Here is a 55,945-nt window from a genome sequence, read left to right as displayed (position 1 = left end):
GAAGGGGTTGGAGGGTCCAGTATACCAATCCAAAACGGGGGGGGGGGGGTGGTTCTGGAGAACCAGAGAGCAGACTGAAGGTCCTGCAAAGATACACTGGCCTTGCGACAGCCCTCTGTCCTGCGATCTTGGGAGCCCACAGCTCCATCGGCAAGAGTTCCACTGTGTGAAGAGGGGTCTATGGGTTTCCAAAATGGTAGCCAAGAGCAGAGAGCCAAGGGTAAGTGCGGAAAGCCCCGTTCCCCCCCACCTTTTGTAAGTAATGCTTTCCCCCAGTTACCCCTGTTTCCGTTAACTCAGCAACCTTGTCCTGGTTATCTGACCCTAAAAGCCTGGGTTTTGCTCCCACCAGGAGGAGGACTAAGCCCTGAGTGCTGGGCACAGAGGCTCCCACCTCTCAGCTGTTTTTCTCTGCAGACTCCACTCTGACCTCCCCGTGAGAGGCTACCTGCCACCCAGCACGAGTGAAGAACCAAAGCTGAGTTTTTTTAGCAACCGAAGCCTCGCCTCTGGGATGGGGAGGACGGCCCCCTGCCAGACTCCCTCTTCTTGGAAGAAACACAACCGAGACCAAGTGAGAAGTAGCTACAGTTTAATACAAACCTGCACCAGAACACAATGTGTCGGGCTGTTTTGTCTTTGCCTCAAACAGGTGGCCAAAGCACAGGACCATGTGTCGTCTTGGGGTTGACACGGTCGTAGCACCATGACATTTACAGAGTGAGAAGTCACTTGGGTGCTGGAGGCCCCGACCCGACCCCAGGCCGTGCCTGCCGCCCGGGCAGCTGGAGGGGTTTGGGTTTTCGCGTGCTTCTGTGGTTTCTGGGTGAGTACTGGAAAAGCCCTCCTCATGGCATTGGCTTGACAGAGACCTACTGTGGACTCCTAGCACTACACACACGCACACACACGCACACACGGGAGCACAATTTTCTGGTAACTTAATCCCACAAACCTAGAGAGCAGCTAAGGCAAGAACAACAGTATTTATTCAGCAAGTACAAGACCAGTTTGAGAGCTGCATTCAGTGCAACCAAAGACCCTTGGCATTCCAACCAGGAGCAGTGGGGCCGCGGATGGAGCTCGCTGGAGCTCTGCACGGGGGCAAGGAGTGGGGCTGCGGAGGGGAGGGGGCTGACCGTTCCTTTGGTCCCTTGAACCTCCTTCTGATTTTCATCTAGAAGCTCCTGGGCAAGGGCGGGGTCTGTGGAAGGATTGGGGGTATATGTGTGTGTGTTGGGGGGGTAAGATGAGCTGGAAGGCTTATGGGGGACCGCTCCGAGATGCGGTCTCCCAGAGCCATCCCATGGACCATGCATCACTCGGGCGGAGGCACTCAGAGAAGGTAAAGCTTTCTTAGCCCAAGCAAGGATGCTGTGCCCGCTGGCTGCCACCACTGCTCGGCTCTTTGGCATCTGCCCAAGGCCCATGACCCAGCAAAGGGCTGGGATGAAGATGATGTGCATTGTACCAAGGGTTCAGTGTCACGGTTTCCTAGGCCCAGATCCCTACCTACTGTCCCCGTGGTTGCCACCCACCCCACGAGTGCCTTTGTTGCCTCTGCTGCCTGGGGTACCATCTCTGTCCGTTCAGCTCCTAAGTGAGAAAGATGAGCAAGAAGGGAGGATGTGGCGGCAGCGCAAGCCATGTGGCAAGCCCCCAACATTTAACAGTTTCTGGCTCTGACTGAACAGGCATTAGCGGGTTTATAAGAAGGGTCGATCTACCTGTGCAAAACAAAGCAGAATGCCTACCAAGGGAGTAAGTCTTCTGGATGGTTACATTCCCAGGTGGGATCTACAAGAGACGCCACCCCACTCCTCCTTTCCACAGCTGGGGCAGACAGCCAAGCTCTTAAGGGTCGGCATGGACACTCGTGGGGTCAGAAGGCCTGAACTTTCTGGGCCTCATCTGTGAAATGGGGAGAACACATGCTCTGCAGTCGTGCAGGGCACTGGAGAGCTCGTATACGGAAGTGCTTTGAAAGCATGTGAAGCCGTGAAGAAATGGGCAGGGTAGACCACCAGCCCGAGGCCCCAGCGCAAGCCTGGGGTGCGCAAAGTGAATGTGCAACATGAAATCACCTCCCTGACCGGAGGGCGACGCTTAAGAAGGGCGGGTGGCTGGGATGCCCCCCCCCATCCACTTGGGGTGGATGGAGATCACCCAGCCTCTAGCGTTTCCTTGGAAACCTCCCCACGCTTCCGAGGCAGGGAGAGCCCAACCAGAGGTGGGAGGAGATGGAGGCCAGGAGCAGGGGACAGGGAGGTGCGGACCCCAGGAGGCCACAGCACCCGTGCAGCAATGTGGGTTTTCGGCCTGGCATCCTTCCCTGGCATCTAGCCCGCTCACTCCTGAGTCCCGCTCTCCCTCTCTTAGCAGGCATGAGGCCTCTTGCCAATCACACGGGAGGAGCGGCTGGGCCTTGGTCCAGCAGGGGAAGTTTACAGGAAACAGGGGGTTTGGGGGTGTGAGTGCTGGGAGTGGCTGGAGCCAGAGATGGGAAGGCTGACTCTTGCTCCCGGAGATCCCCAGGCCTGGAGTACCAGGCGCTGCCTCGGAATGTAGGAAACTACCCCAGGAGGGGAGGGGACAGGAGGAGAGCCTGGGACAGGACCTCGGCAGCCTGGAAGATTCCAGATGGGGGAGAAGAAGGGCCTGTGAGTCCAGCACCTCACCCCGCTCCTGGTCTGTGCCCTAGGCTGTCTGGTCGGTGTCGAGTGCAGCGTCTCTTAGGTCCACATCTACTCCTGTTTCTATGCTATGCTAGTGACACGAAGCACCGTTATTGTTCACAGGGTGCACAAACAAGTCAAACCAAACCACTGCGCAAACCAAACGTGCAAAACAAAATCATGTACACGCGCCTGGCACCAGCCCCGTGCCCCGCCCAGCGAGCCCCTCGGGGCCCGTGCCCCCCCACCCGAGGCTGGGGTGGGAGGAGGAAGAAGCTGGCCAAGGGTGCAGTGTCCCTGCCACACCCACACAGGGGCCAGCAGCAGAGTCAGGAGAAACAGGACACCCTGGGCATGGCTGGGAAGCCAACACCTGTCTGACTTGGGAGAAGTGACCACAAGGCCTCCTTAGGGGGAGGGGGTCCTTTTCCTCCAACACACATCTGCTAAAGTGCTCCGGACAGCTGGCGGTGGGCCAGGGGGCGGGGCACTCAAGGCTGGGCTTTCCCAAGGCCAGCAGGTGGAGGCGGGTGTGAGAGGAGGGGCTGGGCCGGGCTCTATGCATTGGGCTCTGTGCATAGTGTGGGTTTGCTGGGCCCCCAAAAGCCTGCCGGGGCCAAGGCAGGAAAGGACTGCAGCGGGAGGAACACATCTCAAAGTGCCTGTTAGGGGTTGGCTCGAAGCACAGTGAATCACGTGTCAGACATGGGGAGGGGGCCCCCCCCCCGGGTCCCGTGGCCCCCCTCAGGTGGTGCGCCACCCAGCCCAGCCTCTCCTGCCCCCTGCAGCCGTGGCCGGAGGGTGTGCGGGCTGGTGGCAGCGGTGCGTCCTCACTTGGGGGGCTGGTCAGTGCCTTTACCAAATGCCGCTTGACCTGCCTCCAGGGGGAGCGAGGATCCGAGCCGAAGCTCGCTTTGGAACATGGTCATCGATTTGAGAACCTGCGGGGAAGGACACAGAGGGTGAGCTTGGGGGGGGCTCTCGTCTGGGCTGTAAAGGCACAGCCACCATATAGCGGGGGGAGCTGGTAAGCCCTCCGTGGGTGTGATCTAACTGAACCCTCAGAGGAGGAAATCGAGGCTCAGGGAAGTCGAGTGGCTTGCCCAGGGTTGCAGAATGTGTCAGCGGTAGAGCCTGGATTTCAACCCGGGTCCTTCTGCTTCAGGGCCTCTGTGCTGAACTGCCCTACTATGATCTGGCCTGGGCACGTGGGCTCTCGTGGTGCACACAGACCACAGACCACGAATCAGCCCATCAGCAAGTGGACCTTTGCAGATGCGCCTTGCTGAGTAAGACGGGGAGAAGGCTGGGCATTCCATTGTTCTGGAAAACCAAAGAACCACACCCCAAAGGCCCAGCATCTTGAAATCCCAAGACTTAGAAAAAGAGGCTTGGTGTCTCGGGGAGGGAGTGGGACATTCTTCAATCCAGCCCATCCAGAACAGACAAGGTTGGGAGGAAGGAAGGTGGGAGGACGCCTGCTATTTGCTGAGTCTGAGAGGAGTGGTGCCCTGAGATGTGCTGGGAGCAGAAGCCACCGGCCAGCGGGCCTACAGCTCTGGGCGCCCTGAGGCTTCCCACGGGGCTGGCTGCTGCTGGAAGGGCCACGCCCAGGCAGCCATGGGAACGGATGGCTCCCGGGACGGCACTCTACACTGCAGATACAGTTCTGACTCCCAGCACACGTCTTGTCACTGGTGCAAGCAGCCGTGGCCCTCAGGGTGGGCAACGAGACTGGCTCTGAGGACGGAGAGGACCCCCCTCCCCCAGACTACAAGGTCCTCAGAACAGGAAGCATATGTCCTTTGACCCGAGCTGCCCCCAGCACATGGGGGGCACAGAGAAGCTCAGCGGGCAGTCCCGCTCCCTGGGTACCCCTTGGCCCCTTGTATTAGGACAGCCTATAGGCGCCGATAAATGCCACACCCTGTGTGGAAAGTTCTGGATCATGCTCCTTTCACTGTTCAGGCCCCAGTGTGGCCCTCGCAGAGTGATGCCAGGCCTCCACCTGGTCTGGTTCCGAAGGCCGCTCAGCGTGTTTGAGGAGAGTCCCCCCACCTTCAAGCGGGGCTCCCAGCGTCCATCAGAGCTGCCCACAGGACCAGGCCACGTCACAGCCTAGCTTGTTCCCCAGTGTGTGTGTGTGGGGGGCACTACCGTTTTTTGTGGCAATGACCCCCCACCTTTCACTACCGCAGAGCTCCTGGGATAAACAAAGTCCCAGAGCACAGACACACCCCATATATCAAATGTGACATTACATATATTAAAATTACTGGCAGAAAAGAAGGTGCTGGGGTGCAAACACGGGGCTGAGGTGAGGGAGGAAAGGGAATAAGGGAAACACGTCTTTCAGAGGCTGTGGGGAGCAGGGATGGGAATGGAGAGAATGCAGTGGGGGTGCAGAGCCCTCAAGAGGTTTCAAGGGAAAAAGAAACCCATCTGGACTTAGAAGCCATGGAGAGAGCACCCGATCAGCCGTGGCCTCTTGGGGTGGCTGGTGCCCAGGGACCCGGAGAACCCTCCCACCCTTCCTAATGTTGGTGTGTCTGGACTGCGGGACATGGCACTCATCTCTAGACAAGGGGTGGGGGGAGAAGATGGAGAGGAGAAGCTGCTGAGCGCCCCTGCCTGGGCGGGTCTCTGCTCCCGCTACCCCACTGGGGGAGAGACACAGGTCCCTGGCAGAGCGGCCCCTGTTCTTACCAGAGAGGCTGAAGCTGGATTCATGAAGGTCTCTCATGCCCCCGTGTCGGGTAACAGGCCGGGTGGGAGTGTCCGCGAGGGGCGTTCCCATCTCCTTCTTCCCAGGATGCACCACAACGGCGACATCTCCCAGGTAGGGAGTACGGTCCACTCCCTTAACCTTTAAGGTCTAGTGAAGGATGGAGAAGGAGAGAATGTGGAAAAAGGACACCATCAGAGCCCGGATGCCAGGGCCACCAGAGCCCCCTCCACAGCTGAGAGGAGGCTGGATGTCGCCACTCTGCTCAGGGTCCAGATGACAGGCTGTGACGAAAATGCCCTACATCTGGAGCTCAGGGAGTGATGGACTCTCTTACCTCCTCAACAATGTGTGTGTGTGTGTGAGAGCACATGCGTGCATGCTTGCACACGGGCCCCCTGCCTGCTCCCTCTCAGTGTTGGTAGGGTAACAGGGTAGCAGGCAGATTTCTGGCGTACCGCCCTCGCCTGGAGCAATGCTATCCCCTCAACGGCCAGGCTCTCAAGAGGCCATGCCTTTTACCATGCCTTTTGTGGGGAACGAAGCAAAATAAAGCTGATTTGGAGATGAGACACCCCCCGCCCCCCGCCCCAACGACAATACTGGTCGGTTTCGTACTCACAAAGGCAGTCACGCTAAGAGCCAGACAGTACGGGCTCCAATCCCAGCTTTGCTACGTGGAAGCTCTGAGACCTTATGCAAGTTACCTAATCTCTGTGTTTGTTTCCTTATTTGTCAAATTAGGATGATGACAACACCTGTTACATATAGAACTGTTATGCGGTTAAATGGATTAATACACACAGAGCTCTCGGAACTGCTCTGGCCCCATGCAAGGGACATAAAGGACCAGCAGCCCTAATTATGGCAGACGTCCTTTCCGTGCGGTTGTTCACGTTAAAAGGTGCTACTGTGAGGAGGACCGAGGGAGTTGGAGTGTGCACACAGGGTCTGAAGCAACACTGTAGATGGTCTACATCCCAGGCACCCACCAGGGACACAACCTCCACCTCCTTGCTGCTGGCTACTTACTGGAAATCTTGTTGAAACATACAGGGAATTTCCTGAAGGAACTTCAGCCCACGTATGTATTCACTTTGGCATCCTGGCTTTGGAGGCTAGGCTGGGGGAGGGGCAGGGAAGGGGGGGAAGGGTGGCAGCTCGGGCTAGCTGAATCCTGAGTGAGTGACCCTGGCAGGCTACACCCTGGCTTCTGGCAGCCCCCTCGGTGCGGGCTGCACACCCAACCCTCATCCGGAGATGCATTTTTCTCCCTGGAGGCCCAAGCTCTTTAGGAGCCCATCATTTGGGAAAAGGAGATTTTTTGTTGGTTTTCTTTTTCTGCATGCATGCATTCTTTTACAGAAAGGCTGTGACAACAGGCAACAGAACAGGCTTTCACTTGGGAACCTTACATTGTCATTGTAATAAGTGCTTCAGATAAAGAGACTCCGGGGTTGAATTTACATCAGTTCTGGAAGCTGGCACTCCTCCAAGGCCCCTGGCCTAAGGATGGGAATGCTGTGAACTGGTGTTAATCTTACGACTTTGTGAGCTTGGCTTTTAGAGGGCCTTACAATACTTCCTCTGCCCTCTGCTGACCCTATTTCCTGACTAAAATATCCTTTTTGGAAAGACCACAAAACTGTCATCAGATATTCTCCCCCTCCCCCGCCCCAAATTGCAACATAATTCATCAACTATGAAACTTGTCATTTTAAAGTATTCAGGGGTGCGTGGGTGGCTCAGTCAGTTAAGTGTCCAACTCTTGATTTCAGCTCAGGTCCTGATCTCCGGGGTCATGAGAGAGAGCCCCATGTCGGGCTCGTTGCTCAACACTGAGTCTGCCTGTGATTCTCTCCCAATCTCTCTCTGACTCCCCCCGCCCTCACACATACTCTCTCTCTTCCTCAAAAATAAATAAATAAATAAATAAATAAATAAACAAAGTAGACAATTCAGTGGTGTTTCGGTAGTGTATATTCCCAACATTGGGGCGCCGCCACAACCATCTCATTCCCAAACATTTTCATCACCCTACAAGCAATCCCACACCCCCTCCCCACCCCTCAGCCCTGAGTAACCACTGATAAGATTTTCTGGCTATGGATTTCCTTCTTCTGGATATTTCCTATAAATGGAATCCTAAAATATGTGGTCTTCCGTGACTCGATCCTTTCACTTAGCATCAGGTTTTTAAGGCTTCGGTATGTAGGGTGGACTATTTGTTAGTACTGTTTCCTGTTCTGGCTCAGGAACACGGATGGATATACCTCATTCTGTTTATCCACTCAACAGCTGATGGGACATTTGAGCTGTATCCACTTCCTGGGCTCTACAAATAAAAATTCATGTAGATATATATTTTTACTTCCCTTGAGGATATACCCAGGAGTAGAACTGCTGGCTTATTTGGTAACTCTAATATCTAGCTTTTGGGGAACTGCCAGTCTGTTTCCAAAGTGGCTGCACCATTTTACATTCCCGCCAGCAATGGAAAAGCGTTCTAGTTTCTCCACGGCCTGACCAACACTTTATTGTCCAGTTTCCTTCTTAAAATGACAGCCACCCTTTGTCAGACATTCCGGGGTATGAGTGCCTCCGTCCTCCTGCTCTTGGCCGGTACACTCTCCAGAGGCTGGCTGAGGCCTCTGCCATTATCCACATCCGAGGAGCAGAATGGAGATGGGACCATTCACCTCCTGACAGACCCCGAGTTTGCTTTTGGACTGAACGCTGTGATAACTGAGGTCACTCTTACTTCATCGAGACTGGGAAGGAGTCAGGCAATGGTGAAACCTCGAAGGCCTGCTAGCCAGCCAATCAAGAGGAACTCAGAGGTCACAGACATGCTCTTGGGCCTTCAGGAACCTGGAACTTCCGGTTTGCTGGATCACTTAAAATTCTGTCTGGAAATCAGGGGCGCCTGGCTGGCTCGGTCAATGGAACATGTGACTCTTAATCTTGGGGATGTGAGTTTGAGCCCCACGTGGGGTGCAGAGGTTACTTAAATAAATAAAACTAAAGAAAAAGAGAAAAACACACACAAAACTTCTATCTGATAATCAAAGATGGGGGATGGAAACTTGCACTACCCTGCTCTGTTCGGCATTTCCCTTGTCCCCTCACACACAACCCTCCCAGCCCATGAGGGCAGCACCATAGTTTGTGAAGGAAAGCTGTGGTTTTGTGAATGAACTTGTACAGACAGCCTCTACTGAATAACAAAGTCTTGGTGAGGGCCCTGAGAGTTCGGGAAGGCCTCCTGGCCTCCCATCCCACCTGGTGGAACCTTCCTTCCAGGGCTAGGGCCTCTCGGGCCAGCCAGAGGAGTGGGTGTCCAAGGGAACAGCTGGGAGGGCACAGGCTGCAGCAGCTGCTCCTGGAAGCCTTCGGGTGGTTCCAGGAAGGAATGAGAGGGGAGCAAGGAGGGGAGGCCTGAGGCACCGAGTAAAGAAGCTTGGCTTTTGCATAAAGGACTAGAGAACCAAGAGACTAAGAAAGTTTGGCTGAAGGGGAGAGGTCATACGATCATTTCATGGCAAGTGTGCCAAGCCCCAGGCGGCTCTTCAAAGGCCTGTTCCTGAGACACTACGGAGCAGATTTCTAGAATAGTCACATGGCAGCCGAGTCTATTTCTCAGTCAGGGTCCTTCATACCCCTGGTCCCCGCTGGAAGCCAGAGCTGATGATGAGTGGAGAGCACGGGGCCTGTGAGTAGGAAGCTGATGCTGGTCTGGGACAGTGACCACAATGTGGGGGGGCAGGGTGGGGGTGGGGAGGTCACCTGGAAGGGTCCAGAAAAGGCACCCCCACCAGCGGCTACTTAGGGCCTCTGGCTGAAAAACACACAGACCATTTCACTGGGTCTCACCCCTGCACAGACCAGCAGCTGACGGACAAGGCTGAGCTGGGCAGTTTACCAGAAATCTACAGGGAACCACCTTCAGAACACACAGTGAGCACCTGCTGTGTACAGAAGACTGCGATGTACTGGGTAAAAAGAACAGAACAGGAGAAGCTGGGTGAGGAAATTAAAAAAAAAAAAAAAATCACCATCTTTCAAGTGTGCCATGATTCCAACCCCGGCATGCCAGAGTTTAGGCAGGAGAGCTGCTAGAACCTCAGTCGTGAGAGAACGCTCGCCCTATCTAGACAGTAGCCTCTGAGGCCACACTAATGCTGCCTTAGGCCACAGGAAGGGGAGAGGAAATCCCATGATGCTTTCAGCTGTCACAGTGTCAGAGCTGTTCTCTCCTGATGATCTGTGATCTCCGCCCAGAGGCCAGACCTGCTTCCCAGAACCTGGAGCGGTCAGCAAGAATTTGGGCCAGATTCTTCAGGCCAGCTCTCAAACATAAGGCTGGACAGTCAACCCTTGAGCAATCAGAGTACAGCCAGTCTTCCTTAGGGTGACTGTGTCTACTCAGAGGACAGAACCCCTGGGGACGAGGAGAAGCCCAAAATTTTGGTGAACAGGGTGTTTATGGACTCCAAGGACTGGGTGGGACCTTTGAGATATGAACAATTCCAGACCTGGCCTGACCATTAGCAGTGTTGGTGGGGCGGGGGGGCGGAGGTTTCAGGGAAAGAGCAACTCCAGTAACCCAGGCCAAGCCAGGAATCCCATCGGAGGATGGGCAAGAATTGTCCAGACGCTAGATGTTGGGGACATCTGTGAGCACCTTGTAGTAAGTACTCCCTTAGCTCCAGGGGAATTAGCGACTGTGCTCTTTCCATTGTTCCCAAGTTGACCATTCCAGGCACTCGGACCCAGTGGGAGAAGAGAGCAAGAACATCTCTGAGATTTAATACAGTCATTACAGAATTCCCCAACAGGGGGCTACTACCTTGTCCCATACCCTTCTTCTCCTTCCCTCATCTTACCTTTTCTCTCTGGACTAGCTTCTTGTAGACAGTGTCCGGGAAGGACCTCAGGGGATAGAACTTGCCAGTGCCCTCCGCACACATGAAGACACCGTTCTCGTACACGACTCGCCCCCGGCTGATGGTGACCAGGGGGACGCCATGGCAGCGCATGTTCTCATACAGGTTGAAGTCTCCTCCCTGCACCTGGGTGCTGGCTGAGATGGTCCTGGGGGAGAGGCAGCGGTGGGAGAGAAAATTCTTGAGAAGAGGTAAAGAGGTCTCGGCTCAGTGGGAGGGGGGGATGCTCAGTGGGAAGGAATAACCCCCAAAGCTGGTGGTTGCAGGCTGAATTGTATTACCCCCCAAATTTATATGCGGAAGTCCTCACCCCCAGTCTCTGAATGTGCCTGCATTTACAGACATGGCTCTAAAAGAGCTAATTAAAGTAAAATGAGGTCATACGGGTGGACCCTAAACCAATCTGATTGATGTCTTTATAAGAAGAAATTCAGACAGCAGACATGGACACTCAGAGCAACGACCATATGAAGACAGAAGGGAAAGACAGTCATTTACAACCGAAGGGGAGGGGCCTTAGATGAAACCAACTCTCCTGAACCCTGCGGACACCTTGATCTTGGACTTCTAGCCTCCAGAACTGTGAGAATATAAATTTTTGGTGTGTGAGCCACCATCCCCCACAGGCTGTGAAAGGGTTAGGAGAGTCCCAGGAAATTAATCAACTGGGCTAAACTCTAGCATTGTTTTGTTTTTGTTTTTAGATTTATCTATTTTTGAAAGAGAAGGAGAGCGAGAGCATGAGCAGGAGGGGAAGGGGGAGAGGGAGAGAGAATTCAAGCAAACTCTGTGCTGAGCATGGAGCCCAACGCGGGGCTCAATCTCACGACCCTGAGATCACAACCTGAGCTGAAACCAAGAGTCTGACACTTAACCGACTGTGCCACTCAGGCGCCCCTAAACTCTAGGGATTTTTCTGCCAATAGCGATCAATGACAGCCACACCTCTACAGCAGCAGGGACCTGCCCCTGGCGTCAGGATGCAGAACATGGCTTCTCGAATGCTCTTTGGAGAAGAGAGTGTGGGTATCCTGGCACCAGGGACGGTGGTGGTACACAGGGTGGACCTTCTTTTCAATTTGACTTTTTATTTTCAGAATTCCATTCAATGTTTGCCTGTCTTGCTCACTTCTGGCTTGCGCCCCTGGCAAAGTGCCTGGCAAAAAGGGGCACTTAAAAATCTGTTGACTGATTGAATGAAATTTAATATGAAAAAACAGTTTCCATCTCCCCTGCCTGGATCTCTGAGTAAAAACCACGCTCTGTATCCTGCGGCATGGTGACTCCCGACACACTTCGTATAATCACTCGGCTCGTGGTCACTAGTGTGTGGCTGTCGAGCACCGTGCTCTCTGGAGTACCCAACACCCTCCCAGAGGGAAGCAGGGGGCGGGTGGGAGAGCCCGGAACGTCAGGGTATCTGTCCCATTCAGCTGCTTCTTAGCTCTGTTATGTGGGGAGGCCGCTACTCTCTGGTCTTAGTTTCTTCAATAGGAAAATAGAAATAAAAACTCCAGCACGAGTGTTTCTTGGGGATGGATATCAAATGAGCTCATTGACGTGAAGACGCTTTGAAACGCCATGAAGAGCTGGACCCATAGGGAGGCTCTGTAGCCGGTCTTAAGACTGTCTTGTTCGGGGCTCCTGGGGGGCTCAGTTGGTCAATCGTCTGACTCTTGATTTTGGCTCTGGTCAGGATCTCAGGGTCGTGAGATCAAGCCCTGCGTGGGGCTCTGCGCCGTGTGGGGAGTCTAAGATCTTCTCTCTCCTTCTCCCTCTGCCCCTCCCCGCTTGCTCCCTTCCTCTCTCTCTCTCTCACAAAAAAAAGATGGTCTTGTTCATTGCCACATTTCTAGTGCCCAGACCACGGGAGGTCCTTAAATAGTTGTTGAACAGAGCCACACCTCAGGGGTGGACTTCTCTATGCTAGACGCAGGTAAAGACAAGAAGCTTGCAGAGTTTGGTAACATAAGTTCCTTCAAACCCCATATCCCTCCAGGGCTGGAAGCTAGCAGCGGGTTTTACTTTGTGGCTTCGGGGTCCCACACCACCACGTCAGCATCGGCTCCGGGGATGATGCGGCCTTTGCGGGGATACAGGTTGAGAAGCTTCGCTGCATTGGAACTGGTAACGGCCACAAAACGGTTCTCGTCCATCTTTCCACCAACCTGAAACATTGCAGAAGTGCCAAGTCAACCCAACACTGCATGTGCCTCAAAGCCCCGGTCACCCTTGCCTCTGGCCGGTGGACTTTTAGTGGGTCAGAACAATGGAACCAAGAAGGACAATGATGTGGGCACCATGGCAGACGAGCCAGCTTAGTCGGCTCAGTCCCCTTGCTCACTCCTCGCTCCTTCATCCAACAACAACGGTGAGTGGGCCCTTTGCAAAAGGCTATCTAACCCGGTGGAAACCGACCTCCTGTTATACAACCAGCTCTACTCATGGGCTCACTACAGAGGGGTCGGTAGCCTCCCTTCCCCCATGAAGGGACATATATTCTGTTTTCTCCAAAAACATCTTCCTCCCTCAGCCACCAGTGAGAGCACCGTGGATTCCCTTCAAGAGGGATTCCTTGGCCACTCTTGCATCCCCCTGAGCTGGTGGCCTCATCTTGAGAAGGTCAAATGTCCTTCGGCTCCTACTTTGCCATAGCTACTCTGTGATAGGTCAAGACCAAAAATACTTATCCTTCACGGGGAGAACAGGTGGTATTTAAATGAAGTCCTAGTCCCTATCTTTTCTGAAAAACAATTAGGCAAAATATATGAAGAGCCTTAAAAATGTTCATATCCTTTGGGCCAGAAATTTGCTTCTAGGAACCTATCCTAAGGAAATAATTAGAAATGCTGACAATATATATACTTATGAACAAAGAAATTCTCTGCAGCATTCTTTGGGAGTGCAAAGATTTTTAACAGCTCGAAGTTCCAAACCTCAGAGAAGGATGAACAAATGTGGTACTTCCATCAAAGGAGATGTTATTTAGCTATTCAAAAAGATGTTTTATTATTTATTCATTTTTAAAGATTTTATTTTTTTATTTGACAGAGAAAGATCACAAGTAGGCAGAGAGGCAGGCAGAGAAAGAGAGAGGGGGAAGCAGGCTCCCCGCTGAGCAGAGAGCCTGATGCAGGGCTCAATCCCAGGACCCTGCGATCATGACCTGAATGAAAGCAGAGGCTTAACCCACTGAGCCACCCAGGTGCCCCTCAAAAAGATGTTCTAAAAAGAATTTTTACTGGGGTGCCTGGGTGGCTCAGTGGGTTAAAGCCTCTGCCTTCGGCTCGGGTCATGATCCCAGGGTCCTGGGATCGAGCCCCGCATCGGGCTCTCTGCTCAGCGCGGGGAGCCTGCTTCCTCCTCTCTCTCTGCCTGCCTCTCTGCCTACTTGTGATCTCTGTCTGTCAATTAAATAAATAAAATCTTTAAAAAAAAAAGAATTTTTACTGATATAGGCAAATACTCTAGACTGTTACATAAAAAGAAAATAAACCCAGTTATTAAAATAATATGTAGCACACACATAGAACTGGGAAGAAATATATCAAAATATTAATCATTTAATTTCTCAGTATGGAATTATGGGGATTTTCCTCCCTAATTCTTTTCTGTATTTTCCAAATTTCTAGAATAGGCTGTACTACCTTTCTGTTTGGGGGAGTGGGTGGTGGGTGGGAAGACCTTTTTGGTTTTGTTTTTGAATGAAACAGGGAGCCATTGATGCAGCCCTCCATAGAGCAAAAACTCTTGCTAGGACTGTAGCGGAGACGGGTCCCCAGAACATACCACTCCTCTCTCCCAGATGACACTCATGCGGTCTTGCACGCCACTCACTCCATGCGGGATCTTGGTGAAGTCCTCCTTGCCCATAGCTTTCTGTTTTGTAGTGAAAGGCCGGTGATCTGATGCCACAATGTTCAGAGTATCACTGGAGAGAGAGAAGGATGTGACCGCTAAGGGAGGGAGGCTAGGGTCCCAGACGGTGGGGACAGATGCAGGGGAAAAGCCTTTCTCTGGGACCCAGGCCAAGCTGATCTCTGAAGTATGATCTCAAACAAGTTACTTAATCTGTGTGAACCTCAGTTGACTCATCTGCAGAATGGGAATATGGGTAGAGTGTGACACCGACTGTCAGCGTCACAGGAGACACGGAGGATAGCTTTTGGGACATTATCTTTTAAGAGTGAAGACTGCAGGTGAAGAAAGACTGAACTTAGCATTTTGCTCATGTGAGGCCCAGATGCCAGCCTCCTCTCATCACCTTCCTCAACCCCTACCAGTCCCTGCTGGTGACAAGCCTGTGCTGGCCAAAACATTTACAGGTTCAATGCTCAGCTTTGCTAAACAACTTGCAGCCGTCGCCTTTCTTGGATGTGGGGCTCTCACGGCACTGAAGGGGAAAGGAGGGAGAAGACAGAAGAGAAGTCTGCCTTCATCAACCAGTCACGATGCACAAATCAACCCGTTCATCACCCCTGCCCTTCATGAGCATCAGAGGGTTACTGAGGCTGGCCTCCATGCGAGGCTGTAGGAGGCTACGGTGTGGTGGGGCTCTTTGGGGCTTCTGGGCTCACTAGGAACTCAGGGCAGAGACTCTGGATGGTGAGACGCCAGACTCTGCCAAGTGAGGGTGGCAGAGCTGGGCCACATTCTAAGATCTCTGCAGGTGAGAGCTCAGAGGTGGTGAGGGGCGGAGGGGGAAGGGTGCCCATGTTGCCCAGGCTGGGGCAGCCTCAGGAAGAAACACTGTTGGAGGGCAGGTAGGGTTCGAGCTGGAGGACAGAAGTCATGTGAGAGAGGGGGACAGCCGCTGGGACCACACAGCAGGAGCCCTGAGAATCTAGTTTATTTGTAGTAGGTGATAAAGCCTGGGGAGTACCTGACGGCTGCCTGCGTCAGAAGGGGGACCTGGGAGCAGAAGGCATTCTCTGGCTTGGTGACCAGATCTGTAAGGTCCTCAGATGACTCGGGGTCAGGCAGCACAAGGGGCACTGGGCTGCACACTGAGCCCTGGCAGGGCTCATCAGTCACAGCTGTTGCCAAATGACTACTGTCCTTGGCCAGATCCCCAGTGAGATGACTTAGCTCTTCCTGAGTCAAAGCTCCTGCTCTGGGCCTCCTCAGAGCCTGAGGGAGGGACTCCCCACACAGTGGATGCTTTGTTCTAGGGCCCTGGGGCTGCCCACATTCCCTGGGCCTGCAGAACCCAACAGTTTCACCTTCTCCTCAGGGGCCTTCCAGACACCCAGGCAGGGATCGGATCAGAAGAGGGGACTGTTAGGGTCACCAGCAGAGGGTTAGGGACCTCAACTCCCATCTTTAACCAGGTCTTACTGAGTACCCACTTCAAAAAAGACTCCTACACAAGTAGGTGCCCCTGGGGCAGGTGTGAATGAATGTGGTCACATTCCAGAAGGGCTTTTTTTTTTTTTTTTTTTAAATATTTCTTCTGTATTTATTTGAGAGAGCAGAGGTTGGGGGAGAAGGGGCAGAAGGAGAGGGAGAAGCAGGCTCCCCGCTGAGCAGGGAGTCTGAGGACACAGGGCTCCATCCCAGGGCCCTGGGATCATGACTTGAGGTGAAGGCAGACTGAGCCACCCGGGCGCCCCCTCCAGAAAGGCTTTTGAGGTCCCCTAAGTGTCTAGGAGATATGACACACCCAACCATAAAGTTTAAAACATGACTGGCTTTGTGAAGTCCTTTAAAATTTTCCATATTCAAATGAAAAAAAACCCCCCTTCTGGCCCCTTTAAGAAATTAGATTTTGCACAGAGAACAAACTGGTGGTTGCCAGAAGGGAGGGGGGTGGCCGGATGGGCACAATGGGTGAAGGGGAGGGGGAGGTATAGGCTTCCAGTTCTGGAATGAGTAAGTCACCGGGAGGAAAGGCACAGCACAGGGGGTCTAGTCCGTGGCACTGCAACAGTGTTGCAGGGTGACAGATCATAGCTACACCTGTGAGCCCAGCGTAACCCACAGAGCGGTCGACTCACTGTGACACGCCCCAAAGTAATGTCACATCCTGTGTCAACTACACTTCAATAAAAAAAAAAAGAAAAAAAAGAAAAGAAATTAGATTTTAAATAAAGGATAAATCCTTCCACCCATAGATTGTGCCTTTTACCCTGACATATAAGAAATCATATCCTAAAGCAGATCATGAGGAAGCCACATGGATTCTCTTATAGGAATATGAATAATCGGTGTCTGCATTTCCAATCAAGTATTCTGTATAATGTCAGTTAGCACCAGCAATGCATCCTAAAGACAAAAAGTAACCATAAATTCCTGCAAATCACTGAAATGTTAAAACAATGCTCCAAATTCTATAAAATTGCACATTTTTACAATATGTGCTGATTTTAAAAAAGCATTCAAACTACTCTCATAATAGTTCACATGAAATTACAATTCGACTTGAGTGAAATTTACATAATTGAAATTAAAAATAGGCTAGACATAAAAACTTAAATTATTCGATTAATAATACTCTTTTACTCCCATCCTATTTGAATTTGGGTGCGTGGGGGCAATTAACCACCTTTCTGATCCTTCAGTAAAATTGCCTGTGGCAAGCAGAGGTGTTTCAAAAGATTCTTTGACCTTGGAACTGGGCCCGCAGTATTAGAGTGGGCCCTTGATACTTGTTTGTTTTTGTTGTGTTGATAATGATGAAAAGGAGGCTGGTTTTTCCCAATGAAAAGCTTTTTTTTTTTAAAAACTAGGCTCTACACCCAGTGTGGAGTCCAATGCGGGGCTTGAACTCATGACTCTGAGATCAAGAGTAGGACACTTAACTGACTGAACCACCCAGGCGCCCCTGAAAAGCATTTTTAGAAGTATGAGCTAATCTGGCATTTCTCCTCCCTTGTGCTCCCTACTTTATCAGGGATGGAAAATAATCACTGTACAGTGCTGAGCATAGACTGCCCCTCCAGGGGCCTCCTTCCCCCTGAGACCTTATCGACTGTACCCCACGCACATCTTTAAGGTGTTATTAACACAGCAGGATGTTGAGTGGGAATTTTCCAATTGTTGGCAACCAGGATGGAAAAGTAAGGATGTGGATAAAATAAGGGCCCCATTATCTAAAGACAGTCACCTTTGGTCGGGGCTGGCCATGTCCCTCAATCATCTCCACCATCACCCTAGAAGAGAAGGGGCTTATCACCCCCTGCCCCAGCCCCACCACCACCAGGTGTATAAAACCGGAGGACAACAGGCAGGGAGACTGAGGTATTACAGAATGGAGAGTCTGTCATCTTTCCTTCCTCCTTCTTTTCATGGTTTGAGTGGGCTTCCCTACTCTCTCTCCTAAGAGTCAAGGAGGGCACATCTCAACAGTGTCACCCACGGAGAACAGAGGCGATCGCAGTGGGTCTTTGCCTGGGAGGTGGATTAGTGGACCTGCCCTGAGCCTCTGGGTCAGGAGAACCCGTGGGATGGGGACAGCCTTCCCTCCCGCCATGGAGAGTGGCAAAGCTGGGTGAGCTTTCGCTGGGCCCCAGACACTGTAGAAGGTGGCCAGGCTTAAGCAGACTTCCAGGGTCCCAGTCTGCAGAGACACCGCTAGCTCTGGAAGCTGGAAAGGTGCAGGAGAAAGATGTTAGGCTGGACTCCATCTCCCGGAGCAGGGGATTGTTGGAGGAGGGCACAAGAGAGCCCACACTGGGCATATGCCCTGCCCAGGGAGGGCGCCAAAGGCCAGTCACTTTCTGCCTGAGAAGCAGGAGTACAGGCTGGTGCTTGGGAACGGAGACGAATCCCCAACCCGAACTGGGCGTGGGGAAGGAAGGAGATGGACATTTAAATTAGACTGGATTTCAGTAACTAAAAGGGAGAGGAAGCAACGGACTCTACTCAAGATGTTACTAAAGGAAAGAAAGAAGCTGCAAAAAGTTTGGGATGAAACAAAAGCTTTTCGTATTTGTGTCCCTCTGAATTCAGCCTGTTGGTTAAACTTTTCCCTTTAGATTCGGATCACATGGGAAAAGGTGTTAAAAAGAGGAGCTAAAGGGGATCTGGAAGGGTAGGATGAGGGGAAGGGGGAGAGGCCACAGGGCAGAGGGAGAAGAGGAAAGAAAGGAGGGAGACACGCTGGGGAGGAGAACCACATGCACAATTAGGGGAGTGAGAAGTGAAGAACGAAGAGACAGAAAGGCCCACGTATATTGTAGGTCCTGTCAGAGGACACATCCCACAGCCCTGCCGTGGTCTTCAGCGTAAAAAGCAATGTCCCTTGAAATTCTGAATCACCTCTGTTCACACTTTTCCATATGCTCCTGCCTCTCACCTTTCAGAAACTCTCACTGCAAATCGAGCGGTCAGAGAAGCCCCAGGGGATGCCAATTATCTGACGGGCTCCGGAGAAGGTCACCAAAGCCAAGTCATCCCACGGGCACAGCAAAATTAGGTCGGGTTCAGGGCCACTAGGACATCACTATGAGGACATGTAAATTCCCGGGAAGGCGCCTATTACGAGTTAATGGTGCGCTCTGGGGCCATGGGGCGCCGCTGAAGCGCCTTACTTGGCCAGCAGGCTCATGAGGTAGGTTGAGGTGTTGGTGTCCAGTCTCAGCGGAGGCACCGTGACGTAGGCGGCCGCGTGGGACCAGTCCTGGTGGTAGTAGTGTAAGCCGGTCAGCGTGGCGTGCGCCGTGGTGGTCTCGGCCAGCACAACCTTCCCTGCAAGCAGAAAGGCCAGACCTTAAAGTAGGAAGCCACCGCCCCGAGAGACCATTGGTCTGAATGGCCCTACGTGAAGGAGCTGAAGTCAGAGAGACGAAGGGACTTGCCCAAGCTCACGAGGACGTTTGAGAGCACAGTTGGGTTTAAGGTCAGAGCGCTGCCTCTCACCAGGCTGGCTCCAGGCAAGAAGAAGAGAAGGGCGGGGGCACCGAGGGGAGGGGGGGCAGCAGTGTGCAGCGCTTGGGCTCGGCTGGACCACAGGTGCTGTGCTGCGGGGCACTGGTGGCAGGACGGAGGGGCAGCAGTGCAGGTGAGACATGCGGGGGCTCCCTCGAGAGCAGAGGCAGGATCCCGGAAGCCTGGCGGCCCTTGCACTGATTTCTACTCCCAGGTCAGTGACCATGCCTTTGTTTCTCCTGTCAGCAGGACCTCACTGGCACCCTGAGCCGGCTGAGACCACAAGCACATATAGAATCCTCCAGACGCTGCCTGGTGCTCAGCCACAGCAGACACACAGGTGCCCTGGGGCTCGTACACCGGGAGGCCAGGAGGGAAGTTGGGCTCAGATGCTGTTATCCCTCCAGGGACTTCCCAAGCATCCCCTGAAAATCCTGGAACTGGTCCAGGATTTTATGTCGGTTACCAAGGCAACCGCTAGTAAAACCCAAGAGGCCAAAAAAGACAGCAATTAATGAGTTGCCTGAAAACTTGGAAAATTTGACCAGACCCAGGGGAGGTGACAGACACTTCCGTAAAGCTGTTACGCAAACAAAGGTGCAGAGGAAAATACTGGTTCTAAGGCACCAAACCGATGCCAGAGCGGAGCGCTTCCAAGGGTGCCAGGAGAGAACAGCGCATACACTGGGCTGGCAGCCCTGCAGGGCAGCAATCCCTCCACACATGCGCACTGTCCATTCCGGCCCCAGGACTCACCTTGCATCTTAGCAGCTGCGATAACATCACCGGCCGAGATGCTGGACACGTTGACCAGATAGATCGGGCAGTGAGTCTAGATAAGGAAACCCAGCGGGAAGGAGAGCGCATCAATCCCGTGAACCAGCCAAACACGAGCCCGATCCCCGCCACACCAGCGCTGGCCCCAGCACCTCCCCCTGCACCACTCAGCCCCACTCTCAGGGTGAGGGTCTTCCACGGGGAACATGGGGCTGGCGGCCAGGGCCGGAGTGTGTGAAGCGGGGAGGAGGCAGGGAGCACCCAGCCTCAGAGCCTGTGGGAATATCGGGGTAAGACGTCAGCTGAAATCAAGAGATTTATAACCTAAAACGAGGGACTGTTTTCTGTTCACGAGTGTGATGACCTAAAACAGTCGTGGATTATACTCTGTATCGAAAATGACAAAGCCTGGGTGAGGGCTGCTTTATCAGTAGACGGAAGGCATCCTGGACAAGAAACAGAATACAGGAGGTTCACGGCTCAGAGTCTATGTCAGACAGGACTGGCCTTGCAAACAGACACCTGGACTATAGTCGATGGGCTTCTCCTCCACGGAGTTGGACTACAAAGGTTCACGGCTTTGCCTCTCTGGGCCTATGTTTGAGCTAAAAAATAGGAAGCCGGCCTTGTGTTGTTCAGATCTCTCCTCACTCTGGAGTAAGTTTCCATCAGGAAGTAATTAATATCATAAGTATCATTATGTCAGTAAAACAATGTCCCAGACTTGCAAACTGCTAACGGGAGACCTTTCCCAAATGTTTTTCTGATTCTCTGAGAGGACAGAGAGCTTAGGACTGGGCCTGATTTGTCATGTGCCTGGCACAACTTTACTGTTTAATTCTGAGACGCGCTGGACCTGCAGCCTGTCTGCTTTCCCTGGTGTTCCTAACACCACCCCCCAGGTTTACACCCTCAGAGGCAGTCCACGTCTTTCCAGAGGAGAGGTTCTGGGGCACGAGTGCCCTCTAGAACCAGCGGTGGGCTTTTTAAAACAGATGGCTGGGTATCACCCGCCATTTCTGATTCCATAGTTCTGCGTGGGCCTGAGAATCTGCATTTCTAAACTTCTAACAAATGCTCGTGCTGCTGGTCCAGGCATCGCACTTAGAAAACGGCCGCGCTAGAGGCAACGGTTCAGATTCGCTGAGCAAATCGAACTCTTTACCGATCGTTTAGAAGGAGAAAGAACCTTGGTCTAGTGCTCTGTGGTTTATAAAGTGCCTTTCCTTCTCTGCCTCCTTTCAGCCTCAAAACCGTGCAGTGAGCAGTGCCATTACCACTCCAATTCTAGATAACAGAAGAGCGGATCAGAGCGGTTGAGTGACTTGCATATGCTGAGCTTGTATTTGGTCAAGGCCTCACATGCCTTGCTCGGTTCCCACCACCACACTGCACCTGCACCCCCAGACCCTGAGCGATACCAAGGAAAACTTCTAAGGGGTCCAGAGGCGGAGGTTTAAGCAAACACCTACCGAGTTTCTCTACAGGAAGCGGAGTTCAATTGCAGGGAGGCTCTGTGGCCCCCGGACCCACCTGACTCCCGTGGGGCGCCATTTCCACCTGAGCAGTGGAGGCAGGCTCAAGCTCAAGGTGGGGAACAGAGAGCCGGCAGCAAAGATCCCGCCAGGTCTGTGGGAATACCAACATTCACCCAGCAGACGGTTCTGGGGTCCTGCGAGTCAGGCATGGGGTTGGCAGCCAGGGCAGAAGGGGACCCTGCCGTGTAGACAGAAGATCTGGCTTCGGACCCCGGAGTCCAGAATGGGTTGTGGGCCGGCCGGGGTCTACTTACTCTGTTTGCAATGGTGATAACTCGGTGAGTGGCTTCAGCTTCCAGCTGTTGGAAACAAAGGACAGAAAGAAAACAAGCTTCACCTTCTCTCCCAAGCAAGCCCACATCTGCTCAAGAGCCCACTCTGTAGAGAATGCTGGAATATCCAACACAGAGCCGGAAGGGCTAGGGGCTGCCTCCCAGGAGCACCGAGCTCCAACCACTCTGCTCCCCAAGAGAATCTGAGCACTTAGGACGCCAGGCATAGCCTCGCTGGATGCTCCTCAGGCCTTAAAGAAAAGGCAACAAAACAAAAGCTAATGGAAACCTAGAGTCCCATCTCTCTGTGTTTTCTGGTGCAGTCTCTCCACAGCCACCTCAGCACGGTAGCGAAGGAACGATACTCACTAACATCAAACTGGAAATGACCCAGACCAGGATTTCTGAACCTCGGCACTGTGGACATTCTGAGGTAATTCTTCGCAGTGGGGGCTGCTGGGCACTGTAGGGTCCTGAAGCAGCCTCTGTCACCTCCACCCACGAGATGACAGCAGCACCACCCCGACGTGGGACAACGAAAAACATCGCTAGATGTTGCCGAAGTTCTTCCGGAGAGCAAAATCTCCCTTGGTGTGGAGCCTTTCACTGCTAGACGATGATGGTGACGACTCACGCTATTAATATCGTCCAGTCAAAGCCTTGCCCTTGCCCTCCTATAACTGACAAAGCCCAGTCCTGTGCCCACCCGCCCACTCTTGTTCTCACAGGCACGCTCAGGGCCTTGTCTATCTGATGGCAGAGCCCTCGCATCCTGTCTCCGGTTCCTCGTCCCTCATGGACATGCAGCCACCACTCTGCACTGAAGGCTTTGAAGAAACGGAAATAGCTTTCTCCTCACAAATGGTGGAGGATGTCTGAATAGGGTCACAGGACAAGAAGGCGTTATTTGTCCAATGTAGTCCCTCCAGAGCAGAATTCTCTAGCAGGGAGGGGGACTACCGGGGATGCGTGTAGACGCCATGCAACGCTGAGCAAGGATAGAACCACAGGGCAAGGGTGGCATGGCCTTTCATCACTGTCACCAGGGGTCACAGGGTAGTAAAGGGCGGAGAGCGGAGACATGGGTGTGCCTCCGGTTTCTGGTGGGAAGGGTCCAAAATTTTCCTCAGATGCTGAAAGGGATCTCGTTCCGAAAATGCTTAATCACTGACATACAGTCCAGAATTTCTTCTAACACCTGAAGGCCCTTTCACTCTGCCTCCCCGTCCCCCCGGCCCCCCGTTAAAATTCTAGGGAAAGCAATTCCCACTATTCTCACATTGTCTCCCTCGGATCCCTGAAATCAGAATCAAATCGGGTGGGTCTGGTTCCTCCCAAATTGTCTTTCCCAAGGAAGCTCTAGGCCGTGTTGGCTCCAGCAGTGAGGAGGCCGTTCCCTGAAAAGCTTCCAGATGAGAATTTCACCCATGGAGAAAGCGATAATATACAACTTCGATTTACTGATGTCTCTTCTATCCTAAAGATCCTGTGAATCCATAGTAAAGAAGCGAACAAGAGGCAGGGAAAGTTTTCCTCACCTCTTCTGGGCGGCTGATCTCGATTCCTTCTGGGCCTGTGATACCCAAATCTAGCGCTTCCTTGGCACCCTGAATAAAAGACAGAAATTTGAGAGAACCATGCAGATACAAGCAAATCACAAACCCCAGGGACACTAAAATATGCTGGACACAGTCCATCCCAGTAGGCTTGCTACTTTTTTCACTTCTGCAGTATTCTCCCCAAAGAAGGCAAAATCAGCACAGGGCTCCCTTGCAATAGGGCTCTCTCGAGCCTCACTTCATAAGGACTGGACATATTTTTTCCTCTTAAAATTATAGTTCTGTAACTAGCCAAGAGGCTTGGGACAGCCAAGACAATTGGTCTGAAAGTCTGAAAGTCAGAATTGCCCCCACTCAAAGTCTAGTCCAATCTCTAGCTTCCAGAAACACCTAGATGAAGCCTTCCCAAATATCCTATTTAATTTCCAGGAGTGCAAAGGGGCTCATCTGTCAGTGAGGAAATCGCTAATAATATCTCGGCTCCTCTGGTGGGGTGTGTGTGTGGGGGGGTAACAGGAAAGCAGAGCTGACTCTCATTTATTCTGATGTCAAATCTCATTAAAAATATTTCTTAGAGGTGCTCCAAATTCTGTCGCTGTAATGGAATTTAAATATCCTATCATTAGGACTAAGACATCATTATCTAAGACTCAGAAACCATTTTGGACTGTAAAGAGATTTTTGTTTCACAGATAGTAGACAAGTTTGGATTTTCTGACTAAGGTTTGTCATCTGGGGTGTCAATATATCACACTTCCTTTTATAACTTATTTTATCTGAACAAAATCGTGGGATGGGTGATGGGGGTGGGTGGGGGATCCCCCCGAGAACTGTCTGTACGGGTGCCCCAGCCTCCCCCCCCACCAATATTCTCTATCGCCTTGCCTCGGCCACGAGCTCCCCATTCTCAGCATGGACTCGGGGGATTGCTCCAATGTCCTTGCAAGCGTGCAACACCTGGTACAGCTCACTGTCCCGAAGCATATACAAGTCTTTGTAGGTCATGAACATCTGGAAAGAGTTGACACCCTTCTCCCTTACCAGTGTCTCCATTTCTGCTTTCACCTGGAGGACAAAATGCAAAGGCAATGCCATGTGAGTACAGATGTTTGAGAGGCTTGCTGGTGGGTGCTGGCCGAGGATGGAGGGGATGTGGGCCGGTCGGCAGAGTGACCATATGACCACCCGCCACCTTGCAGAATCTCACTTTCCCATAGGCTGCTGGGAGGTCACGTGAGCAAACGGAGGCAGAAGTACTTGGAAAACTGTCAAGCGTGACACAAATATAGGCTATATTGTTACCATCCAGGTGTGTTTCTGCTACCCTAGAGGTTTGTCCTGTGTTTCTGACTCCAAGTCAGCCTTCTCGGTAAAAGCATTAACAGCTTTTACTCCCACGGCTTGTGCCCCCTGCTTCCCTAACGAAAGTGGCATTACAGAGAAGGCACAATAATGCTAAAAATCCTGAGCGCCGGGGCGCCTGGCTGGCTCAGTCAGTGGAGCACGTGGCTCTTGCTGTTGGGGTTGTGGGTTTGAGCCCCGGGTTGGGCATGGAGATTACCTAAAAATAAAATTTAAGATAAAATAAAATAAAATAAAATAAAAAATCCTGAGGCCCTGGGGAAAATCCAAATTAGGAATATGAACAAAGCTATATGAATAAGGAGTTTCATCCCAACATTATTTATATCAGGAGAAAATGGAAGCAACATTGGTCTGACAATAGGAAAATAAATTGAAGTTTATCTCCACGAAGACCATGTAGCCAAATCAAAAATCTTCTCACTTAAATGAAAGAGTTACTATGTCAAAAGCACTTATGAAAAAAAGACTGGAAGGAAATAAGCTAAAACAGTGGCTGTGTTGGGGGTGGTGGTGACCAGATAATGGGCTTCTTTCTTACTTTTAAAATCCACAGTGAGAAAGAAATGATTTGATACTAACAAAAAAGAATTTGAGAAGTGTGGAGGTCCCCACAACCTCCAGGGACCTAGAGATGGCTGGCCTGGCCTCAGTGTGGCTGAGAATTGGAATGGACGCTCTATTCCAGGCCAACTCCTGTGGGAGGGGAGAGAGAGAGGCTCGGGGTAGGGTCGTCCATCCACAAGGGTGTCCAACACAAAACCCCCACTTGTGGTGATGGCTGGCTGACCTTCAGGGTGGTCTGCACCTTTGCCCAAGAGCAGGAGGGAGGGTTCCATGGTTTGAGGCTTGGGGGGCTCCGAGGCCTCTCCTGAGGGCCAGGTCAGAAATAACGGAGGAGACTGGGTGACCCCCATGCTCCCAGCTAAAACCCAAGGGCAGAAGTGCAGGGGGCTTTTAATTCCATCTGAGAAGGGAGTCAGGCCCTTTAGGCCAGGCTCTATAGCTGAAGAACTTTGTAAAATGTCTTAATGTTGGTTGTTTTGTTTTGTTTTGCTTTAGAATAGACTCCATGCCCAATGCGGAGTCTGATCTCACGGCCTTGAGATCAAGAGCTGCATGCTCCTCCGACGGGGCCAGCCTGGCGCCCCAATGCTTGTTCATTTTCATGACTCCAGGGCACCCACGCGAGTACTGGCACACGGTGGTTAATACGGAATTGATGAAAGAACGAACACCCAGCCTGCTTCCCTGGGGTAATAAGCACTAAAACTCCAGAAACAAGCAAAATCTGAAGGCTTATTTATGTTTTTAGGAAGAGCCAGGAGGTGGGAATCCCGGACCTGGGGCAGGGGGAGGATGGGAAAGCCATGAGTGAGGGCCAGCCTCTGAGCTCTCAGGATGGGGGCTGGGCCCCCAGAGGGAAGAAGGGACCCTGTCCATTTGTTCCAGGCAGCACCGAGTCAAGACAGCAAACTCTGTTCTGTTCTGAGCCCGCAGGGCCCTGCTGTCCCTTCCATTGTGAAAACTACATGACCCTTGGAGCCTGACTCTTGCCAACCCCACTACTCAGGGCTCCCCACACCTCTGCCTTAGGCCCTCTCTGTCTGCTGGAAAACTGCCCCCTTTAAATTAAGCAGAACAAGCCTTCTCATCCCCTTGTGGAATCATGTGTTTTTTTTTCTTTTAGCATTTTGGGGGGGCTAGGATAGCATGTGATGGGGGGGTATCCTTAAACCTAGCTGACTACGACCAAATGGCCCCTCTGCCTCAAAGAGCATTCATTTGGGGGGATTCCAGCCAGCCCCGTTACCTTGGGTGCCCACCAGGTGATCCCCACGTGCAGGGCGTAGTCACAGCAGACCTTGGGGTCGGCCAGACCCCGGCACTTCTCGTACGCCTCCACTAGGGAGGTCTCCTTATCGGGCAGGACGTGGCCAATGACCATGGTGGTGCCTCCAACGAGGGCCGCCTGTGGGGGACAGGAAGAGCAGTCTTGTCACATCCCTTCCCATAGCCGAGTCCCCGATGCAGGGAGACATTGGGTAGACATTCGGGCCAACCACAGACCCTATCAAGCAACAGGCTGTGAATCCTCAGTGCAGCAACACACAGGAAGCTGGAAGGAGCTGGACACGCAGGGATCGGTGGGTAACTCATCACCACTGCGGATCTAGCGCCCGAACCTGCTTCTTCCTCGTCTGGGGTTGTGGTTCGGCGCTTTGGAAAAACCACTTGGTGTAACCTGAGCCCGAGGCTAACCTCTCCTTTCCAAAGAGCAGAGTCCCTCCACCCCCAACGATTCTGGCCAACCTGAATCTATAGATGACACAACCAAATGTTTCATGTCATATGTCTATTTATAATGTTTATTTAGTCGCCGGACGTATTTAAATCCTACTGAAGGGAAGCTTAATTTGGATATATCATTTTGTTTTATTCTCTCATATTTCATGAAACAATCTTGTTGTTTATTGTTTATTGTTGTTTATTGTTTATTTATTCAAAATATTTTTCATTTATTTAATAGAGAGTGCAAGCAGCGGGGAGGGGCAGAGGAAGAAACAGACTCCCCCATTGAACAGGAAGCCCCACGTGGGACTCGATCCCAGGACGCCGGATCATGACCTGAGCCGAAGGCTGACACTTAACCGACTGAGCCACCCAGGTGTCCTTCATAAAACAATTTTATCCAAAGTTTTCATATGCGCCTTCCACATGGGGTTTTGTCTTCAGTTTTTCCAAGCACACTGAGTTCATTTCCATTTCTCTTGTTTGAGATAAGGCAGTTTCTAGGTCCCTGCATGATTTATCAATGAAAAATTACTCTATTCACAACCTCCACAAGGTACCACTTAAAGAGAAATCTTTAAAAAGCCTCACTTGTAATAATAATAATAATAATTTTAAAAAGCATACCTCCAGAAATAATTACTAAGTCTGTATTAAAGACCCACCTTCCCCACATATGCTTTTATGAAAAACCAATTTGGTCGGATGACCTGCACAAGCTTCCAGAACTAGCGCTGATCAAAGGCTGTTCCAGGCTAATGTGTTGTTCCCAAACAAAACTTCATCAAAATAGAATAATTAAGAGAGGGTTCCACCACTCTGTGAGTGCTCTGATAGAAGATGACCCTCTCTTTCCAATGAGTAAAAGTTTGGACAAAACCCGTCCTTCTATTTGGGCCCAAATTTGAGCCCCCACTCTCCACCTCCCAGCTGGATAACCTCAGTCACATTACTTAACCTCCCTGAGATGCTTTACCTATACTAGCTACTATAATACCTATTTAACCTCTCTAAGCTTTACCTAAATTGGCTTCCTTGCCAGGTAGTTGGGAAAATCAAGTGAAACATCTCAAATAAAATGGACTGAGTGAAGTCCGTCCTAATGTGTGCTTAACTATCCAGACTTTGACCATCTATCTCCATTTTCTGTAGGGGAGAAAAACAGGACAATGAAATTGTCTTAATGATTTCATGCTTCTCTAGTCAGTCAAATTCTTGATCACAAATCAGAAACATTGCGGGGGAACGGGGAACTGAAAAAAATAATTAGTTCAGTGGCCAAACAACAATTAAAATGAAAACTCTTGCAACACAGACTTCCCACGCTGACCCTGGCTGGGCCAGGGAGACAACTCACGTTTTGAAAAGTCAGGGGTCCCACTTTTTGCACGGCTTAAAGCAACCAATAGAGGGCGGTAGTTTTGCGGTACACAAAGGGGGAACAGGGATTGGGGGGGCAGGGAAATGAGAGAAGGGGAAGAGCAGCAGATTGTAGCTTTACTAGCTGGCTTCTATTTGTGATCCAGCTGGGTCTGCCAGGCTGATTCACCCTTACGGCAGCTGGTTGTACTCTATTCTGCCCTGAAATGCATTTCTTGCCTTTACACGTGGACATGGGGTTTGTCGAATATTGGGATTTCATATACTAAATTATTTTATTTTATACACTTAATTATCTTATTGGTTCTAGGTTCCTTTCCTTTGCACTTCCCCCAGTATGTCTGTGGCCTTGAATAGAAAAAGGGGTACCTGGAAACAGCACAGTCTGATTAGAGAGCCAAGACTCTTCCTAAGATCTGTGGGTCCCACACCAAGAGTAGAAAAGGAGGTCCATGTGCTGAACCTCTAAACAGTTAAAAGTTACAGATCAAGCTGTTACGCGGAATACATTCTATCCTCCTACTACTCTGACAAATATACAGCCGAGAAGGCCAGGTCTGAATTTAGAGCTCTTGGGAGTCCTTGTAGCTCTGAGCTACACTGTAGGGGATGCTGGCCTTTAGCCTTTGCACCTACCTGCAGCTCACACCCGTGACCTTGGGTTCATCCTGCAGCCTGTGGGTCGAAGGTCTGCTCACTCCCTGCAAAATGCTGCCCTTGGACCAGGCATGCATACACTGGTAGTCTGGCCCCCAGGAGGACCGAGTCAAGCTTGGTCCTGGAAGTGCTCAGGACCATTCGTTAGGGAATCCCAGAGACCCTGAGTCTAGAAGAGGCCAGTGGGCTCTGGGCATACACAGCCCCTCTTGCCTGAGTCTAAGGACAGTAACTGAAGGGTTCTGGTAGGTGTCTCTGGACGGTGGTGCTGACTTTCCCACTTACTGGCTGGAATCCTGGGCCAGCTGTGTGCCCGCGCTGCACCTCACCTCGTGGGGGCCCAGAGACGATCTGGGGGCAATGGTGTGAGAGCATCTGCAAGCTGGGAAGGGGCACATAAATATCTGGACTAATTATTTCTGCTAAAACCTCCGGTCTGAAAACACGAGTTTAACAGGATCAGCAAATACTCCCCCAGCTGCAGGCTCAGGAGTCCGGCCCAGATGCTGGATGTACCAGGATGTACGAGCACTTGTTTCCTCCCAGGCAAGACAGACACAGAGCTGGCTTTGAAAATATGTACAGTTCCAACCCACGGGATGAACGCCCACAAGCTCCGATTCCTGGGAGTGTGGTGTCACAGATGTGACAGACCTTTTTACTGTCATCCCACACAAAACAGCCTTGTAGAAATCAACAGAGAGCACGACTCACTCCTGTTCCTGAGCCTTTCAAAGGGATTATGTTTATGAATATGGGGCTGTGTGACTGCCGAACGTTCCTGGTTTGAGGCAAAAAATGGTGTTGGTTAAGCAAGCTGTGGATGATGCTTAATGGAAGTCAACAGAAATGACGTTCATGGAGTCTAAGTCATAACATGGAAAAAGGGTGATACTATAATGAGCTAAAAAGGCAGAATTCAATATGTGTACCCAAGATGCTGAGAAGTATGTTTAAACACACAGGCACCCACACAAGGAAAAACATGGGAGGAAATAGACCAAAACATTAACAAGGACTGTTTTTGAGTGATGAGAGTCTGAGTTACTTATTTTTTCCAGTTTTCTGAAATCTACTTAATAGATTATATTACGTTAGTTATAATATCTTTTTTAAAACATAAATTTGGGGGAAGCTAAAAATTATTTAAAATTTAGTTAACCATGTGGGGCGCCTGGGTGGCTCACTCATTTAGGTGTCCAACTCTTGGTTTCAACTCAGGTCATGATCTTCCGGGCCTGGGATCAAGCCCCATGGGGCTCCCTGCTCAGTGGAGAGTCTGCTTGAGATTCTCTTTCTTCCTCTCCCTCTGTCCTTTCCCAACTCCCCTCCAAGCTCTCTCCCTCTCAAATAAATAAATCCTTAAAAAAATTTAGTTAACCATGCTTCTGTGTTCAAAATACGTTCTTCTAAAATTACAAAACATTTCAAATATACAGTAAAAGTTTAGAAAATAATACAACACATAGGCATGAGCCTGCTAGTTAAACATAACAGATTTAACACTTTTTGCTGTTTTTAAAAAAACATTAAACAAATGGACTATGAGCAATCCATCCAAAGCCCTCCATCCCTCTCCCCTGAGGTTGATGTAAATTGCTCCCATCTATGTTTTTATGCTTTAGACTATGTTTGTTTTGTGAATTTAAAAAATTTACACCAATGGCATTGGACTGTCCGCACCTTTTTGCAACTTGCTTTTTAAAAACTCAACATCTTTAAGATCTATTTCATTCCCTTCAATGAATGGTATGAATACTCCTCCAGGGCGGTATTCAATTCTGAGTTCACGGACATTTACAACGCTTGAGTATTTCTGCTCACACGGGAACAGTCCCCAGGGTCAGGGCGGATGTTACCCGGAAGTGGTGGTGTAGCTTCGCGGCGCATGCGCACCTCCAATTCTACTGGCCTGGTCCAGGGACCAGCCCTCTCACCGCGGTGTCCTGGGGCCTCGTGGCTGACCAAAACTGCACATTTACCTACACCAGTCCTTGAGTTTTTACCTAAACTGCTCTCCAGCCAAGCAGCTCTACCGAGTCTGTGACAAATGTTTTTATTGTGAATGTGGGACTTCACATCTCTCACTGTTAAGTTAATATGGATATTGGGACCATTTGTTTAACCGACAGACACAGCATCATGATACACATTTGGCAGGAGAGGAAACATAACTTGAGTATTTCACAGGGTTACCGTGATGTTATTTTTAATTTTTAAAAAATGTTTTAATTATTTTTATTTATTTACTTGAGAGTGAGCATGAGCACGGGGGAGGGGCAGGGACAGAGGAAGCTGCAGACTCCCCGCTGAGCAAGGAGCCCCACGTGGGGCTTGATCCCAGGACCCCAAAATCACAACCTGAGCTCAAGGCAGCCACTTAACCAACTGAGCCACCCAGGCGCTGCCGTGATTTCTTTTCGACATTTGTGATAGTCTGTGGGGTAAATCTGGAGTTATTTGATGCTCAATAATGTCAATTCCATTTGTTTCCTAATAAAACCCAATATACTTAATGGTAATCCATTTTATGACCCACTTTCCAGGCATACACTGGGCTAGAGCTTGTACTGAAACTCGAACTAAACCTGATAGAAATGTCCTCTTTATGCTTCAGAAGTTCATCAGATGACTACGGGGCACACAGAGTCTCCATGTGGACCAGATCCATGCTCAGAGAGTTGGAAAGAAATTTCAGAAAAAATACGATTCATTTGCTGGCATCACGGCGTTGGAGAGAACAGTGTATTGGCCCTTCTTGCCTCTCCCAGGACAAAGCTCTTTGGAGAGTCACTCTCTTACTGTCTTCTGCATTGCTGCAACTCGAATCATGTTTTTCTGGGATCCCAGTAGCTATGTTTTTTTTTTTTTTTTTATTTTCCAATTCCACACTCCTCCCTGTCCCCACCCCATAATCTTTCCCCCAAAGAAGGAGGTTGTTCCAAGGCTGAACCAATAGGTCAAGGCACAACCTTTGTGCTCTGCTGTTGAGAAGGTAGTTGGGGCCAGAGGTAATCTGTGGGGTTTTCACTGAGGAAGGGTGAAGGGCTTCCAGGAGAGTATCGAATGTTCTACACAGTGGTAGAAAAGGGGGTTTGTTTTCAGGGAGGTGACTGGAATCAGAAAACGAGGATCTACTACTGCCTAGACTATAAGATCAAGGGCAACACAGTCTTTGAGGGAATGCTCCAGCACGGAGAGTCAAATAACAAGTATTTGGATGTGTGTTGTTGACTAGTGAGCACGATGCACACATTTCTACATTTCCTGATGCAGCTGGAAAAGGCAGCATCGGTTCAGCTAGATCTGCTTCTCTTGGAATTGCTGAACCAGTTCTTTTTCTTTGCACATTAAAATGATCATCTATCTTTTACTCACAATCTCCCAAAGCACAAGAGAAAAAAAAAATCACTAGCTCGGTGGTTTCTCTCTTGCTCTGAGTAACTTCCTTCACCATCAGGAATCTGTTGGGGGCTTACAGGTCCCTGGAAGGACAGCTCTTAAGCACCATGTCTTGGGACTTGAGAAACTCTCCAAAAGAAGGACCTGAGCGTTTTGTCAAGTGAGATGACACGTGTACGTACGGTCCTTAGAACGATGGCCAGCACTCAGTCCAAACCTTTCGTGGCCTAAGCGGTCCCACAGTGCCTTGCATGTAGAGAGGCTCTCTGCTTGGTATTTAAATTTTTGATGTCATCATCTTAAAATTCTTCCTAATGTTAGAACAAGGAGTCCCACATTTTTATTAGCTACACTCGCCTGATGGGGGTTATCTGGCTCTGACGGGTTTACACTAAGCTTCACCACCAACTCAGCCAGCTCCCACTGGGGTCTCAGGACATGGACTCTTGATCTGACAATTCCCTTCCGGGCCACTTGAGAGCTGACCCCTGCTCCAGTCTCTTTGGCAGTGACCCCAACCCCTTTCTATCAAATGCCTCCTTTCTCTGAAAAAAAAACAAACCAAACCCCAAACCCCCTAGTTTTTCTGCAGGGCACCTGACTGATGTGTGATCAGTTCCCTGGGGCTACCCTTTCTGTCCTATGGCTGCAGACAGCTCTCAAGCCTTTTCTTGACCCGTAATTTACAGCCTGTGGAGCTCATCCTGCAGCTGATTGGTCTTTCTCTAAATTGTACATTTGCAATTAATTGCACTCCCAAACTCCTTTTACTTTCCACTCATACCTTCTGCATCCACAGCCTCTCCCACACCTTCTGGGTGGGGGTTGGGGGCAGCTGGTTCCACATCTGACCTTGCAATGCTCTTACTCTAAGCATTACCCTAAAACTCACATTTTATCCTTTGAATTTTCTGCAGAAGAAGCAGGCAACCTTCAATCCACAACATATTTTGGGAAAAGGACATTCTCACCCACACTTACTCTGCCTGCCGTTTACAGGCATTTTAATGTTATATTTAGAGGCAAATAGTATAGTGACAAGAATCGGACTTTAAGGCAGGCAGATCCAGGTTTAAATCCTAGCTCCATCACTTACGTGTAAGAACTTGGGCAAGTTGTTTAATCTCTGAGCTCCTTTTCCTCAACTGTAAAATGAAGATAATATATACCCATGGGGTTACTCTAATTAGATGAGAAAATGCATAGAAAACCCTTAGCACAGTGTCTGCACATAGTAGGAGCCCAATAGTGTTTATGGCCAGTAAGTAAAATTTGCAGGTAGCATTAATACACACACTACGTGCCCTCTATGACACGTATCAGATGATCCAGAAGGAGCAAGAAAGGTAAGCAAGAAACGTGGTTGGCAAACAGGACAAGAAAAAGGTTCACTAGTAGTAGAGATGACTTCGAAGTATTTTGAGAGTACAAGGCATCAAAAGTAACATTCCTCTTGGGGCACCTGGGTGGCTCAGGCAGTTAAGCAACTGCCTTTGGCTAGGTCATGATCCCGAGTCCTAGGCATGCTCCCTGCTCATGGGGGGGTCTGCTTTTCCCCCTCCCTCTGCCCCTTTCCCGGCTCATGCTCTCTCTCAAATAAATAAATAAAATCTTTAAAAAAAAAAAAAAAAGGAACATTCTTCTTGGCGGCAGCATCAGGTACAAAAGGCCAAAGGAAGGGAAGGATATACCGGATAGGCAGGCTAAGAGCTGGAAGGTGGGCATGACAGCATGGGCGAAGTCGGGGGCACAGCCAGAGGACAGATGGTAGACCTGTCTGGTTTGGGCCGAGGCAGGTCTAGTTAGGACCAGACCTGATTCCATCAGGTCAGCAAAGTTGAGCACCTTGTGTGCTGCAGAGGCGGTGGTCCTGAGGGTGCTGAGGGAGTGTGGCGTTTCTGGGAGCACACTTACAGAGAGGACGCTGTCACGCCCCCAGCCCCCAACAGGTCTGTAGTCATAGCGGGCTGCGGGGCAGGGGGAGATGATGAGGGCTGACTGCCGATACTCTAGCTGTGGGGTGCCAGCTGCGGGGTCATGGCCCTGAATTGGGGGCTGGGGATGGAAGGGACAAATGTGAAAGCTGTTTCTTGGAAGAAGGGGCTGCAGCCAAGTTTGATGCTAGAAGGGGTGGTGATGTCAATGATGAGGGAGGTTTCATGCTTGTGCAGCTAAGAAAACAGTATGAGGAGAGGGAAGGGATCTTTTGTTCCTCGTAAGAGAGATCTGATTGAAGGACATCCAAGTGGAGATGAACATCACTAACGATAACCAACGCCCCCAAACATGTGCTCTGTGCCCCTTTAACTCTCACAATGACCCTCTGAAAGAGGGACATTACTGTCCCCATTACTCTGATGAGGAAACTGAGGGTTGATCTTTTTATCTATTAGGCTGGGAGGGACCCCTCTTCCCATCCATTCAAGAGGGGTGGGGCATCGAGAAAGGAGGAAATGACCAGAGGGTGCCTGCACCCTTGATCCCAGACCGCTTAACAAAACAGGAAATGGAGTCAAATTCCCAGGGGCAAGGTTTGGAAAAATTAGAGGAGGGTGGCACTGAGCCAACACTCCTAAGGGAGTTGCATGCAGAATCATGCATGAGGGGCCGGGGGAAGCTGGCAGCAAGGGCAGGGCAAGCAGCCCGGGAGAGCTGAGGCAGTGGGGAGCCTGGGGTGGGGGGTCGGGGGGCAGGGATGGCCCACAAAAGGGTCCAGGCAGAGAGCCAGCATGGCAATAAAGGGGGAGGCATCTCAGGCTGGCCCAGAGTTTGGCTGGGGCTTAGGGCGACATTTGCATTTTTAGCTTGTTAGCAGTGTGTGCAGGCAGGCTCTCGGGTGGGAGAAGCCTGAACTCTGGAGCCCCGCAGACCTGGATCCGACTTCTGGCTGTGTTGCTCAGTCCTGTGGTCTCGGGTGAGCGAGCTCCCGCCTGAGAGGATGGGGGTGCCATTCCCAAAAGGCGGGATCCCTGATAGGGGAGCAGGGTTGGGGCGGGCGTGCTGAGTTTGGGGGAGACGCACAGAGAGGATGAAGACGGAGACAAGACCAGGAAGGACACTGGGAAAGACAGCCAAGTGGAAGGAAGCAGCCCAGGCTGGCCCAGGGTCGCGGAAGCCCAGCAAACCCTCCTACCAAAGCACGGAACTCCCTGGGTCAACAGTTCCAAGAAGAGGGCGCTGGCCTAGAGGTTATGATTCCTCCCACCCCCGGAGGCCTAAGCGCCCCCTCCCCAGCAGTGAACAAACCAGGGCACTTTTGGGGTCTCAGGGACAGCGAACAGACACATCTGCTCCCGAAGCCCTGCCGTAAGCCTGTCTGGGGCTCACTCAACAGGTGGACTCAGGGCACACACAGCACCCCCGGAGCAGCCCTGCAGAGAAGGCCAAGAAGGGTCTGAGCCTCCGTGTGTGCAAAGTCCTTGTCCCCCTCCTCCCATCAGCCCGACGGTTCTGCTCGGAGCAGGTGGGGGACACACAGGTCAGGAGGCTGGCAAGAGCTCGCCTCCTCCTTCCCTTCTGTCTCAAATTCCTAAGTACAAAGGGGTGCTTGCTGAGTCTCTTGGGGGGCTGCTCACGCAGAGGACCCTGCAGGGAAGGATGGTTCCTAAGCTCCGGGGTCCTCACCCCTGGAGGTGTACCAGGCAGCACCGAGTCACCCTTACGTTAGGGACTCTGGATGAAACGAGACCCAAAGAGAATCTCCTGGAGAGCTGCACCCCAGCCCAGGGACCTGGTCCCTCTCTGCCTCAATGCACAGAGTGCTCTAGGAGTGGGTCAGTCTTCATGACCACCACGTGGGACAGTGGTCTGCCTACCTCAGTGTCTTAGAGCGAGGCCAAGACTGGGGGCTAGATAGATTTACTCCAAATCCCATTCTCTTCTGTTAATGCTAAGAACACATCTGATACCTATGAAATAGTAACTAAGCCCAGAACCTCATTGCCTGCGGTGATCTCGCCCAGCTTCAGGGGCTCCTGCACGGAATACTTAAAATAGACAACTGACGACGAAGTATATATATCAGCCCTAACATTCTCTGGCTTCTGGAACGAGGAATACATGCATAGCAACTGGAGGGAGAACATTAAAGCATGCATGAGGCGATGCACATTTTCACGGTTAAGACATTTCCTTTAAATCCTGGAATGAATTGTGTTAATTCCCAGGCCTGGCAGATGGGCGTGCTGCAGGGACAGAGAAGCAGCTCGCTCAGAAGAAAGTGACATCACTCTCACTGAAGCCAGCAGAGGCCGCTGGGGCAGTTCACTCCCGGGCTGAACGCAATGTCACGACAGGGAATCACATTCGCTGATGGCCTACTACGTATGGGCCGTGTTCTTAACATTTCCTATCTTGTTTGATGCTCGAACTGAGTCTGTAATTGAAAGAAGGATTCAGACAGATATGTGTGTCCTCAGCAGCATTATTCCTAACAGCCAAAAGGTGGAAGCCACCCCGGGGCTCCGGGGATGCACAGACACGTAAATAAATTGTGGCATATATGCATGTTATCCAGCCTTAAAAACGATGGAAATTCTGACTTATGTGACCACGTAGTTGAAACTTGAGAACATTATGCTCAATGAAATAAGCCAGTCACAAATGAACAAATACTGTATGAATCCACATAGATGCGGTTCCTAGGGTGGTCAAGTTCACAGTGACAAAAGATGGAGTGGTGATTGCCAGGGGCAGGGGGGAGGGGGGAAGGGGAATGGGGAAGTCCTATCTAATGGGTACTAAGTTTCAGCTAGTTAAGATGAAAAAATTCTGGAGATGGATTTTTAAAAGATTTTTAAAATTTATTTGAGGGAGAACGAGCAGGGGGAGAGGGAGAGGGAGAAGCAGACTTCTGGCTGAGTGCAGAGCCTGACATGGGGCTCAATCCCAGGATCCCCAAGATCATGACCTGAGCCAAAGACAGACACCTAACAACTGAGCCACCCAGGTGCCCCTGGAGATGGGATTACTGCAGCGACAACATTGTGTATGTACTTAATGTCATCGACCTATACACTTAAAAATGGCTCAAATGGCAAATGTTATGTTATATTTTAGGCCATTAAAATTGTTTTTTAAAATATGATTCTATAGGGTGGAGGTTACTCTGCTCCTTTTATAGATAAGAAAAGGGACTCAGAAGAAATCACACAGCCAGAATGAAAAAGGGTCCATCTGCTTCTAGAGCCCCCACGTTTCCTTTATAGTATATGCTGCCCTTTCTAGAGCTCAGGAGAGTCCTGGCCTGACAGAGGCGCTCCCTGTTTCCGAGATTCCACTGTGAAATGATGGAGAAAAGCCCCAGTGAAATCGGACCTAACTGCAGTTTGGAAACAGGGGGGTAGGTATGACTTGAGCTTGAATTACAGGGCTAAATCTGAGAATTGTGCCAACATCCAAAATTATGAAATGAGGAGCTCCAGGCTTCTCTCTAATCCAGAATGATTATCTTTGTTGCCGAGCATCCAATTTAAATTCATTGTGTTTAATACAAAGCCACAGTAGAGAGCAGGCTGTCTCCCGACATGCAGTTACCATGGAGACCGGAGATGATCCTCAAAGGGGGTTATGTGGCAGAGAGAACGTGGCTGCCAGCTTCTAAGAAGCCAAGGGGCCTGGGGAAACCATTCTAAAACAGAGCCGCAGAGGGGCTCTTTGTCATCGTCCTCCTTAGCAAAGCCCCTTCCAAGCCCAAAGCGGAAAAGTCTACAGGCGAGCAGGGCAGGACCGTCTTTATTAAAAGCCCAGGCTGCCCACGGATGCCAGCGAGGAGGGATTTATCAACCAGCCAGAAATAAACCCCGTGTAACCCAACCTGCCCTCCTGTCTACCCTGCCGTGGGCGAGTCCTCATGTTCGTCCCAAAGCTAAGTGACAACAATACCACCAAACTGCTGAGGGATGGGGCCCTGGGGTCCCCCTGGATACAAGGTGCCCAGGAATGGGCTGGAGTCAAGGCCGGCAGGCAGGCAGACCTGTCCCTGCACAGATCAGCATGGCAAGTATTTCACTTTTTTCCCCACCTGGAAAGAAAAGATAATAAGAGAACAGAAAAACCTGTCCAAAGGGGACGGTTTAAAGATCAAAATAAATGAATAATGGATATACAGGTGCTCTGACCAGTGGGCCTGGACAGTTCCACACACCGCGCTTGTAGGAGGCTGGGGACAGAAACTCATCTGTGGTCCCGTGCAGAGCCACTGCACCGCTAGGAGCCACCTGGGGGACTAGGATCCCAGAGGCCGTCAGAGGCTCAATATGCTCCATTCTGAACCCTGTACTTTCCACACGGCAGGAAAAACATACTCTTTGATGGGCCACTGAGTCTAGCGCGTAGAGCTTTGGAACTAGTGTGCTCTCTCAAACATGGGTTCTAGAGAATCTTAAGCCTGCATCTTAAGATGCCGCAGCCCAAGCCTGGTGGTAACAGGGGATACCAAACAAAAAGAAAAAAAAAAAAAAAGGAAACCAGACAGAGCCAGGAGAGGATGGCAATGGCTCAGCAGTTAGAATTCCAGTCCACAAAACCTTTATCATCCTCTAGGTCCCTCAGCTCGCCCAGGCCACCCTATTCACCAGGGACGAAGTGTCAGGCAGAAACGGAGCAGGTGGGCTCTTCCCCACGACATCCTCACAGTTACCATAGAGTGAGACACAGGCCCCGTGAAGACAGAACAGTCACATCAGTGCATAGCCCGGCATTGTGCAGGACAATATGCTCAAGGACCCCCGAACCCCCAACACCCAACAAAGTTTCTTTGAACACACACACACACACACACTCATACCTTTTATTTCCCCCCTCCAAATAACTTGAGAAAATTTTAAAGAAAAGTCTTAACTTGGGGCGCCTGGGTGGCTCAGTGGTTTAGGCCGCTGCCTTCGGCTCGGGTCATAATCTCAGGGTCCTGGGATCAAGTCCCGCATTGGGCTCTCTGCTCGGCAGGGAGTCTGCTTCTCTCTCACTCTCTCTGCCTGCCTCTCTGCCTACTTGTGATCTCTCTCTGTCAAATAAATAAATAAAAATCTTTAAAAAAAAAAAAAGTCTTAACTTTTATTTAGCAGAAAGGGACCATGCTAAGGGCAGAGAATATTTATCAAGGGTCCGGTTCATGTACTCAGTTGACAGTTCCCTTAAATTTCTGGCTAATAGCCTGCATTAAAAAAGTTTGCTCCCAAAGATGAAATAGTCAAAACAACTTTGAAAAAGATGAACAGGGGCGCCTGGGTGGCTCAGTCGTTAAGCGTCTGCCTTCGGCTCAGGTCATGATCCCGGGGTCCTGGGATCGAGTCCTGCATCGGGCTCTCTGCTCAACAGGAAGCCTGCTTCTTCCTCTCCCACTCCCCCTGCTTATGTTCCCTCTCTAGCTGTCTCTCTATCTCTCTGTCAAATAAATAAAATCTTAAAAAAAAAAAAAAAAGAAAGAAAAGAAAAGAAAAAGAAGAACAGGGGGACTTGGGTGGCTCATTTGGTTGAACGTCCAGCTCTTGGTTTCAACTCAGGTCCTGATCTCAGGGTTGTGAGATCGAGCCCTGCCTCAAGCTCTGTCCTTGGCATGAATTTGGCTTGAAATGTTCTCTCTTCTCTCCCTCTGCCCCTCCCCACCGCTCACAGCCTCACCCTCCCCGGGCCAAGTAAATAAGTAAAATCTTTTTTAAAAAGGAAGAACAAAGCTGGAGGGATTATACTACCTTCTTTCAAGTCTTATTGTAAAGCTATGAAAATCAAGACGTGGTGGTATTGGTGTGAAGACAGACAAATAGATCAAAGGAAAAGTGAGTCCAGAAATAGACCCACGCATAGACGGTCAACAGCTTTTCTACAAGGGATAATCTTGTCAACAAATGGGGCTGACAACTGGACGGCCATACACAAAAAACCTGCCCCTCAACCCTTACCATACACCATATACAAAAACTAACTTAAAATGGATCACAGACCTGCATGTAAGGGCCAAGATCATAAAACTTGTAAAGGAAAATATAGCCATAAATCTTAGTGACCTTGGATTTCAAAAAAATTTCTTGGTCATGGCGCAGAAAACAAATTATGAAAGAAAAAAAATCAGTAAACTGGACTTCAAAATTTTAAACTGTTGCTCTTCAAAAAACACTGTTAAGAAAATGAAGAGGTAAATCACAGATTGGGGGAAAGTATTTGCAAAACATTTACCCAACAGGGGCGCCTGAGTGGCTCAGTGCGTTAGGGTCTCTGCCTTCGGCTCGGGTCATGATCCCAGGGAGCTGGGATCGAGCCGCACGTCAGGCTCTCTGCTCGGCAGGGAGCCTGCTTCCTCCTCTCTCTCTGCCTGCCTCTCTGCCTACTTGTGATCTCTCTCTCTCTGTCAAATAAATAAATAAAATCTTAAAAAAAAAATTTAGGGGCGCCTGGGTGGCTCAGTGGGTTAAGTCTCTGCCTTTGGCTCTGGTCACGATCTCAGGGTCCTGGGATCAAGCCCCGCATCAGGCTCTCTGCTCAGCAGGGAGCCTGCTTCCCCCCCTCTCTCTGCCTCTCTGCCTACTTGTGGTCTCTGTTTGTCAAATAAATAAATAAAATCTTTAAAAAAGAAAAAAATTTACCCAATAAATGACTTATAACTAGAATATATAAACAACTTCAATAACCCATTAAAAGGACTAACAACTTGGGGTACAGATGCCTGACTTGAGTCTTAGTCCATGAAACATGCAACTCTTTGGGTGCCTGGGTGGCTCAGTGGGTTAGGCCTCTGCCTTTGGCTAAGGTCAAGATCTCGGGGTCCTGGGATCAAGCCCCCCATCAGGATCTCTGCTCAGCAGGGAGCCTGCTTCCCCCACCTCTCTGCCTACTTGTGATCTCTCTGTCAAATAAATAAATAAATTAAATTAAATTAAATTAAAAAAAAAAAAGAAAGAAACATGCAACTCTTTGATCTCAGGGTTGTGAGTTCAAGCCCCGTGCTAGGTGTAGAGATTACTTAAAAAATAAATTTAAAAAGACTTAACAACTCAATTAAAAAATGGACGAAAGATGTGAACACTTCACCAAAGATATACATGGTCTATATACATAAACACATTCAGCGTTAGCCATTAAGGGAAATTCAAATGAAAACCGCAACAGAGAGCTTCTGGGTTGGTGAGCACGTGGAGACCGGGTGGGGCGGGGGGGAGTGGTGCATCTGGAGAGGGGCATGCAGGCTCCACTTCACCCCCACCTTGCCCTGTGCATCTCTTACATCTGCTTGTTCCTGAATCATATCTTTTTATAGTAAACCAGTGATCTAGTAAAAAAAAAAACAAAACCAAAACCACACACACAATGAGGTGCCTCTACACACCTGTTAGAATGGCTAAAATTAAAAAGACTGATCCTAACAAGTGATGGCAAAGATGAGGAACCTGGAAGGAACATAAAATATTACAACCACTTTGGAAACCAGCTTGGCAATTTCTTAAAGAGCTCAATATACACCTGCCATGTGACCTAGACATTCCATTCTCAGGTAATTACGTAAAGAAAATAAACACACGTCTGCACAAAGGCTTGTACCCATATGTCCATAGTAGTTTTATCTGCAATAACCAAAAACTTAATAATGCTGAGTGGAAGAAACTGGGCCATAAAAGAAATACATACTGGATTATTTCATTTATGTAAAAATGTCGGAAAATGCAGACTAATCTATTGCGACAGAAAATAGATCAGTGGTTATCAGGGGTAGAGAATGATGATAAGGGACACAAAAAAACTTTTGGGGGTGACGAATATGGCTGTTAACGATGATGGCTTCACAGTGTATACATAGGTCAAGATGGATCAAACTACACACTTTAAGATTTTATTTTATTTTTTAAAAGATTTTATTTATTTATTTGAGAGACAGAGACAAAGAGATAGCAAGAGAGAACACAGGTGGGGAGGAGAGGGAGAAGCAGTACCCCTGCTGTGCAGGGACCCCCAACGTGGTGCTCGATCCCAGGACCCTGAGATCAAGACCTGAGCCAAAGGCAGACACCTAATTGAGCTACCCAGGTGCCCAAAATTTTATTTTTTAAGTAATCTCTACACCCAACGTGGGCCTCCAACTTACAACCCTGAGATCAAAAGTCAGTCGCACACTCTACCACCTGAGCCAGCCAGGCACCCCTCAAACTATATGCCGTAAATACGCACGATTTACTGTATGTCAACTACATCTTCATCAATTTGTTGAGAAAGAAAAATTACATGGATTAAAACAAAAAAAGGTGGTTTCCTAGGTTACCTAATCATGACCTTCTTCATTCCATTCACACACCTCCCCCAAAACAAAGTTCACCGACATATATTGTTTAATTTTTTTTTTTTTAAGATTTTAGTTATTTATTTGAGAGGGAGACAGAGAGAGAGAACAAGCAGGGCGAGGGAGAAGCAGACTCCCTGCCGAGCAGGGAGCCGGACCTGGGACTCAATCCCGGGACCTTGGGAACCTGAACCAAAGGCAGATGCTTAACTGACTGAGCCACCAAGGTGCCCCTAATTTTATTTCTAAATATTAATTGAGAATACTGTGGAGAGTTTGAAAGCTATTTATGGATTAGGAGTTGGATTCATTAATCTTTAGTGGTACTTCCAGCTCTAAAGTTGTGTGTGTGGTTGAGCACGTGTGAGTGTGAGAATGTGAAAGTGTGTGAATGTGTGTGAGTATGAGAGACAAAAACTCATCAGTGAGCAAGTTCTTACTATAGTTGGCCCATAGATTTGTCTTCGTGTAGTCACTAATTAAGGATCATTATAGCTCCTAATTTTTAATTAACAGGAAGTATAAAAGGATCCGAAGGAGAAAAAATGTGCTTGGCTGTGCTGATCACTTGAGGGAATCACGAGGCTGAAACCACCAGGGAAAAAGATTCGGCATCTACACACATTCCTACCTGTCCGACTGGACGTCATTCTAAGATGTGTACCTTACACTCAACACAAGACTATGACAACTTCACATCAGAGGCAACTGAAGCAAGGTTTGAGAAAAGATATATTCACAATTAAGATTTTTGAGGCATTCCACACGGTTAGGTTCAAATATTTCTTGAACTATTAAAAAAGACCTTTTTTTTAAGAAAAGAAAAAGGCGAAAGAAAAGGAAGAAAGATCCATCATTCATGTACTATATGTATCACTGAAATATACATGCAGTACATGTGTTTTTTCTTCTTTATTTTCTCTTTTAAACCCTAAAGGATGAGAGTATGAAAGCAGAACTTCTTATACGAGGTATGAAAGGTTTCCAGTATGTCTGGGATCACAGAGGGGGCGTTCCTTTCTATTCTTGAACCAAAGGTTTTAAGAAGCGATAATCTCTGCAGAGATGAATTTTTTGCAAACACTCTTCTAGAAATTGACGAGCTACTTGGTCACCATAGGAGATTTTTTTTCCAATACTAGATGTAAAATTTATAAGAAACAATTGATCTCCTCTTACATTTGTTCTAAGAAGGGTCAACCTGGCCTACATTTTGCCTGGCCAATTAATGTAGGTGTAGAATGAAAGTTGCTGGCAAGGTATTGTTAAGGTATAGATTTGAAGCGGGACATCTTTAAATAGCTCCTGATGCCTGCAGAGTTTATGACTGGCTATTTCTGCTTTTAAGAGAAAGAGAGAGGAGAGAAAATAATCTAGAAATCATCACCATTACTATTAGACTCCATTTGAAATCTAAAACACATATAGTCAACCTAACAGTAGGAAGAGAATCCAACTTTTTAGTTTCTACTTGATGCCTAACAGTTTAATATGTAGGCTCATAAGGAAATGGTACAAATGTGTTTTCCAGGGCTTGGGAGCACGATCAAGTGATTGATTGATTTAATGGACCCTCATACAGGGCTTGGTAAGTACCAAGTATTATTTTAAGTCCTTTACAAATAGTAACTCGATGAACACACATAAGATACTATTATGATCTCCATTTCCCAGAGAAGAAATTGAGAGACAGAGAGAGATTAATTTGTCCAAATCACACAGTCAATATGGAGCTAAATTCAGATTCTATAGTGGTCTCCTCTGGTCTGTGCCCACCACCACCACACTGTGCTGACATCCACCTGTTTCTTGAACATCTACTCTATGTTTCAAGCTATGTGGGTCTGTGGTGGGTCATGAGTTAAATGTAAATTATGGTCTGTGCTCCACAAATACTCTTCAATTTGGCCGAAAGACAAACTATGCAGGAAACAATCTGAAAGCCCCAAGAAGACAAATTATTTCAGCTGGGGAAGAGAAAGCAGGATCCTGGATTTGAATTAGCTGCAGGGAGAACATGGCATGGGCTCGGTAGGGTAGCCTTGAAGCGTTCCCTCGGATGGTGGGAAGGGACGGCGGCAGGAGCGGGGGAGGTTCACAGGGAGAGAAAACCCCCTTGCGGATGCCTGTGCAAGTGTTGGGAATGAGGACTGGAGGGAGAGGCAAGGTCAGCTGGGGAGCTGTCCAGGGTGATGACCCAGAAATCCCAACTTGACATCTTAGACAACAGGGAGTCGCGACAGGTTCTCAGGCAGGAAAACGACAGGAGGCATGGAGAGCTGTGAAGTGAAGGATGGCCAAGGTGATTTTGAATTTGAAAAATGTATATATGGAGTCTTCAAAAGATTTAAGTAGTTGAAGCAAAATCGGTGGAGTGGACACAGACCAGGGCAAAATATCTATACGTTGGCCATAGTTTTAGCACGGGATGTCCCTAGCCCAATGGTAGGCACATGACTCCCAGGGAACCACGCCCCGTACAGTCCCCTCCCATGAATGTGGAAGGGGCCCTGTGAATACGATGGGGCACCATCACCCGTGTGTTTTGTTATACGATACAGTTGACTTTAAGAAAGGGAGATGATCTCCGTGGAGCTGAGGCTCATCAGATGAGCTCTTAAAGGGACGGGGTTCTTTCTTTCTGGCAAAAGAGATTCTAAGTCCAAGGGATTTCAAACAGAAGAGGGGTTCAAAGTGAAAGAGCCTCTGTGGCGGCTTTGACGATGGAGGGGGCACATGGCAAGGAATGGTGACAGCCTCAGGAGCTGAGATGGGACCTCAGCAGATAGCTGGCAGGGACAGGGGGACCTCAGCACTCCAGTGGCCAGCAACTGAATTCTGCCACGAGCACATGAGCTTGGCAGAGGACTGTGAACTCCATGAGAAAGCAGCCCAGCCAACACCTTGACTATAGACCTTGTGAGACCCAGAGCAGAGAACCCAGTTCCACTGTGCCCGGACTTCTGACCTACAGAACCGGGAGCTAGCACGTGGGTATTGTCTTAATTTGTATGGAAGCAGCAGAAGATGAATACAGCCCTGCACAGGTGTTGGGTCCCCCTGGGAGAGGCAGGAGAAGGGACAACCTCCAGGGAAGCCACTCCATGAGGAGCCCACGGACATCTTCAGTAGGACTGTGGTGATTCCGAAAGGGGAGAGGAGCCTAGTTGTGTGGATCCCTGCAAGCACCACAGTGCAGGAAGGGTGGTGGGTCTTCGGGACGGGCAGGCATGGTGTGGCAGCAGCCGGTCCAGGAAAACAAGCTGGGAGGAGGGTAGATTCTGAGAGAAGGTGCATCAGGGTGGCCTGCTGGCAAAGCCAGGGACACAGGCAGCACGGGCACTAGATGGACAGTAGAACAATTTCATTGCAAAGCCAAAGTGGGTGGATCTAAGAGCCTACAGACAGAGCCACGGGTGGGCCCAGGGTGGATGTGGGTCATCACAGCCTGGGGACCAACACAGATCATAGGCATACTCTGTGCTGGGCATAGTGAGAAACGTTTTTCAGGTATCCTTACTTAATCCCCATAACACCCATTTGTAAGTGGCAAAAACTGTCAACATCTAAGAAGGATGTTATTCCTCCTGGGAAAAGCGGTCTCTGCTAACACCACCATTTCAGGGAGGCAAAGAGCTCGCTCTACTTGTCTGCCCAGTGCATGTCAGTTCTGGGATGACTTCACCTGGTCCAGGCAAGTGTAAAGCTGTGGTGTCAAGGAGACCCCGCATGCAGCCCACCGAGAGGTCACAGGCTGTCTGAAAGGGGTGACTGTCCTGCTCTGGGTTTTCAGGAGAACCCCTGAGGGGCATGGTGAAAAGACCCTCAGACAGAGAAACCTGCACTCAGGTCCAATTATCACTGGGACCTGGGGCAACTCATTCATTTTCCATCAGTGGGAGGGTGGAACTCGATTTCTAAGGTCCCTTCCAGCTTTTTACAGGAATGAAGACACAAGTGAACTTGAGAACATTGGTTAATAAGCAAGACCACAGAGGCGTCTGGGTGGCTCAGTCAGTTAAGCATCCGACTCTTGGTCTTGGCTCAGGTCATGATCTCAGGACCTGATCTCCATGCTGGGCATGGAGACTACTTAAAAAAAAAAAAAAAAAAGTAAGACCACATGAGTCTGAGTCCTGAAAATTTTTGGAGAGCTAAAAGACTGTAAAGACATTTTGGCCAGAATTAAACAGAAATGTACAGAGTACTAGAATCAAAAAAAAAAAAAAAAAAGGAAGTGAGCAGCATTTAAAGGGTTAATTCCAAAAGAGTACATTTCAAAGGCAAAGTAGAAAAACAATCTGCCCAATGGATAAATGGGTTCCTTGGTACGGATGTTGGCAGGCTGGACAGCGAAGGGAATTTATTTACGTCCCAGCCTATCCTATCTCAGGACTCTGCCAGACAGGACCCAGTCCTCTGCAGTGAGAGAAGGGGAGGGAGGGTCAGGACCCTCCACTGGGGGCGGGATGCGGCAGGCTATCCAAACCCGTGCCACAGAACAGCTCCTGGGCTTGATCTCATGCTGGCCAAGCACTCTTCTTGGATTTGGCTTCCCTTGTAGGGAGGAATAGATGTCCTGCTGATGGTGATTTTGAGTTAATGGGCGGCTGTCTCTGTGACAGATGGCCCTGGCACAGATGAGAGGGAGCCTTTGGGCCCTCAACGAAGAGGGACAGACCCAGCCGGACTTCTGTTTAATGACACCTCTACATGGCCAACTTCTTACTCCCTGATGATGTCACTGGGATACAGACAGGAGGGGAGAACACAGGGCCAGGGAAATCTAGCAAGTACAGGGGCTCTTGGACCCAGGCTGGGATCTGGGAGCCCGTAGATTGGACCCTGGACTGTGAATAGAAGGAGAGAAGCAAATAAATAAGACTGGCAAGGACAAGGCAAAGTAGCCCAAGCTTTCAAATGGGATTCAGATGTCAGCTTGACACACAAGACGAGGGTCAGGCCTGCAGGAGTCACAGCCAGGAAAACGTGCTTTTAGGAGTGAAGAAAGTTCCTTATTAATCCACCTGCCCGGGTTAGAATCAGCAGGGATGCTTTCCAAAAAAAAAAAAAAAAAATGACAGAGGGGCACATGGGTGGTTCAGTTGGTTGGGCAGCCAGCTCTGCATTTCAGCTCAAGTCAGGATCTCAGGGTCATGGGATTGACCCCCTGTTGGGCTCTGCACTCAGTGGGGAGTCTGCCTGGGTTTCTCTCTCTCCCTCAGGCCCTCCCCCCATTTGCGCCCTCTCTCTCTAAAATAAATAAATCTTAAGAAAAACAATATCGATGGGGGAAGAGGCAGACCTAGAGATACAGATTTCACTCATCTGGCATGGGTCCTGACACTGGTGTCTTAAAAAAAAAAAAAATCCCCCAAGTCATTATTATTTTTTTAAGATTTTATTTATTTGAGAGAGAGAGAGAGAGAGAGCCCAAGGAGGGGGAGGAACAGAGGGAGAAGGAGAAGCAGACTCCCCACTCAGGAGGGAGCCCGATGAGGGGCTCGATCCCAGGACTCTGGGATCATGACCTAAGCTGAAAAGGCAGACGCTTAACAGACTGTGCCACCGAGGCGCCCATCCCCGCGTTGTTCTTTTTTTTTTTTTTTTTTTTTTTAAGATTTTATTTATTTGACAGACAGAGATCACAAGTAGGCAGAGAGGCAGGCAGAGAGAAAGGGGAAACAGGCTCCCCGCTGAGCAGAGAGCCCGATGAGGGGCTCCATCCCAGGACCCTGAGATCATGACCTGAGCCGAAGGCAGAGGCTTTAACCCACTGAACCACCCAGGCACCCCTCCCTGCGTTGTTCTAATGTAGTTTGTTTCCAAGGGTTGAAAACCACTGGCCTAGACAGTGGTTCTTAATATATTTTTGGAGGAACAGGAGGCAGAAAAGGCATCTGGGAAGCTTTTCCCAATTGCCCGTGCCTGCCCCCTCTATCAGCATCTTAGTGAAGGGGCTGTACCTACAGGTTAAAAAGCCTGATTCTGATCTTCCACCTCGCTGCGGAGTCATTGGTGTGGTGGAGCTCCAGGGCCCACATTAACATTCTTTATTATGTAACATCAGCTCCACACAAGAGAATAAATGTAACTTATAAGTATCTTAAGCAGAATAATAATAAAAGACCTCATGACCCCACTGAAATCCTGGACCTTTATAGACACAGTTGGTGTTACTTGGCCTCCCTCCTCCTTTCCGCCCCCTGCCTCCCCCCGCGGGAGATAAACGCCTTCTTCAATGGGGTCTGCGTTATTAACAAGCAGGTGGTCTTGATGCTTTGCTTCCAGGAAACGCAGGTTCTGGGCCGGGGGGAGGGCAGGGCCTGCAGGTTGGGAGGGTGTAAGAAGGCGGGGAGGAGGATCAAGGGCCCGGCTGTAAGCACGGGGTGCAGAGCCCGGGGAGCCAGGCAGAGCCTGCCACAGCCTCTGAAAGCAGGCAAGGCGTTTATTAAAGTGCTAGAGAAATCCCTTTAGACCCAGTACAATGGAGACCCAGATGCTCTCGGAAGAGCCAGGCTTTCAACTGTTTTGTTTCCCCAGCCCCGGCTGCCGCTGCCAAATTGACAGGCACGCATTAGCTCAGGGGGTGCAGGGTTCAAGGCTCCGCAGATCTGTCGGACAAGAACAAAAAGATGCAACTTGATCTCTCTTTCTCTCTAGGCTAATCACTAGGGTGAGCCGTTCCTTAGGATTAATATTCTATTATAAACCCAGATGCTTAAAGTGAATCAACCGCTACTTTCCTTCTAATGTATACAAAGTAGGTCAGCGTCGGTCTAGCAGGGAGCGCAGCCTCTGAACGAGCGCCACAGGCTGTGTGAATAATTAAATGGACACGGGCCCCTGAAGCGGCATTGCAACAGGAGCACGTTTTCTGTCCTCGGGAGACTGTGGGTGCCCCGAGGAAAGAGGGTGCCCAAGTGCCGGGCTGTGGGAGCACCAGGGGAAGGGGAGATCGGGACTGGAGGGGTGGGGTACCATAGCAGGAAACCAGCTCTTGGGAGGCCAGGAGACAGAGGCAGAACTTGGGGCAGGGTCTACAGATGGGATCCAGGGGAAACTGAGTCCAGGGGAAACTGCGGGAGAAACCACGCTCAGTCTGAGGGCTGGGGCACAAGGACATCACGATCCAGTCTTGCTTCAGGGATGGAGAGAACAAAGGATAGGTTTAAGTGACACCGGTGGCCAGGAGCATGGCTTGGGACCCATGGGCCCTTAAACACTCCACAACTAGAGCCTGACATGCACATGGAAGGGGCTAAAACCGCACAGGGGCTTTTCTGAGTTTTCTGGAGGAGATGCACGTGCTGAGGTTTCCATCAGCTATAAAGAGCTAAAGGCTCTCTGGGGAAAAGCTGTCACTGCTGGCTAATGAGGTCCCAACAGATGACGATGGGAAAAAATAAGACGAAGAAGGCCAGTGTGCCCTCTGAGAAGCTGGTAGATAGCATGGTGACAGCGTGGCATCTGACCTTGGACTAAAGGTCTCCCGGGCGAGGACAAAGCCACAACTTAGGGTGCCAGGTCTGAGTGCACTACAGAATAGCCCCCAGGTGCCTGAGTGGCTCAGTTGGTTAAGCAAATGCCTTCAGCTCAGATCATAATCCCGGAGTCCCAGAATCAAGTCCCACATCAGGCTCCAAGTTCCACGGGGAATCTGCTCTTCCTTCCGACCTTCTCCTTGCTCATGCTCGCTCTCAAATAAATAAATAAAATCTTAAAAAAAAAAAAAGAATAGACCCCAGCAGGGACCCAAGGAGTAATCAGAGTTATATTGCTGGTAAATACCATGGCCTCTCTTACTTTTCTGCTGGGAGTAGACCTTGTGACGAGTTTGGAAAACAATTTGGTGGCATCTCTTAAAGTTGAGCACACGCATACCCTAGCATCCAGCCATTCTACTTCTGGGAATCCCCCCACCCCGAAATGGGTGCATCCATTTGGGGAAAGAAGGACAGGAACACTCCCAGCAACGGTGACTAGCAACCCCCAACACCCATTGGTAAGTACCATGTGGGACATCAAACTGCAAAGCACTAAAAGAGAGTAAAGTACAGCATGAATGAATTGCACAAAATTAACGTTGAGCTAAGGAAGCTAATGCAAAGGTACAAACCACCTAATTTCATTTACATAAAGTAAACAGTCAGAACCCATCTATGTTGAATATACTAAAAACTATTGACTTCTACACTTTAAATGGGTAAATTGCATGGTGTGTGAATTATAGCTCAACGAAGCTGTTTTGGTTTCTGCTTTTTAAACTGTGGTATTACAAGTCAGGGTAGTGGTTATCCTTGGTAGGGTGCAGTGACTGCGAGGGGGCATAAGGAGAGACTTTGGTCTGGCAATGTGTGGCCTCTCGATCTGGGCGCTGGTTACAAGGGTGTGTCCAGCATGACCATTCCAGATACTCAGAATTTGTGCACAGCTTGGTACTCAGGCTATGCCTCAACAAAAATAGCAACGACAATGGCCACAAACCAAATAGGCCTGGCCTGGCTCCAGGACACTGGGAGGGGGAACTGGATATGCTCATTCCCTCTGGAACCGTCCTGCCACTAGCATATCCTGTGAGAGGAGCCTGTAAAACTTGATGGGGATGGGATGCCCCATTTCATTAGTGAAGCATTACCCACAGGTCCTGGGGAATTCTCAGAAGAGAAAGTAGGAAGGGTTTGCCTACGGCCTCTCTTCTCTAGGCTCCGCCAGAGCAGGTGGATTTGGCCCCACATGCTAGAGTACTAGTCCTGGGAGCATCCTCGTCTCAGAACACGCTAGACCATGGCCACTGTGACTCCTCTCAGCCCAGTCTTTCAAGGATCTGTTCTGTCGCTCCTGGACTGGGAAGGGGGGATGTCTTCAGGGAGACCTAAATGGCTAGCTGCCTGAGACGGGCCAGCCCTAGAACAGTGACCCCAAGGCCAGCATCTGCTTGCCCCAGCCAGGCTCCCTGAGGGTGGGTTTGGAGAGCCTTGTCAGTCACTGGAAACTGAACCCCCAGGAAAATGGATCCTAGCAGGAGACATCTGAGCATGGGAGAAGGGCTCCCTGAGAACTCCAGGTAGAACAGAGGTGGATTTTAGGGTGCAGAGCCACTGGGCCAAAGTAGGACAGAGGGCTAACTATAGTATAGTTAGTCCCAGGGAGTGTTAGAGGCCAAAGCCTTTGGAAGTCAGACAGCGTAAGGGGCTGCCTCCGGGGTCAGGGACTTGTAGTCCTTGAGATTCTGATTTAATTCTGTATTTTGCATTTAACTGACTGAGTGGCTCAGTCAGTTGACTCTCTGACTTCGGCTTGGGTCATGATCTTGGGGTCTGGGCTCGAGCCTCATGTCAGGCTCCCTGCTTGGCAGGGAGTCTGCTTGTCCCTCTCCGTCTGCCTCTTCCCCAGCTTATGCTCTCTCAGTCTTGGACTCTTTCTCAAATAAATAAGCTCTTTAAAAAGAAATCTTTGTAGGTGACTCTGATGCATAGCTGGGTACAGAGACCCAAATAGATAAGCATCATTCATTTATTCACTCAACAAACATTTACGGGGTAGCTACTCTGGTTCCTGGTCAGGGCCAGGCTCTGGGAAGGCAGAACAATATGGTCAGGTCTTAAGAAGACCTTAAGAAGTTCAGTGTTCACGGAGAGTCTGGCATGGGACAGATAATCACAACGCAGAGGAATGGCAGCGATAACAGAGGTTATGGGCACAGAATAAGGATAAAAGAACCCATGTGTGACTCTTTTCGCAAATTGTAATTTCCTCCTGATTCATTTGTTTCACAAGCCTAAATTTTTGTGTTTTGCATTCAAGATAGTCCAGCAGCTCAGGCCCAGCTCAATAATTGTAAATATTGGTCCATGACCACTCAAAAAGAGGCCCACCACCAGTTTTTTTTTTTTTCCAGCTGTTTTTAAAAATAATGAACAAGCTAGGAGAGATAATACAAGACACTAGCTACGTTTGTTTCATAATTAACTGCCATTAAAACCATCTAGAAGAGGCATATCTCTTTGTCTCTATCTTTGGGGAATTCATTTAGCTTATCACACATAAGGGAGTCCATCAGATCCATACCTCACTCCCGTCACACACATGCACAATAACAAACACCAGCGAATTCTCTTCTTCTAGGCCGGCATTACATGACACAGAAACGTAAACGTAAAATCAGTGTCCGGCCTCAGTTCATAGGTAGTAAGTGATGGGATCAGTAAAACAGACCCAAATTTTTCAGCCCGACTGCTTTTCGGTAGTCATGGAGATCTAGGACATCTAGCCTGGAATTCCCTATGTCAGTTGCCACAGTGGCCCCGGGAGAGCACCCTTCTCCTTTCAGCAACACAGAGGGGGGCCATCCTGTTCACAAGCGTCTAGGATGGAGCAGCCCCACAAACGGAAGAAGCCAAAGGGAAGGCACCTTCAGCAAACAGGAGCATTACCTTGGTCCCATGGTAGAAGTCGTCCACACACGTAGCATTCATGAAGGTCTGATGGAAGTGGGTGCTGGTGTCAATGCCTCCAGGGATCACCAGCTTCCCAGTGGCATCGATCACCTTGGCCCCGCCAGGGATCATGAGCTCACGGCCCACCTGCTGGATGATGCCATTCTCTATGTAGACATCAGCCTCGTGGGTGCAGTCATCGTTCACCACCTTGCCTCCCTTGATGAGAATCCTCACGCTGCCTGAATTGGCAAGCATGTTCCTACGAAAGGTGAGAGGGAGGCACTGGTCAAGGTCAGAGTCCCATTTCACTGTAACCAAGGTCCCACTTCTTCCTTTCAGAGCCCAAACTCCATGGGCAGAGTAAGTGAGCAGGGAAGGGGAGGAAGTTTCTCCACAACCTAAGAACATCGGTCCTGCAGTCGACTGGGGTCCCAAGTCTCCCGCTGGGATTTACTGGGAAGCATGACACAGTGGCACTGAGGAGGAATCTGGGGCCCAAAGAAACATCAATGTAGGTTCAAAAGCATTTCCATACCCACTGGGTTGTTTTATTCTCGAAACAACCCGAGGAGCTGCATTTTACCAATGAGAAAGTGAAAATTGCTAAGTAAGGAATCAATGGCTTCTAAGCAGCCCAGTCAACCCAGATGCTTTGTATGACCAATGTCCCCATTATACCATATGGTCCCAAAGATAGCAGGGGCTCCTGGAGCATGTCTCTGTGAGCCAAATTCTCTAAGCCTTCCCGTTGTTTAATTCATGTCATTCTTCAAACGGATTCTGCTTCAGCTCACCCTCCCATCCTTCCTCAAGGCTACTACCACACTGAACCCCACAGCTGGCTGCACACTTAATTAGCTCATCTGTAGAGCTTTGGAAAAGCACCTTCACTCAAGCCCCAATCCCAAGATTCAGCTTTACTTGCTCCAGATTGGGTCCCCCAGAACCACTATTTTTAAAAAAGCTAGAGAACTTTACCATATGCTTAAAGAATGAATGCCAATTTCTCGCAGAAAGGAGAAGGAAACGTTCCCAACTCATTTTGTAAAACTAGTATTACTCTGATACCAAAGCCAGACAAAGACAGTACCCAGAAAAGAAAACTACAGAGTAATATCCCTCATGAATATAGATACAGAAATTCTTAACGACATATTGGCAAGTGGAGTTCAGCAATATGTAAAAAGAATTTTACACCATGCAAATGGGGTTTATTCCAGGCATGCAGTGTCGGTTCAATATTTGAAAATTTAATCAATGTAATCCACCATATTAACAGGCTAAAGAAGAAAAAATCACATAATTGTATCGCTTGATGCAGAAAAACATTTGACAAAATCCAAACATCTCTTCATGATAAAAGCTCTCAGAAAAGTAGGAATAAAAGTTAACTTCCTCAACTTAATAAAGAACATCCAGGGCGCCTGGGTGGCTCAGTGGGTTAAAGCCTCTGCTTTTGGCCCAGGTCATGATCCCAGGGTCCTGGGATCGAGCCCCGCATGAGGCTCTCTGCTCAGCGGGGGGCCTGCTTCCCTTCCTCTCTCTCTCTGCCTGCCTCTCTGCCTACTTGTGATCTCTGTCAAATAAATAAAATCTTAAAAAAAAAAAAAAAAAACATCCATGATGTTCTTACCTAGTTTAACATCAGACTTAATGCTTAAAGACTGAATGCTTTCCCCTTACAACTGGGAACAAGGCAAGGATGTCCACTGTTTTCACTGCTGTTCAACAAAGGAAGTTTTAGCCAGCTATTAAAAAATGAAATGAGGGTGCCTGGTTGGTTCAGTCTGTTAAGTGTCTGCCTTCAGCTCAGGTCATGATCCCGGAGTCCCAGTATGGAGTCCCACATCGGGCTCCCTGCTCAATGGGGAGTCTGCTTCTCCCTCCAACCCTCTCCCTTCTCGCGCTCTCTCTCACTTTCTCTCTCTCTCTCTCAAATTAAAAAAAAAAATGAAATGAAATAAAAGGCATATAGATCAAAAAGGGAAAAAAATAAAACTGTCCCTGTTTGCAGATGATATGATCATCTTTGGAGAAAATTCCAAAGAATCTACCAAAAAAAAAAAAAATTCTCTTAGAACAAATAAATGAGTTTGGCCAGAATGCAAGATACAAGACTAACATACAAAAAGTTAGTTTTTCTATATACTAGCAATGAATACATGTGCATGCAAAAAAATTAAAATGCTTAGACATAAATCTAAGAAAACATATACAGGATTTATATGCTAAAAACCACAAAATGCTGATGAAAGAAATCAAAGATCTAAGTGGAAAGATACACCATATTCATAGATTAGAACACCCCACAGAGTAAAGATGTCAATTTTCCCCAAATTGATATATACTGTTCAATGCAAAAATCTTTTGTAGATAGAGGCAAGCTTACTGTCAAAGTTTATGTGAAATGACAAAGCTAAAATAATTTTGACAGAGGCGCTGGGTGGTTCATTGGTTAAGTGTAAGCCTTCAGCTCAAGTCATGATCCTTGGGCCTATGTCTGGCTCCTTGCTCAGTGGGGAATCTGCTTCTCCCTCTCTCTCTGCCTCTCCCTCTGCTGGGTGTCTTTCTCTCTCTCTCAAATAAATAAAAATTAAAAAATAATTTTGACAAAGAAGAATAAAATGGGAGGAATTAGTCTACCTGATTTCAAGACTTATTACATAGCTACAGGAATCGAAGCTGGGTGGTACAGATGGGGGATAGATACAAAAGCACTGGAACAGAATAAAGATCCAGAAATAGCTCACGTCAGTATGGGCAACTGATTTTTGACAGAGGTGCAA

At 49.4% G+C, this 55,945-nt stretch overlaps 1 protein-coding gene across 1 annotated transcript; it reads right to left on the bottom strand.

The window, feature by feature from the left end:
- Positions 1-579: 579 nt before the first annotated feature.
- On the bottom strand, positions 580-53,414 carry DPYSL5 (dihydropyrimidinase like 5; the record flags this gene model as incomplete). Its single annotated transcript, XM_080814390.1, has 12 exons — positions 580-3,616; positions 5,382-5,550; positions 10,287-10,494; positions 12,372-12,514; positions 14,136-14,277; positions 18,878-19,034; positions 19,971-20,046; positions 21,784-21,828; positions 23,340-23,408; positions 24,246-24,425; positions 26,536-26,694; positions 53,154-53,414. 12 exons carry the CDS (start codon positions 53,412-53,414, stop codon positions 3,531-3,533), a joined length of 1,695 nt encoding a protein of 564 aa, XP_080670516.1. The 3' UTR covers positions 580-3,530.
- Between the last annotated feature and the right edge of the window lie 2,531 nt (positions 53,415-55,945).

This window comes from Martes martes (genome assembly GCF_963455335.1).
Source record: "Martes martes genome assembly, chromosome: 9".
NCBI lineage: Eukaryota > Metazoa > Chordata > Mammalia > Carnivora > Mustelidae > Martes > Martes martes.
The sequence above is the reverse complement of the archived record's forward strand: the minus strand, read 5'-3'. Positions and strand labels throughout refer to the sequence as shown.